A 72,089-nucleotide genomic window follows, 5' to 3' on the forward strand; every position below is an offset into this window, starting at 1 on the left:
AAAAGCACCAAAGAATAGTAAAATGGCAAGGGGAGGAAACAAACTAGAAGAAAAAAAGCAACTGTAAGGAAAATTTGCCACAAAAATCTTTCTCTGGTGACAAGCTCCAATCCACAGTGTCTGACATCTGCTGGTGGTGGAAGCTGAGTTCCAGCACGACTTAGAAGGCTTTGGAGCAATTCTGTTTTCCTCTTGCAGAGGGACTAACTGATCTGGGTTGCTTTGCATGCATAACATTTTTCCAGGAGAGGACTTATATGTACCTTTTACTGGTGGTGGTTCAAGAACACGTTTGAGATTATCTGCTAGACAACAAATATGAAAAATCAGGTTTTGGAGTACAAATGAAGTACTTTTCCCACATGTAAGGAATTCAAATTACATTACATTTCTGCGTGGTACACAGAAATATTTGTTTATGCATGAAAAAATGGTATATATATTAATTTTTGTGCATATATACCTATATAGGCATATATGTACAAAAAATATGTAGCTACTTGCTGTGGGTCTTCTTCTTCTAAATTTAGAATTTAGAAGAAACTCAGAGAAGTTGGAAACATTGAAACAGAGGGCTTGATTTATGATATTTAAAATGACAGAACATACCTGCCTCCAGGCCTCCCAATCCACTTGTATTCTTAGTACCTGGATAGGATGGGACTGGAGCAGCATGAAGCTAATTAATACAGACTTTATCCTCAAGGGCCTGGTGTTTGCCTCCAGGCCCTTGTGACCCAAAAGCAAAAAGGTTGATAAAGTCATATTGTACTGGGGGAGCACAGGATCTGGATGCTCATGTGATTTGCAGGGGCTAATTTGTTCCTTGTGAGCCCACACAAACCTTTTCTGTACTGATGTTTAATTTGGCCTCAGATGGATGAGATTTGGGCTCCAGTGTGCAGTCTGTTAACATTCTGCAAAGCATTAAGATGTATTTTTATCTCTCATGAGAGCTCACAGCTACTCTGTTTTTAGTTTCATTTCTGCCATGATTTGTGGCCTTCAGCTCTCAATGTTCAGGATGCTCGATGACTTTTCCACGCACCGTGTTTGGCCCCGGCCAGTGCCTCCTCTCCCTGCTTGTGGCTCTGCAACCTGCTCAGTGTTAGTCAGCACTCAACAGCGTGGAGAAGGGATGGGAATATCAAGGGGGAATGTTTTGGGAGAGTATAATGTAAGATCAGAATAGTTCATAAGAAAGAGAAGCAGGCTGTTCAAAACCTGTTTGAACAGAACCTTGTTTGTGTGAAACCTTCTCTGCAGCTCTTGTGTTTTGTCCTTTTCTTGTGTGTCCTGCCTTCCACAAGTCGTCCTTCTGAGTGGCAAGGTTCTTTCCTTCCGGAGGAAGGGACAAGATAGTACAATTCTTTGATTCAAAACCTGTTTTCAAGCCTCATTTTATGTCAGGCTTCTTATGTAAATCGTGTTGAAAACTTCGCTTCTCCAGGACTGAACTCAGAGCTGTGGGATACAGACATTAACACCTTCCTGCCTCAGAACCAGGAGGGGATAAAAATAATGTCAAGCATTCAAGTACTGAGGTGGTGAAAAGCAGAAAGAGAGGAACTCTTGACTTGTCCCTGCATGAGGGACACCTTTGGCAGCTTCAGGTGCTGTGGGTGCTCCAGAGAGGACACAGCACAGCGCAAACACCCCCCCCAGGCTCTGAAGGGTGGTCAGTCAGAGTTATTTACCCAGGCCTGCTAAAAGACCCTGTAATTGCATGGGTATTTATAAGGCAGATTATACAAGATTACCTTTTTTTTCTTTCTTGCTCTTTGTTTTGTTCTCTTCCTTTGCACTATCTTTCAGCATTACATGGTCAACCTCAAAGTGTCCGTAGAGATCCTGGTCATACTCTAATTTCAGCTATGGACATTAATGAAGTGACAGCCTTAATAACCTAAATTAACATTGAATTTGGTGCTGCTTTCAGTGGTGGAGTTGGACCAGGCGACCTCCAGAGGTCCCTTCCCACCTAAATTATTCTAGGCTGCTGTGTTGGTTGCTGCAGGTGGGATTCACATTCCTTGGTTTAGCTGCCTCTATAAGTGGAAAAAGATTCTCCTGGAAGGTGATTCCCAGCATAAGCTTATTTAGATGCCAAGATAATAAGTTGCAGGAGCAAATTATATACACCAAGGACACTGTTCTCCTGGTCAAGGCCCCCAGATCCATGTTCTCTAGCAGGACTAAATGCCCACTGTGCACTAAGAGACTTAAACTTCAGTGCAGACCCATTTTTTAATACCTGAACAGAGACTACCCACTATATAAAAATAGGGTGTGCTTGTGTGCCGTGTAGTAGGAACTAGAATAAAACTGAGAGCTGGCAGGAAACAGATTTTGTTGAAGCTGTGTTCCTGAATTGCAAATTGCCAAAATGATCAGAATAACTTCATGCAAATTATATTTATACAGATGATACAGCTTCAGGAGAGAGGGAAGTTTGGGCACTGCACAGCACAGAATAGCAAACATCAAAAATGACATATGGGAAGTCAAGTTTAAACTTCATGTTAAATCAGAACTTGTGCCTACATCTTTAGAACAGTTAATTATTCACTGAGGAGAGAAGGTGACAGAAAAAATGGGGAAGCTCTGCACCCAAACAGTAGAGATCCTCAACTGGCACATGGGAGCTCTGAATTCAGGTCTCTTTCCTCTGATTTTTATACTGATTAGTACATTTTTCATGTGTGGAATGTTTTACAGTGGGTCTTTGCTTACTTTTAGAATTGGCTCCAAGGTTAAGTGGTGTGTGGCAGGGTCAGACTGCAAATTCATGGTAGAACCACGGAAAGCTCACATATTCCTAAATCTTGGGTTCTACCTTGTGAGCTTAAACCTGCATTATATGTATTTTTAATTGTGTTAGGTGCTTTCTTTTTGCATTTTACCAGTATTGTTGTTGTTTATTGTGTACATTCTGAATATTTTAGTATCTGTTTAATATGAAGGTTATAAATACCTGTATTTTTGTAGTCTGGGAAAAAAAACTCATTCAACCACTCAGTCCATTTGCCTGGGCTGTGTAAAAATGTTGTTTCCATATTGGATTTGAATAAGTTTGAATCTCTTCAGGTTTTAATTCAGCTATACAAGTGACTCTGGGACTTTGAATATGGTAAAGTACCCTTTGCTTGAGCAATAATTTAGATTGATGACGTTTTCCTTGAGTAATACTTGGGCATGGTGTCAGTTGTCTTTCCAAAAGCACTTCTCTAGCAAACTATAATTAAATAACTTTGTGTGGAAACTTGAGGCAATGGAATTCTGACTATGTTAGAAATGCTTTTGGAAGTGTCATATATACAAGATATTTTAGGGTCATTTCTGTGATAGCTACCAGAATTTTCATTGGGCTTGAACAAAGTTGCAATAATCTGGCACTTTTTCTTTGCAACAACTGATCCCTGATGCTTTTGTATCTCTCAGTAACTGGGACCTCAACGTACACAGTTATAAATCCACAGTTTAAATCCTTTGATGACTATGAGTAATTTGTCTCTATTTCATTAAACTCTCACATATGTTCCCAAGTTTATTTCTATAATTGCTCTTCTGGAAATACTTAATTTTAGGAGCACATTGGATACAATTTTGCTCCAATCTGAGATCTTTGCAGATTTCTAATATTTTTCATCTCTTTTAGTGATAATGTACCTGGGTCTTTTTTATAGAGACAAATGTGTCAGCAGTGTAATTCCCTGCAATCAGGAAAAGGGAAAATGAAAATAAATAGAGGTTCAGGGCTGTTTTGGGTTTCCTTGATATAAATCTCATATTTTGCATGCTCTGTGATTGTATTAGTTTATTCACTTTGCCAAACAGCCCAAAAAGCTGTGAATATTTATTTAGTGCTGTTCCTAATAGTTTTTCTAATAGGGAATTATTTTGCTACAAAGAAAGACATTTGTAAATGAAGCAGATAAGCCCTTTGGCAGACAAGGAGTGTTTTGTTCAACACAAGAATTCTATTGTCCACTGCTTTAGTTGTCAAGTGCCTGGGGAGCCCAGGATTTATGATGATGTTACAATGGCCCTTTCAGAGGGGACTCTAAGAAGCTGTGAGATTCCGTTCCTCTGCTTTTCAGACTTTCAAATCTTTTTATCATGCGAGAACAATGCAGGATTCAGCTGCTGCTTGGGCCCAGCACTGCCCATTTCACATCAGGCATTGTGCAGTAATTACCATAGTGACAATGCCTGGGGGGCCTTTTCCCCTCCAACCAGCAACATTTCCAAATTGTTCGAGTTGTCACTTTGCATAAACCAGCTCTGCAGCCACGGCTTCTTTCACCCCCCCAAAAATCTTGTTGGGCTTGGTTTGATTTAAAGTGCCACTATGGCAAATCTATTTGGGGCATTGGAACTGTTTAATGGAGGGGTTTTTGAGTTTTCTTGTAATTGTAGTTGGTCTTTGAAACAGCCTTTTGTAAATACAGAACTTGGGGCTTTTTTGGCTTTTCTCCCTCTTGTAAAGGTTATAGAGTAATTAGAACTACATTATTGAAGGCATATTCAGCTGCGGCAGAAAATAAGAAAATAAAACCATATTATACAGTAAATAATAGGCATCTGATAAATAAAATAACGATAGTAAATAAATAGGTATCTGATACCTATATATCAATTAATCAGCTAAACTGTTTTACCTGCTATAGTAATCATTCAGCCGTCTTAAACCACGTTTTTCATGAAAATTGATATCTGGAGGAGTTTCTCCTTGCTTGATATTAATATATTAATATACTTGCTTGATATTTATCTACTTCAAATAATGGTTAGTGCTACAAAAAATATTGATTTGTAAGCCCTGATATCTGTTGAAATGCAGTGTAACTGAAGAATGGAGCCTGTACTTGAGAGTGAAATTATTATTTGTTATTTGAGGCTTGGAACAAGATGATCTTTAAGGTCCCTTCCAACCCAACCCATTGCGTGATTTAGGTGGTCACTTCACTGGTGGTCAGGTGTTTGCACAGGGAAAAGCTTCACAGTGTAGCAGGTCAGGTTGAGGACTGGCAGGATTTTTTATCAACCATTTGCTGCTTTTAAGAGCAAAACCAGAGCTCATAAAATTAGACCACAGGGATATGTAAGAGATATTTTAGAAATACTTATCCAAGCAACTTCAAATGCCTTGAGCATAAAGGAATCTTGAGCTGCAAAGTCATCCATAAAGATGTTGTTGTCTGTAAAGACACTGAACAAATTATCAAAATGAGAGAGTTTATTCAGTTTTAGTCTTTCTTTTCATTAATTCATCTGAATTGTGAATTAGTTATAAAGGGTCCTTTTAGGAAAAAAACAAACAAACTTGCTTGCAAAATGAGCATAGCTTAAAATGCCATAGGTACTTCATAGCAAATTCATTGCATAAATGTGTTGGAATATTTTTATAAACCAAGGGATTTTATATTAGTGACTCAGTCATCATACAAATGATTATTTCATAGAGCAAAATTCACTTTCTAGGAATGTGGTTTTTTATAGAACATGAGCCCAAATTTTTAAAACAGTAAGTCAGCATATCTGCAGCCACGAGTGGCCAGAGAAGCCACATGATTTTATTTCTTTCCTTGGTGGAATAAGTGTGAAATATGGTTTTGCAATATTGAATATTACCTATTCAACCAATGCCTGCCTATTTTGTTTCTCTACACTTTTGCTGGGAACTTTGAAATTTGGCCTGTGCTGCTGAACTGGTTTTTTGCAATTAAAACTTGATTGCTTTAACAGGGGTGAAAAGTGGGTATAAAATGGAGGATTGATATAGACCAGACAACAGTTAAACACTGAAGAAAATTACTGACTTGGGTGTATCGACTCAAGTTGCAGAGACTATTTTTCAATAATTTGTCCTAGAAATTTTCAGTTATTAAATCTTAAAGTACTGGGCAATCCACCCTGGTTTCCTTGGTGAGAATGAATCTTAGTCCTAGAATTCATTTAGTGCCGTTTAAGAATCTATCAAGGTCTCAAATGGGCATCATAAATACAGTGTCTACACCAGAACTTAACAACAGATCACACTGAGTATTGCCATGGCATTCAGTCACATTAAATATATTTTATTTATATTTTACTTGTAGAGGAACATGTTCTCAGAAACACACGGGGTGATGAAAGACTGCTCTGTGAACTGAGCATTCTTAACTTACTCATTTAAATTCGAGAAAAGACTTGCCTCACCTCCTAAGAAATGACTCAGCAGGTTTCCTTTTGTTTCTGCACCCTTTTTACAGCCTGGCTCAAATTCTTGACCCTTTTAGGAAAGAATTTTAACCACCAAAACAAGTATAGATGAACTTCTTACAGGCAGAGCCATCTCTTGCTTGTTTCCTTGCTTAAAATGCTTTAGCCTAGATATTTTTTTCCTACTGTAGTACAATTCTACTTCCTACAATAATTGACTCCCTTCTCCATCATAATGGTAAAACCACTAATTTTCTAATATGCCTTCAGAGCACTTAGAAATGTTCAAAGCACATTTTGTTGGTTGATGGCATCTGCACCTGTTACTTTTCTTCACTACAGTGTGTCTTGTGTTGGATAATGTTCCCAGAACAGACTTTTCCCCTAGAACTCAGTTTTTTGGGATTTTTTTCAGGAGATAACAAAAAAGATGTGAAAGAATTTTGATATGACCTCAAGCATTTTAGTTATGGGAACATTCTGGCAATAGTTTGTTAAATGTTCAAGGCCAGATTGGACAGGGCTTGGAGCAACCTGTAGTAGAAGGTGTTCTTGACCATGGCAGGGCAGGATTTGCTTTAGGGTCCCTTTCAACCCAAACCGTTCTGTGACTCTAAGGTGAAGACTATTTACTAATTTTCTCCTTGAAATTATAAGAAGCGTTTAGTTGCTTGTCTTTAGGCTCTTTTTAGGCTGCTATGATAGTTTATAGGGTAGACTTTAGTTTCGTTTTATTATGGTACCACCACTGCATTGGATTTCTGATGGACTTTCTCCTTGTCTGCAGCCAGCGTTGAAGTAGTGGGTCCGTGGCAGCAGAGACCTGACACCTGCAGTGGCTCCCAGTCTCATTGGGTGGATTTCAAATGTGTGGAATATGCTACGTCAACTGGCAACAAGTTTCCAGTGGGTGAAGGTAAGTCCTGCATCCATCTTTTAAGTGCTCCATCTTTGAGGGAGGTCAGATATCCATGGCTGTCTCATTCCTGTGCTGGCTGCACTATTTGTACAGGGGAGGGAACGCTGAACCTCGCTCAGGGTGTGCTGCCAGGCAGGTTTCTCGTGCCTCAGAGGGTTTCTCCAGTGCTTTCTGTGTCACTCAGGAGAGCTGATGCTGCAGGACACTGACCATGCTGTGCCTGGAAAGCACAGTTTGAGAAAGTGCGTTTTTGGGATCATATTGGTTTAATTTCTTGTTTAAAGCACTGAAGAACAGAAATGTCAGAATTTTTCTAATATTTAGGTTTACAGCTAGAATTTATCAGTCAAAAAGATTCATACTTTTCTTATTCTAGCGAGATTAATTCCATATTTGGTTTATTTCTCTGATATTTTATGCAATACCACTGAGCTGAATCTAACTGCTTAGACTTGGGTTAGGAAAAGAATGTAGTGGGTGAAAGCTTCAGAGAAGGTGGAAAGTGTGGAAATAGAGCAGTACAAGTAACTTAACAATAGTTGTATCTGCTGCTCTGATACCTTTAATTTTTCAGATCCTCTGTGACTTTCAGTCGTGCTATTACTGTGATTCCACAGAGGTGAGAATTGCCCACTTACAGAAATGCCCATGGTTTTCTTTTTTTAAATTAACACAGAAACAGATTAAGTGAAATAGATAGTAAATATAGAAACAGTACCATTTTTATGGAATCAAAGGCATGATCCCATCTGAATTGTCGAGGATAAGAAGTGCAAAGCCAGGTTGTTAAAAGCTGTAGCTCTGTAGCTGACTCAGGTTTTGCATTCAATGCACTCAAGTCCTGCTTGACAGACACTGCATTTCTGTGGACATGCCCTTGAATGACAATAATCTTGTTTCCATGAGCCGTGCACTTAAACACCCTGTGAGCAGCTCTATAGGTTTGTGTTTGCAGCACCCTCTGACTCGTTAAAGGGCAGCAATGAGGCTGAACGTGACAGTGACACCGACAGCAGCCAGGTTCATGCAGCCCCTGGGCTCCTGGGGAAGAGCTCAGCTTGGAAGATTCTGAGCCTGTCTGAACACAAAGGCCACGTTTTGCAAACAGTGCTCAGCTCTTGTTCGGATACAGCTTTTCAACAGAAGAATTCTAAAGAGGGTGTGGTTTGAAGGCTTCCTGACTAAGTTTCAAATTCATTTATGGGTATCAGGAAGACAGCAAAAATACCTGAAATGAGTTCTGCATTCAGGTTCTCTGGTCTCTGCTCCATGCACAGTTACATGCATTTTCTCACCACTTGTTTCAGTTTGCCTCTTTTGGTGTTTTCTTATGTCTCAGTTCATGGTTTAGTTCAGGCCTCTTTCTGCTCTACTTCGGAGCTACACTTCCAACTAAACTAAATTTTTACAAATTAAAGGACTGTGAGGGATAAGCTTAAAGGAAAACATGAAGGTCCATCCCTGTCACTAGTGTATGAGATAAGTGAATTCAACAATCTGGGTCCCTACTCCAGTTTTTTTCATGCCTTATCTGCAAACCTGTTGTGTCTTTTCTCATAGACTTTTTTACATATCAGGGTTAAAGTAAATAATTTCTGAAAGAAAGCTTCCTGCAGAGTAACTGTGGGATGTTCCCTCTGCTTGGGGTGTGAAGTGTCTCCCTGCAAAATAGGAGGAACAAGAGCTGCTTTTGTTGATTATCATGTAAACCTGTGCATCCATATGCTTCCTAAATTCTCCTCCCTTCTTTTGAAGGATCTTTCTTAAATTACTCCCAGCTGTGCCTGTTCAGGAATGCAAATTTCCTGTTACAGTAGCTGGATAATCAAACAGTTGAGAAGGTAAAATATTCATGTTTAGCTATTGTTCTGGGACAAGGAGCAGCAGGACAAACAGCAAGGCCCTGCTGAGCTCTCTGGGAGCTGGAACACAGGCCAGTAGCCTCAGGAAGTGGGAATATCCTGACTAGAGGTTTCCTTCCTGTATAGCTTGGATTTTTTATACAGAAGTTCAAGAGAGACTGGTAATAGGCAACACCAGATACATTTCCCTTCAGTTATGTTATTCTGAAAGCATTCTTTATGAATGAAGGGTCTGCAGGACCCAAAACAGAACAGTCTTATAGAAACATGAAATGGTTTGGGTTGGAAGGGATCTTAAAGCTCAACTCATTCCACCCCCTGCCCTGGGCAGGGTCACCCTCCACTAGCCCAGGTGACTCCAAGCCCCCTCCAACCTGGCCTTGGACACTTCCAGGGATGGGGCAGCCACAGCTTCTCTGGGCAACCTGTGCCAGGGCCTCCCCACCCTCCCAGGGAGGAATTCCTTCCATATATCTCCCTTGAATTTCTCTCTGTCAGCGTGAAGCTGTTCCCCTTTGTCCTGTCACTGCAATTCCTGATGAACAGTCCCTCTCCAGCTCCCCTGTAGCCCCTTCAGGTACTGGAAGGCTGTGATGAGTTCACCATATAGGAAGAAAAACTGAAGTTCACTTACCGGCCATAAAAATCAGTGTTGTCAGATGTATATTTTACCTCTTTCTTGTCTAACATCTTTTTATTATTTGTTTTTAATAGAAAGACTATGGTAGGAAAACCATGCTATTCCTGGCATACAGGGCAGATCTTGGAAGGAAATTGCTGTATAGTTTTGTTTCTGCACAAATGCCACGTGGAAAGAAGGTTGATTTCCGCCCGCAGAACTACAGCACAGAGCAGACACCTCATGTACCTGCAGGATCAGCTTATTACATGTTTTTTAGGATGGATTTTAGTAATCTCAATGACATAGGCTCATATATGAGGGCAAAAGCTTTGATTTTAGTAAGATGACACTCCAAAGTAAATTGAATCCTGAAGTGGTTCTTAAAGAAGGGTCTGAGAGTGAACTGTTAAGAGTAAGACAGTCTCATTTCACACAGTCTGTGTAACAAGATGCAGTCTGAATTTATTACTTTTGCTCTTTGGTGATCTTCAAGACTTGCTTGAGCTAAAACACCTTTGGACATATTGTTAGAATAATTATAAAACAGATATCTTGGTCAAATAGATACCAAAGAAGAATGATTATTTTGTTAGAAATTACAAAGTCTTCAAAGACATCAAGTGGGAAATATGTTCACAGTCCTGTCTCTTCTGGTGTCAATACCTCCTAACATGGACATTTTAGATTTTCCTATCTGCTTTTAATAGAAAATTATTTCCATGAAGTACTATTGCCTTGAAAGAGTCTTGACTTTGTTGAAATGTGTAATTTGTTTTTGGAAGTAATTAACTTGTACCTGAACTGAAATTCAGGTCTTGGTGGCAAAAGGTTTGTTCCAGCTCAAATGCTGAAACCAGAGTCATCAAACACTCATCCTCTCTGGGAAATTCCAGCCCTGTTTGGGCTGGGTGTGCTCTGCTCTGGAGCATTAAAAGGTTGATACATTGACTAAAAAACTCACCAGAACTCCAATCACTTGTGAGTCAAAATAATCTCAAATACTTGTGAGATCTGTGTTGTGATAAAATTAATTTCTAACAAAATGCCCATAATTACTTTAAAGGTGAGAAATGTGAACCAAAAGCTAAATCAAAGTCTTCCAGAAACAATTTTGATCAGAAATTACTAAGAAAACTTGCCAACCTAAACTATAAATCCTCTGTATAGTTGCTCACTTTGGGCTTCAATAATGATGATGATGATAGTAATAGTAGAAAATTTAACACATTCACCATAGGGTCTCCAAAAAAAAAATACACACATCCAGGGCTAGAAAAAATAAACACAAGAGAAATTAAATAGTGTGTCTTGCACATTTATATTACATACAAAAATTGATTGCTGTGTACTCAGCCATTCAAGTTTCATATGCAACAAAAACCGTCTTGAATTCTACTCAATTGTTAGTTTACTGTTTCAAGAATGAACATATTCTGTATGCTATTAAATAAATCAAAATTTAGTGTATTTCGTTCTTTTGAGGTATTTAACCAAGCCAATTTGTGCACTCTTAGTCACAGCTGAAGAAAAACTTCTTGTAAATTGCTTCAGTATCTTTCAGGAATACTTGGAGATATAACCATGCTACATATGCAATTTATAGACTCTACTCGTCTGCATAAACAGTAATAAAGTCACACAAGTTGTGATTGCTAAAATCTAATATAATGCAATGGTTTTCCCCCCTCTATTCCTGACAACCTGCATTTGCAAACGCTCAGTTACTGTATTTTAAAATGGCTTTTCAATTACATTCTACCGCTCTAGGGGAAAGCCTTTTGACAAAGGCATGACATAAACCATTTCTATTGCAGCTCCATCACAGTTCCCATAGCTAAACTAGACTGGACAGTTCATTAAAAAGAAAAATTAATAGTCCGAGGTTGTAGGGAAACAATAACAGATTATGACTGGCCTGTGGCAGCCCACTGAATTCATGTAGTGGAATAAAAATGGTTCCCTTGTCTCATAAATGAAGGTTTGTTTCAAGGTTTTGGGTGAAGTCACTACCTCTGTCCCTTTACAGGAGAAAAGCTGTGCAGTTTCTTGTCTATAAAAGCAATACTTGTAATTCCTGCAGAAGATTGATATGTACTCTTTGGGATATAAAGCACATGTTGGATAATCATTGACTAAACAGAATAGAATAGAATAGAATAGAATAGAATAGAATAGAATAGAATAGAATAGAATAGAATAGAATGACTAAACAGCTACATCAAAGCAAAAACTAACCTTCTCAGGGTAGGGCAGAGGCATGGAGGGGCGAAGTGAGGATGGAGTCAGGACTAAATCCTATCTTTTCTTATCTAAGGTAGGAACTGTTCTAGATCAAGCTAAGTTTGCTATACTGAGTGTGCCAAAGCCAAAGTATTTGTGATTCAATGGCAGTTCTTTTAGGTCTGCTTCTGCTACCTGTGTAACACCATATGTGATTTATCTCTTGCTTAAGGCTGTTCTTAAAGGTGTAACCAAGTCCTAATGGCCTCTTTCTAGATGTTGCTGCATATTTTTCTGAATTTCCTCAGGGTTTCATGGTTCGAATTTCCTGTATAATTCTGGTATGTGTGGCAAGCACACAGACTTATACTTTACTGTCGAAATCTGAGTTTTATTATATCAATGCTATAAATTCCTGTCTCAGAAGATATTTCAAAGCATATGGGCTCTGGGATGCATTAACTGTTTCTTTTGGCCAGTAGCCACAACCTTCTAATGAATTCAATGGGATAACAGGAGAGGCCAGAAAAGGGGAAGTCTGAGCCAATATAACTTTTGGAATCAAATGCAGGACTGACCCTGCAGGGTATTTTCTGGTTCTGTTTATGAACACAATCTTCTTTCAGAAACAGCGGCCTAAAATACTGAAAATTCCTGGTTCTGGTGTCTGATCCCCTGTACTTTTACAGGTTTATACCTACTTTTACAAAAGAACTTGGACATCTGGCCTCCAACTCTCCCTTTTCTCCCTCCAAAATAGGAAAGCAGATTATGTAATCTCTAGTCTAGCCACTCAGAGGGGCCTCCTGGCTCTCTTGGCTTGGTTTCATGCTCTAAGCTATATTTTGTGAACCGAGGCTGCACTGAAAGAAAAATAACCAACCAACCAAAAGACTCTCCTTGACCTCCCAAGCTGTTTTCATGCTCACACTGCAGGCGACATGTGTGAGCTGCAGCGTGTTGGAGGGAGGGTATTTCTCTGCATTTTTCCAGGGAATGTGCTCACACAAACATTGAGCCCTCACTAATGAGCTGTTCACTCCAAGGCTGGGGACTGACTGCAGACTTCACTGCTGTGTTGTGTTTACAGGTCCAAAGTACCACTTGTGCCCTCTCTCCCTCTCTGCCGGGTCCCAGGCCCAGGAGAGAACAGTCCCAGCGCAGGGAACAGCCTTTCAGTGAGTCACAATGACTCACTCCAGGGACAGCTCAACAAAGACCATGTTGTGCTGTCTCACAGGAAATCCAGTGACCCACTGGTTGCTGCTGCTCTGCTGCTCACAGGATCAACAGAATAACACAATGGCTGTGTATTCAAGAAATGGAATGGCTGCTTTTCTCCTTGTAGGTCTGTAGAGATTTGATTTGCTTTATATTTAACAAATAAAAAGATCAATTAACTGTTTAAGTGGGGAAACTTCCCAGCAAAGAAGAGAATGGCAATGGCTTTTTTGATAATTGTCAAAACTACTCTCCTAAGCAGAAGCTGGTGCTCTGTTGGCCCAGTCATTATCCAGGTTCCTTCTGCTACCCACGTGCCGTTCTCTCCTTTCAGCAAGATCTGTGTCCTTTAACCAGAGCTCACACATGGCTGACATATTATCTTTAGTGCAGCTGAACTGCTTTGCCTGTGTTACATTGAGCTTTCAGACCAGATTTCTTGAATCCTCCATCAGTTTATTATGCTACAGCTTGTCAAGATCATTTAGACCGAAGGAACAGAAGTTAAAAGCTAAGAATGTACTTTTAACCTAAAGTCTTAACAGTTAATCAAAGAATTGTTAGTTCAACTATGTTGAGCTTTTATACAAGTTATGTACAGTTAACAGTGATGCCCACAACCTTCCCTTTCTCTGGTGTCATACTCCCCATCAGCTGCCTGACCCATCAGGTCCTTGAGTTCCAGAACAATACAGGGATGGATCCTTCTTCCTCCACCCAGAGTGATTTTTGTTTCCTAACATGCTCCATACCCTTGCTTGCTCTGTAGCTCCACATTACCTCCTGGTTTGCTGTGAAAGGTGTATTTTCTGTACATTGAATAATGCCCTTTCTTCCTCTGTTATCCAAGACTGGTTCTGTGCAGCTCCCAAGGTTGTATCTGTTCCATGGCCAGCAGCTGACCCCTAGTGAGCAGTTTACAGCGTGGGGGCCTCCACTGTCATCTTGTACCTGGACTTTCAAATCTCCTCATATTATCCCATGCCTGTCTCTGCTGCATTTTATTTGGGGGTCATGGATAGTTTGTTCTACAAGGAAAAGTGGGTTGTTATTTTTATCTGTTCGTTTCCAACATGTGCACAAACCAACTGTGTGACAGCACACACTCATCTTGAGCTAAACCAAAAGCCACCCGGTCCTTAGAGAACCTGTTACAGCCAAATAAGTTAACCAAAACCAAGGCCCAGGCAGGCCAAAACAAGTCCTGATGATGAGTAAAGGTCCAAATGGGTCCTGCTACCTGTGCTGACAGCCTCATACATGGCCCCTGGCATGTCACAGCCAATGGGAACACCTGGGCTTACAAGGCTCTGAAATATTAACAAGTTCATGTTAACACATGGAAAATTATTTTTTACACTATTTATTTAAACCCCATTATGAAATAGGCATTTAGTAAACATTCTTTTTAGTAATCTTATTCTTATATAATCATTTCTGTCACGTATTATAGTTGGGTTCAGTTAAAGCTCTGTTTCCAAACACAGTATAAGTGGCTGTGTGTGTCCTTCATAATGATTCTTCCTGCTTATAATATATATTTACCATTCCTTGGGTCTGATTCTAAGCTCACTTACTGAAGCTTGAGCCAGAAGGGGTTCACAAAATTTGCACAAAGAGCTTTAGAAAATAAAGATCATGTTAAGTTTTTTATAGCAATGTTTACCCTGTCAACCATTACATTGGAACAAGAAATATGTCTGTCTGTTCAGAAAGATGTTCCCTGTTCTTGGATGAATCCCCAGATCCAGTTTCTCCAGCTGGTGCCCGTCTGGTGCTTTATTCTCTCTGACCACTGGATTTCCAGGAAGCTGTTTTTTATTGTCCTCCTGCAAGTTTTGCAGTTGAAACCCCTGTCTTTCAGTCTTCAAAGTGGTGAGAAAAGAGAGGGTTAGCTATGTCACTACCCTTGGATGTGACATTGTGAAGGTTCCGTAAAGAAATTCAGATACTAATCCGTATGGGTTACCCTTATGCAGCCTTTTCTTATTTACTAAAGAGATTTAGAGGAAAAGGAGGATGGGAGTGTTCAGCATCATACACAAAGATACACACCTGCTGAATGAAAATGCTTTTAAATGAACAACTCCAGATTCCTTGTGATGTGAACAAAACCAGCAAATGTCAGTACTTGAATCCTGGGAAGTCTGAGATAGCAGGCTGCACCGAAGAACAGGGCAGAGGGTCTGCTCAGCCTGTTCTGAAGGTTAAACCATTGGGTGCTGCAGGTTGCTTCTCAGGTATATGTCAAATTTCCACAAATAATAGGGGAATCCTTAGCAAGGTTAAAACAAAATCTGGGAAAAAACCTGAACAAAACTCATAGGACACTCAACACACTGCAACTAACAATTTTATCCTGGCTTGGAAACAAGAGGGAAAGTACTGATGAAACATAAAGTTACAGATTTGGAAATTACTTGGAACTGTGAAAGCCTTGTTTCCCTCTGTCAGGGGTGATAAAATGCACGACCAGAGATGGGAGGCATTTGATTTGATGCATTACCACACACAGACCCTTCTCAGTTCCAGTAACCCAGTCTCCACAGCCTCGTGCTCTTGCAAACATGATGTAATTATGGAGAGCTCCATTTTGTACAATGCACTTGATCATTAGTCTTGGGCTTTCAGTCACCTTCATCTTGTCCACCAGCTACTTGCTTCTAACGCTGTAATTTGGGCTTCTAGCTCACACCGGCTCTCTTGGGCGTAATACATGGTCTTTAAAAGCTTTTTATTGACACAGCCTCCATTTTCCTTCTCTATGCACTCCCAAGACTGTCAGCAGTCATTTCAGTTTGTTTCTTATTTCAGCTGTGAAGTTGACATTTCCTTTTAAAAAACTAAAAAGGTCCAAAGTTTCTAAGTATTCCATCCTTCTTCCAATAAATGTAACAAGTACCAATGTATTTAGAAAGATTATGTTTGGTGACAGACTCTCTCATCTCTCTTTAACCTAATAGTTCCTTTTCCAGAAAAAAACATAATTACTCCAAGAGCAATTTATTTAATTACTGTTATGGGAGACTTCAAAGGAAATTGGTTGGATTGAAATAGTGATATCACCCTGGCAACATTTTGAAAAGAACATTTTGGTAGAAAAATATGCTGAATGCAAGGGCATATTTAATGTGGGAAAAAAATGCCTAATCCTGTTCTTTTGAATGGAACTTTCAGTCTTATATAGGTATATGTGTGTGTGTGTGTGTATGTACATATATGGGGGGTTATTATGGGGGTTTGGATCTATTTTTCTGCTATGAATATAAATTCTTTCCCCTCTACTTGTCTCATTTTAAGGTAATTCAATCAAAAAAATGTAACTGTTCTCAGTGCAGCTATTCTACCAAATGTTGGGTTGTTTTCCTCTTTCTTTTTCACAAACTCATTTTCAAGTAACACTTCCCTGGTCTTCGTTAGGGAGAAAACTGTTATTGGTTTGGAAGTTAAAGCTGTACCTGACTGGACATACGCTCATTCACACTCAAGTACTTTTATAACTGCACCGTTGGCTAAAAAAGGCATTGGGGATCCGAAATGAAGAGCTCTGGTTGGTGATCTATGGTTGGTTAACTCTGGTTGGATGCAGATGTATCTCACAAGACCTGATTATTGCACTCTTAAGGTCAAGACTTGCCCTTGGCATCAAAGAAATGGTGGCAAAAGGTATTTATATCCTCCAGACACATAATTCTCTTCCAAAATACAACTGATTATAGTTGATTCATAGCTTCAGCTACAAATAACACTAATCTAATTTTAAAATGCCCATTTTTGGCCAATTTTCCATGACCAGCTCACTGTGGAACATCAGTTTCTGAAATTTTTATGTAAGAACTGGTTCAAGGTATTTAAATTTTGCCTCTTCTGGATGATAGCCTGATAAACAAACAACCTTCCAACTGTAGCAAGGCACTGCCTTTAAACTGTTTTTGTTAATGACTCTGTCAGAAGAATAGAAATGAAATGTTTTGTTGCAATCTCCTGTGATTACAGGTCAGAAATAGTGCCAAGCTATAGTCTCTGGGATGTGTTAGTGTTCATGTGATCAGCTAGAAATATGTGATGAACAGCTTTAACTCAAAGCAAGTTCTAACCATGAAAGATGTCCTGAATAATTTGCCCTTTTTAAAAATGTATCATTTAAATGAAAAACAAATTTTAATTGCAAGCTGACACGAGCCTGTCTTTGTGCTATTTATATGCTTAGCATCTAATTGTATCACTTTAACACCTCTTGCTGCATTTTTAGTTTTGTAACATAATGTTGGGAATTATGTCTTAGTCCTTATAGCTTTCAAACACTGAAAATACAGATAATTCCTCTGATTTGTGCTCAGAGCAGGTCAGAAGGCCAAAGGGAAAGTTGTGGGAATGGAGGTGGTGTTTTCTTTGCATTTGTGTATTTGTTTTTTAGGTTAAATGGAAATATTCTATGGTGACTAATTACAACAAGATATCTCAGAAGATACTTATGCAATTATTGTTTGAATGATAATCTTATGATTTAATGGTTTGCAAATAATATAAATCCTCACATTTGGTCTTTTCAGGTGGAGCCTCCCCTTAGGTATCTAAACAATGATGGTCTCTGTTATTGGTGCTATTGAGGCTGTTTCAGGAATGTGTTAGAATATTCCTGGTGTTGTTATCTCATGCTATCAAGCCAAAATAGGTCTCTTTAGAGTCTCTGCCTCTGCAAAAATTAATTATTGATTCACTTTTTCATTCAGAATTCTCAAAGTGGCTTTATGGAAGAAATTTGCACTAAAGTAGAATAGTTTAGCAAACTATCAAAAAGAGAACCTTCATGTGCACGACTGAAAGATCTGAGCTCTTCCTTCTGCAGCTCCAAGAAAGCTGAGAAAAGAAGGCGGCTCTTTGATGAGTAATTTAGCCCTCACCTTTCTCTCTTTAGCAAATGTATTTGTAAAAGGGACTCACAGTAATTCACTAACTTGTCAGGTTTTATAAAGATAAATGTTCCAGAGAATGTAATTTGAGACTCTAAATAGAGTCAAAATGGTTGCTAGATTTAAGGTGCTGCTGGGGTGGTTTCCATGTCCTTCCATAGGGGAAGCCTTTTATCAGGAACTTTCCTAATTGAGGGAGACCAAATTGAAGGGCAGCAGGGGATGGAGGAGTCTTGGAGAATCTTATCCAAAGTAGAAAGTTTCATAGAGGAACATGCTGGTCATAGAAAACCCTCACAGGATGCTTTAACAGTCTGGCATTTCAGCAGCACTGCTGAAGCTGCCTTGAGAAAGGAGGCTGTGAGTGCAGTACCACAGACTGACTTTGGATTTCTGATTGTGTGGAGTCTGTCAGCCCTTCAGCAAGAGATTAGAGATCACCACAGAAGTGGATTGCTTGATGCAGTTCTTTCTGGCTTGATTTGGTAGCTGAATGGACCTGCCTGCAGTCATTAGTTTTTGATGGGTTTTCACTCTTTAATCTTGACTTTCTGCCTCATTTCTGGCATAAACCAAAAGGCCCGTCAGTCACAGCACAAGTGTTATTTAGACATTCATACTTATACGTTCTTAGGGAAAAAAATATTCAGGGTTGGCTTAGCATGTAAGTACAGCATTAGTAGCTGGAATTAAGTTCACTTTAGTTATCATTTATTTCCTCCTCAGGGGGTCATTTATAGTCACTTCCATTGAACTGAACTGAAACGAGGATGGACTAGGCTGGAGCTGTATTGGCCTTGGACCACACAGGAAATTAGGAGAATTCCAGTTTGTCTGAGATGCACAAGAACACAATTACTATTTAAAATAAACTCTACCAAGAGCTTAGTCATTACTTGAAATGACTCTATCAATCACCATGTTGCTTAATAAGACTACCTTTCTTATGCCGGTTGTTTTGCTGTAGAGTTTATGCTTAAAACCAGTCAGCCTCTGTCACATTTATCTTAAGTGGATCTCCCTAGGGCAGCAAATAAATGTAAAACTCTGTTTACAGCCATTTTTCACTTCCCAAGCCATTTAATATCACTCTTTCAGGCTTATTTCTGTGTCATTCACTTCATAATATACTAAGTTGTCTTCCTGCTCCCTCCTGCTTTGCATGAGGTACACCAGTGGCAACCTCACTCTCCTCGAATGGGTACAAAGTAAATCAAAGCTTGGTGGAAGTGCTTTCCTTCCATGATGAATTCAGAGCTGGATACTCACAGACACTTCACATCATACCATTCAGGAGGTTATTTTTCTTTCTCTTCCCTGCACAATGACTTCTGTTTTCAAAGAGCCATCATTTTCTGTGTTTGTCTATGGTTTCGTAATACTGAGTCCCAAAGCTGCTCCAGGAAAACATGGCTACATTTCAAAAACTGTTCTTTGAAGCAGCTGGGGATTATTGGCTTTAAACATCTCAGTAATCCAATACAGCGCTATAAAACATAATTTAAAATTGCAGAGGATTAAGATTTCCTTTCATAGGATTCTACAGACTCAGAATAGGATTCTACAAAACTTACTTAGCATTTTTAAAGCAACTTCTTTTGTAAAGATGGAAATCAGCAGTTCTGTAAAGATTTTATTTCTGTATTTAGTACATACAAATCTTGCCATGACCTAGAATCCCTCTGTAGTAGGATACCTCTGGAGTCCTGGCTTTTTACACACCATATATAAAGTTCTGTATAAAGTTATATATATAGTTAACTCTACAGAACTGCAACTTCAGGTTCTAATCCCTTTCATTGCATCATGCTCCTGTACAGAACAGCAGAACATGAACTGGAGGAGTGTGAGGTTCTTCTTCTTCAGAGGAATAACTAAGAGAATTTTTTCCCCAAGTATCTTTAAATGTGAAAAATATCTTTTCCCGGTCTAAATACTTTTGTCTCATAAGACTGATTATATTTTGTGAATGACACAGAAGACTTCATGTCAATTTGCATTCAGATGAGGGTTATTTGCTGTTGGCTCCAGTGAGACCTGGAATATGTTTCAGCAAGAAGAGGGATTCAGTGGTACAGAAGGGCCCACAGGGAGTTAGTTGCTGGTGGTCTGTTCTAGAATCACACATTGGAAAAAAATGAGATTTACCAGTTATATATACAGCAGGAAAATCTTTTCCTGTGTCAGAAATTGTCATTTAAGCAAAACATTTTGCATGAGACTAATGCAAATTGGCCTTTAATCATAAAACAACAGAATGATTTGGGTGGGAAGGGACCTTAAAGCCCATCTCATGGGCAGGGACACCTTCCACTAGCCCAGGTTGCTCCAAACCCTGTCCAACCTGGCCTTGGACACTTCCAGGGATGGGGCAACCACAGCTTCTCTGGGCAACCTTCCCCATATCCAATCTAAAGCTACTCTGTCAGTTGTCCCGTCACCCTGTGCTCCTGCTGCTTGATTCCCAGCAGACACATATCCACGGCCAGTCTCTGGGGTTAGTCCTAAAGTCAGTGTGCTGGGTGTGGAGTCCTGCAGCTTTTAATTTCCTATTTTGTATGTGATGAGTAAGGGCCATGTCCTGGCACTTGGAGAGGGAACTCTGCTGGTGTATGAACAAAACTCCGTGTCCTGGGGGAAAGGGTTCATGTGAGGAAGCAAAAATCCATCTGCTAACAGGCTGATTTCCTGACTGGAAACACGTTTAAAGCCCTTTCCTTCTGGGGTCCCTGAAAGTTAAAAAGCTGATATTGTCTCACCCTCCAGTTCAACTCATTCCATTTAATGTAGACCTTGCAAATGATGACACACCAGTGTTGCACCTTTGTTAATTCTGCATATCATAGGGGTAACTCTATCCAGGACAAATCAGGCTTAGTCTAGTTCCAGTGGAAAAACAAGATAATCCTAATTCGAGTCTTTAGAGTACCTAGAATCTCAAAGTTTGGCATTTTTCAGGACTTTGCTACGTGTGTCATGTAAACTACATATGTAGGACTTGATATGTCGCATAACATTATTTCATGTAAATAAAAGGAGAGGCCTTATTTCCATGTGAAGTCTAAGCTAAAAACTATTCAAAGATTGGTCTGATAATGCAGAACATTTTAAAATCAAAAAGTAACCGGGAGAATTAAATTAAAGGCGCAAGGTACTGATTCCTGGTGTTTTATTTTGTTTCACAAACCAAAGGGAACAGGCTATTTGTTTACTTTTTTATGCATAATTTTCTTGAAATGAGTCAAGGAAAAAAACAATGTTTTGTTAAACAGAGAAAAATCAAATCAAACCCAACTGTTGGGTTACCAAGATGTGTGAAACTGGGTGGTTAGGGCTGAATAGCTTTCTGCACCAAGAACTAATATCCTTCAAAAATATTTTCGTATTAATGTGCACAAAATTTCTTGACAATAGGTAGGCATCAGGTGTTTGAATGCAGCAATGTGCAAGAGTATGAAGATACATGCCAGGCTGAACTGCTCACACATTCATCAGTGCACACAAGTGATGGAATGGTTGTGCAAAAAGCTCTTCCACATAACTCAATTTTCTTTTAGTAAAAACTCCCAAAGCAGGTAAATTCATGATATACCCTAAAGATTTGCCAGTAAGGGCTCAGTGGGACTCGTCTGATTATTTGATCTGGTAATATGATTCCTACCTTCTTTCCATGGGAACTGCTCATTTTCATGACCCTGATTGCCCAAAACTCAGACACTCTCAACTCCAGAACTAATATGATCCAATATTTATTCTGCCATTAAAAAACTATTCATTTCCTTGTCTGATGATAAAATTACTGTAAAATTAATCATTCATCTTCTCAGTTAATTCTAATTGCAGCTAAAATCACATTTGGACTGGGAGTTTGCTATATTTACTTGATACTTGTGCAACACATTTCAGAACATAATCATCCATTATTATACCCCTACACTGTGGTCTTGGCTGCTTTCTGCCAAGTGTATTCCTGAGAACAATTGCTATTTTAATGTATCATCCCGAAGTTACAGCCTAGACGAATCAGAAAAATTGTTTAGTCTATTATAACTTGGCATATGGTCATTTAATAGCATGCAGGAAATCATCAGGAACGTGTGGGATTATTTTTGCTATAAGTATAATGAAAGGAATTTAAAATTGGCCAGACTTCACTTCCGCCACTGGTCTTGTCATTAAAATAATCTTTGCTGGCTCTTTAGTTTTTTCTGTTAGTCATCTCTGAGCAGTCATTTACATTAGTGTGAAGCTGTGTAGAGCAGACTGACTTTTTAGAGTATGTTTTCTGTGTGGACTTGGATATATTATTTTTCAGGTTTATGATAGATGTGTTCTTAATTGAATTCTTACATGAATAGTGTATTTCCAGTAGGAATATCAATGGATATTATTCTCTGAGAGTAGAAGAACAGACTTTTCTTATGTTAAAATTGAAACTTATGAACTCTGCATTTCCAAGACTAAGTAATAACTACAAGTACACAGCACAGACCTGTATCTAGAAATGCCCAGACAGCATGTTCTCCCAAGGATTTAGGGTCATATTTTATTTCCATGCAAACATTTCTGTATGCACCCCATGGTGTATGTTGTTTTTCAGAGTCTGGACTAGATTTTTTTGGACATTTCTCAGTCCTGGATGGCTCAACTGATCAACTAACGTGGGCAGCATTTGGGAATTTCACTGCTCTCCTGTGCCCTGCTGATGTAACTGGATCTTGTTAACTCTTGTTCTCCCTTTATCCTCCATAAAGCTATTATTCAATACCAAAACTGCCAACACTTGTTTGTACGCAATTAAAATATGTTAACGGAATTCTTCCTCTTGAGAACAGTCTATCTTAGTGCAAGGATAGTTTGTAGCTTCTCATGAGGGGCAGAGGAGGGGCAGGGACTGAGCTCTGCTCTGGGGGGACCAGGGACAGCAGCCAGGGAATGGCTGGAGCTGTGTCAGGGCAGGCTCAGGTTGGATCTCAGCCAAAGGTTCTTCCCCCAGAGGCTGGTTGGGCACTGCCCAGGCTCCCCAGGGCAGTGGGCACAGCCCCAAGGCTGCCAGAGCTGCAGGAGGGTTTGGACAACGCCCTGCACAGACACAGTGGGATTGTTGGGGTGCCTGTGCAGGGCCAGGAGTTCGACTCCATGGTCCTAATGAGTCCCATCCAACTCAACTTATTCTATGATTCTGTGAAACCTGGCATCCACTATGCTTATGGAAGTGGGAAGCAGCTTTTTTACAGATTTCTTAGGAAAACTTGGATTTTCAAAATTACATGTTGTGCGATTCCAAATGGATGTCTGCTGTGGATTAACCCCAGCCAGCAACTCAGCACCACACAGGCACTTGCTCACTCCCCTGCTCCTGCCCTGGGATGGGGGAGAGTCTTGAAAGAGTAAAAGTGAGAAAACTCATCACTTGAGATAAAGATGCTTTATAGGGACAGAAAAGGAAGAAAAGAATGATAATAAGGATGAAAGAATTAGAATGTACAAAACAGTTGGTGCACAATGCAATTTTTCACCAGTCACAGAGATACACCCAACCAGTTCCTGAGCAGTGGTTCCCACTTTATGTGCTGAGCCTCATGTCGTAATGATTTGGAAGGTCCTTTTGGCCAGTTTGGGTCAGTTGTCCAGCTGTGTCCACTCCCAGCTTCTTGTGCTTCCCCTCCAGCCTCCTGGAGGGAGGACATGAGAAGCTGAAAGGTCCTTGACTCAGTATAAACATTACTCAGGAACAACTAAAACATCAGTGTGTTATCAACATTATTCTCTTACTAAATCTACAACACAGCACTGAACCAGCTACCAGGAAGAAAATTAACTCTATCCCAGCCCAAACCAGCACAGTGTTGTAGCTGGGTCAATTGCCCATTGAGATTTGTTTGCCGTTGTTGAGGAATATAATCTATGAGCAGAAATAACAGTAATTTTCAGGACATGTGATTTTCAGAACATGTGACATGCTGTGATTTTTTAAATAAAATATTACAAACATTCACAGCAAATGAGTCTGACAGGTTACTATCTGTGCAGTGCCTGATTACAAATGCTGCACACAGAATTTTGGGACATTCATTCAAGCAGCAGCCCAGACAGCTGCAGCAATAGCCATCCTCACATCTCTATTCCATGCTTGCAGGATTACGAGGTATTTTTCCACAAGAGAAAAGGACCCGCTTTATAAATTTTAGCTCTAACCTGAGAGCATCTTGTGCACCTTGACTTTTAGAATAAAATGCAATTTATAAAAGGACAAACTGCAACTGTTTTGAATTTGAGTAATTTCGTAGACTTCAGTGGAACCTGTGGATTTATTCTCTCAGCTTTTCTGCTGTGGGAGTCAGAGGGCTCTCAGAGGGCTCCCTGCTGGGGCAACACAGCGTGAGTGAGCAGAGCAGGACCTTCAGGAGGGGCATGAGGAGGCCAGGGAGACCTTATTGCCTGCAGCTCCAGCTTCAATTGCAGCCTGACGTCCTGTAGGTCACTTACTAAAGAACCAGCTCGGCATTGCTACTAAAATAGAGTCCTTTGACTTTATAACTCAAAACAGAAGCAATTACTATAAACAGTCTTAGGGATTTTTTTTAGGCCAAGTTGGACGTGCCCTGGACGTGTGTGCTGGGAGCCAGAACCCCCTGTGCTCTGGGCTGATCCCCCAGTGTGGGCAGCAGGGCAGGGGGGGGTTCTGTCCCTCTGCCCCTCAGGTGAGACCCCCCTGCAGAGCTGCTCCAGTCCTGGGGAACAGCACAGCAAGGACATGGAGTTGCTGCAGAGAGTCCAGAGGAGGCACCAAGATGAGCAGAGGGATGGAGCAGCTCTGCTGGGAGGAAAGGCTGGGAGAGTTGGGATTGTTCAGCCTGGAGAAGAGAAGCTTTGGGGTGACCTGACTGTGGCCTTGCAGGGCCTGAAGGGTCCTGGAAGAAAGATGGAGAGAGACTATTGACAAGGGCTGGAGTGACAGGACAGGGGGAATGGCTTCCCACGGACAGAGGGCAGGGTTAGATGGGATATTGGGATGAAATTGTTCCCTGTGGGGGTGGTTTTGCCCTGGCCCAGGTTTCCCAGAGAAGCTGTGGCTGCCCCTGGATCCCTGGAAGTGTCCAAGGTCAGTTTGGAGGGGCTTGGAGCAACCTGGGCTAGTGGAAGGTGTCCCTGCCCATGGCAGGGGCTGGAATGAGATGGGCTTTAAGGTCACTTCCAACCCAAACCAGTCTGTGATTCTGTGAAGTAGTGGATGAGAGATAATAGTTTTCTTTAGCTTGAAGATATGTTTCCATACATGTGCATGCAGAGGATAAAACAAAAGATAGCAAATAATTTTTGCTTCAATCCTTATTAATAAATTAGGCATGGATCTGGGATTACCAGTTTGTTTCCATCACTTCGCACTTGAATAGCTGATATTAAACACATATGTATCAGCTTGGCTTTTCCATTATTGGTAAGCAGCTTTACAAAGTGTTTACTGGTTTACATAAAAGTATTGAGAACTTTTGGAGTAGTGGGGGTATTTGTTTACTTATTTTCACAGTTGAGATCATTATGGGATGTTAATGGTGAATGACTGTCAGTGAGTTTAATTTTCAAATGCATCCAAAGTCTATTAACATAAGCAGTTTACTTACAGGGGTTTTTCACATCAGGTTTAAAAATGCACAGCTGTCCAGGAATATGTTCCTATTCCAGTTCTGTCTGGAGCATGTAGGCTCCTTTTAGCATTCCAGGAGCCCAAGCCCCTCTATCTGCTGCACGAGTGATCCCTGTAGTACAGATCCCTGTAGCAGTGTCCCTGCCCAGGGTAATCACCTGGACTAGGCCTGGCACTAAGGACTGTTTCACTAGAAGGACACTCCAGAGCAAACTTTGTCTGAAATAGCAACATCACTGATTAGCTGGATGCAATTATGAAGCAGACTGACCTGGCCTTAAGGTGCAGGATTTGGTTACATCAATAAATTTCTGTAGATGAAGAGGCCAAAGGAGGTTACCTCGGGTGCTGGAGATTACATTTCCACAAGGATGTAAAACAAGAGGTGTTTATGCACAGGACAGAGCAACTCAGTCTACACCTGTGGGATGAGCAGAGAATTTGATGGGTTGTGTTTATAAAGATGTACTATGTTTAATAAAGTTCAATGCTGGGGAAGCTTGGTAAGTAAATGCTGCATACCTAGGGCTTCAATTTCATTTCTTCTGTGCAAATCTGGGTGGAAAAAGGAGTGTCCTTTCCTTTCAGAATTAACCATTATCATTGGAAGCCACTATAATCTAGTGTTGAAAGACAATTAAATGGATACAACGAATATACTTAGTAAACATGCTTATGAAAACCTGAGTGTGTTCACACCTCACTGGGTGAATTTCATCGAATTCATTATGCTGGAACCATTGTGGACTTGTAATTGAGGTTATTTCAGTTTTCAATGACATAAGATTAAAAACTTACCTTTTTTGAGCAAATAAATCCAGATATTTAATCTTTTTGCCAATGTATTTTTATGTACCTGTGCAAATGGATGTGGACAGGAGGGCACGACTGCTCAGGAGGTGAGATAGATGTCCCCACATGAGTAGGTTTGGTACCAGTGAGATGTTTTTCTGTTGCTGGAGTTATAGACTGGAGTGTAGGTTCAAGCTTTTCCCTCTATTCACATTTTGCCTGCTGCAAATACCAAGTGTAAAATCTTATTTCTCATTAAAAAATTGTTCTTTTTTTAAAGCTGATGGTAGCACATGTATGAATATAACATAACGCCTGTATAAATATAACATCAAATGTTTTGTTAGTATTTTGCAGAAGAGCAAAGTGAATTACACTGAAAACTGAAAGAAACATCATAGGAAGCTTGTAAAATTGGTTGTTCTATAAAGATTCAAGAAGAATATATTGGAAACCCCAAAGTGGCCTTTGTGATGGATTGGGAGCTGCTGAAGGTTTAGACCTTAGTTCAGGTTTCACTCTATTACGCAATTTCTCCTTCAAATATTAATTCTGACCTAGTGTTTTAAGAAGTATTAGAAAGGAAGAATCAATATAGTACTAGAAATAAATAGCTAAATAAATTGTTACATTATCAAAAATATCTGACCAAGTTTTTGTTGGTTTGTGGCACTTACTCTCACCAGCCCAAAGCCAACAGACTGATTTGGGCAATCAATGCTGCTTCTCTGCTTTGATGACTTAAACCTCAGAGGTGTTTCAAGGGTCTAAATCCAAACTGTAGGTCCTTGGAGCTCTGTCAGCCACTGCTCCTGCCTAGAAAAACATGGGTGTTGTGTTCAGCGTGGAAATGTGTTGATCATGTAGAAATATTGCATCCTTGATAAGTCTTGGTCTCTCCCTTAAATGCAGACCTGTGGCTTAGCAGCTTATATCTAAGGCTTATATCTAAGCTCCAAAGAGCAATTAGACATAAATTAGGTCTTTCTATAGTTACCTTGCATCTTGGGCTAAATCCATTTGAAAGGATCATGAGAGAATATAATTCCCTATCTTTCAACTTCCAGGCAGTAACTGTCCAAACCAGTCAGGAGATTCTACAAGGTGGCAGTTCCATGTAACAAAGCACCAAATATGCTCATTAGTCTGTATTTCATAATTATTGATTTATTTTAGTCTTCTTATCTTGACATTTATCGAGGAAGTCCTAATTTTATTTCACTTCATAAAAAAATTACTGCATCCTCAAAGACTTCTATAAAGAAGTGACAATGTTCTCCATTTTACTTTCTTTCAGGAATTAAGTTGGAAAGCTGCAGAGCATTAAAGTGATGTGTTTAATGTGTGGTGGCATCCTATGAGCACAACAGTCTGTGTGAAACTTCAGCAGCGTCAAACTTTTTGAGTTCCAAGGTGGAAGGAGTAGATTCTTGGATACTTCTGTGCCTACAAAATAACCAAAAATGAAGGAGGACAGTTGTTTACAGGCTGCTCTGCTTTGCCTGGGCATGTTGTGCTACAGCCACGCCCTGAGCACGGGGCCACTGAACCAGTCCCGGCCATCGCTCCACGGGCACCACGAGAAAGGCAAGGAGGGACAAGTCCTGCACCGCTCCAAGAGAGGCTGGGTGTGGAATCAGTTCTTTGTTATAGAAGAGTACACAGGACCAGATCCTGTGCTAGTGGGAAGGGTAAGAAAGAATTTCCTTCTCTGTCATCAATTAATATTATTAATTTATATTGTTATTTTGTGTGTTGCTGAGTTTTTTCTTGCCGTTGTTTCTTCTTGCTCTTACCTTTGTGTTGTTTTAGCTGCTTCTTCAACAGCTACTTATTCACCTAGAATCACTTTCTTGGAGCTCAGTGTAGATGTTAAGCAAAATACCATCTAAGACAATACAAATATTTCCACTGAACTCAGCAGCCCTTGCATGAAGGTGTGAAAGCTGTTACTTGGCAAACCAGCAAGAACCACAGAAGCACTTGAGCAACAATATGTCCCAAGAATATCTGTTATCATTCTTGGGACTTTAAAAGTAGTAATTAAAAATGTAATGTCCAACCCAGCAGCTCAGTAAAAGTGTCCTGCCCAATAGGTATCTTCTCATCATTTCGTTTTCAATTTATCAGTAAAATCAAACATATGGAGGGGTGTGTATAGAGCGAGAGATATCTGTGTGCACATGTGTATGTGCACACATCCCAGACTAGTTTTTTATTCTGCTACTGTCTAACACTAGCAGAATATAAATAGATAAATAAAAAAGCATATTTACCAGTTTTTAAACAGTCAGCAGAACTCTGTTGACTTAAGACCAGCACAAAAAGAGTGGGGAAACAGGACCAATGTCAGCAAATACCATTCTGACAGCCCGGTTTAAAAGGTGGTTAGTGTTAGTAATTTGTGGATGTCAATATAAAATCAATAAATCTGTAATTTGGCTCAGTGTTTCCCTCATCCATCAAAGTGAAGTGTGCACTGGTTGCAGAAGTAAGAGTGTTTAGTAAGCATTTGTTTCTTCTTTTGTATTAAAGAGGGTATAATTAGTTGGCAATCACTCCAGTTGGCAATCACAGAACAGAGAATCATTAATGTTGGAAAAGCCCTCCCAGCCCATGGATCCCCCTGTGCCCCATCCCCACCTTGTCCCCAGCCCAGAGCACTCAGTGCCACGGCCAGGCCTTCCTTGGACACCTCCAGGGATGGGGACTCCAAACCTCCCTGGGCAGCCCCTGCCAAGGCCTGACCACCCTTTCCAGCAAGAAATTCCTCCTCATGTCCAACCTGACCCTCCCCTGGCACAGCTGGAGGCCGTTCCCTCTCCTCCTGTCCCTTGTTCCCTGGGAGCAGAGCCCGACCCCCCCCGGCTCCCCCCTCCTGTCAGGGGGTTGCAGAGCCAGAAGGTCCCCCCTGAGCCTCCTTTGCTCCAGGCTGAGCCCCCCCAGCTCCCTCAGCTGCTCCTGCTGCTCCAGCCCCTTCCCAGCTCCGTTCCCTTCCCTGCACACACTCCAACCCCTCAATGCCTTTCTTGCTGTGAGGGCTCAGAACTGGGCACAGAACTTGAAGGGCCTCAGCAGTGCCCAGTACAGGGGACAATCACTTCCTTGGTCACACTATTCTTGATACAAGCCAGGATCCCTTTGCCCACCTGAGCACACTGCTGAGCTCACTGGTTGCATCCCATTTATCACTTAACAGCTTTTTAAATGCAACCCAGTAGAATATGATTTGTATGAAGTGCACAAAAATGTTTTTAAAAATGACTCTTTCTTCCAACTGGGTTTGAATAAAGAACCTGCCATAATTATCTTCTCGTGTATTCTCCTCTTTAAATGTTAAATCTGAAGGTTTGGGTCTCAGCAGCAGCCTGTGTGTGGCAGGATGCAGGTCTGGGCTGGCAACTGCCCTGAGTGCAGGGTAGATGAGGCCACACCATGTGCCCAAGTGTGGATTATTGCCTGGTGTAAGACAAAGTTTTTAAAAACTCTGAAATTATAGTATTTTCCTGAATGTTTTTGTTTCGTAAGCTCATCCATGAAATGTGGTACCTCGTTAAGGTATGTCTGTTTCTCATTTTGTAGCTTCATTCAGATATTGATTCTGGAGATGGAAACATTAAATACATTCTCTCAGGTGAAGGAGCAGGAATCATTTTTGTTATTGATGACAAATCAGGGAACATCCATGCAACAAAGACACTGGACCGGGAGGAGAGAGCTCAGTACACCCTCACAGCACAGGCTGTGGACAGGAACACCAACAGACCTTTGGAACCACCCTCGGAATTCATTGTCAAAGTGCAAGATATAAATGACAACCCGCCCGAGTTTCTTCATGAAAACTACCATGCCAATGTGCCAGAGAGATCAAATGTAGGTGAGTACTCAGAAATGCACTGCAGCTCCTGGCCTTAGAGAAGGTGTTGCTTTGTCAGTATGTCTTGACTTTATTTAATTCTTATTGTCAGGAATTTTGGGAAGTAAAATTTACTTCATGCTCAGCCAGTGACTCAGTCAATGTCTCTGATTTGCTGACCAAATCAAAGCCTGCACAGCTCCCAACTGTCAGACTTGAAGTGTCTCTGGATGGTTCCTAGAACAGGACTATCTCCTCCTAGGAGGGAGTATGAGAGCCCCCTGGAATTTATGGGGTGTAAATCCTCTGGGGTAAACATCAAGATCAGTCCTCTGGCTGTGTAATAAAGCTAAGGAGTTACTGCCACACTCTCTATTCCATTTTCATCTCCTCTTTGAGCTTGTGTTTGTCTCAGAGATTTCTACAGGAATGATTTCTCTGAAAACTTACTGAGAAAAAATGAAAAAAGAAAACTCTATTGTTTGGCTCTCTAATGACAAAAGCAATATAAGGCTTAAAACTACTGAGGAAAAAAACCATAATGGTACAGAGCGACTGCTGACTTTTATATCTTCACTGTTTAGAACATTAATCCACATCACAGCCGGTGACAAATCTTTTTGGATTTTATGAGTCTATTTTATCATATAGAAACTGTCAAGAAATTTTCTTTTTCATTTCCCAAATGTGGAAATAAAAAAGTTCAGCTATAGTTATGCTGAATGACTGAAAGCATCTCTGCACGGTTCTTGCAGACAGGTTTGCTTCTGACTGGATTCCTCTTGTGTTTGCTTTCCCTTTTTAGGTACATCGGTTATTCAGGTAACAGCTTCAGACGCTGATGATCCTACCTATGGGAACAGTGCCAAACTGGTTTACAGCATTCTGGAAGGTCAACCGTACTTCTCGGTGGAAGCTCAAACAGGTATTATTGAGCAGTTTATTGGACCTCATAACCAGAATGCCTCAAAATGAACTAAATGTATTGACTGAGGCAGTACAGCTGGGTATATCTACTATTTCTTTGGGGTATGATATGGTGTGACAGAAATGCCTGTTTCTGTGCTGAACTGTTATTCTCCAGGGTTGTCTTGTGTCAAATATTTGGGCTACTTTCCTTACACAGCAAAACACACAGTGTAGGGAAAACAAAATCTGCACCATCACTGCAAATATTACTGTGTTTTATGCAGCATCCAGTTTTTCATAATGTGAACCTGTGAAACTTTGTATGTGCCACACTTTCTCTGTATTTCCAGGAATTATCCGAACTGCCCTTCCCAACATGGACAGAGAAGCCAAGGAAGAATATCACGTTGTAATACAGGCGAAAGACATGGGAGGACACATGGGAGGCCTCTCAGGGACAACCAAAGTGACAATTACACTTACAGATGTCAATGACAACCCACCAAAGTTCCCACAAAGTAAGAACAAGATCCTTACTCCCATTTTCTATAGTACCCGCGTTTGTGTAGTATCAGACATATGTAAAGCTTGAAAAAGCAGTAACTGCTGGGTTATTGCAGCACATATGAATAAAGAAGCATTAGTTACACATTTTTTGCTAGTAACATGGAGCTTTAGTGTCTGCATTATTTGCTTTGTGTTGCAAAGTGAGACATTTTTAAGCTCAGGATTAGATTACAAAGATTCCTAACCCTACACTTCATTTTTTGAACTACTGGACCATGTCATATAACTGTTATATTAGCAGGGAGGCATAATGTGGACTTCTCTGTTAATGGAGGAAGAAGCCCCATTTCTCGAGGTGTCTCTTGTGCATTAAACCAAATCAGTCCAAAATACTGGAACATGTACCTGCCTCTCAGCAGTGCTGGGATAAGCTGGTTTACTTCCTTTCCCATTTTCATATTTACAGCATGGATGTAAAAGACACTTTAAAAAAGCAAGTGGTATTTACTTCTCTGTTCAGACCACAGGAACTTCAGGGAATCATTGCAGAGAAATAGGAGGAAGTTAAAACAAAAGCCCCTGCAGGTGTTGTGCAGGAACAGATCCTCCTGTCTTGGGGTGCAGGATGCAGCAGTCACCCCGTGTGTCTGCACAAAGCTCTCCTTCTAGACTTGCAGTGTCTGAAAGGAGTCTGCAGTGGCCCCATGTTGTGCCTTTCACCACTCCAAGTTCTCAGCTCTTTGCCAGCAGAGTTTGGAGGGTCATTTTCAGCGAACGAATCTGCTTTGGGTTTGATGAAGACGGGCAAAGGAAAACAGATCCACTTTAGCTTCTTACCCCTGTGTTTCACAGGCCTGGAGGCTCTTGCCTTTCTTGCCCCTTGATGACAATGTTGCACAATCTGTTAACAGCTCCTGATTGGGCCCTTTCAGGTCTTTGACAAGCCAGGAGGTGAAGGAGTGGCATTTTTTTTATTTCACATAGCTTTGCATTTTAAGTATGGATGCATCATCCTTTACTTCTATAAACACTCTTGGTGAATAGTGAATGTCCTCAAGGATAAAAGACTGGCTATTCCTCAAGACTTCTATTTACCATGGTGAAGCAAACTAAAATTGCCATTATTGTTGAAGTTTATTTCTGGTGGTCAAATTAAGTAATTTTTTTATACCTGTGCTATTTACTTTTCACACATAAAATTAACCAGGACTGACATTAACAGATTCAGTCTTCACAGCTGGGAGGAAGCACATTAATGGGCTCACACATCTGTTCTCCATTTCATCTCTTCATGGCTGTAGGGTTTTTTTGGAGTGCAGTGTAAGCACCATCCCAGCCCATACTGATTCTCCTCTGAGCAACAGTTATGACCCTGATATGTTCTGGACATGATCATCTCTGCAACTTCTCTTCCTCCAATGTTTCAGCTTCCTGGACATTCATACAAGAGCTGAAGTGACATAGTTGGTTCCTAAATGAAAAATCTGTGCCAGAATTATTTACCATTCTCAAAGAAATGTATTGAATCCTAAAAATGTCAGGTTTCATATACCTTAGAGATGTGCCTTTTCACACCAGATCATGATCTGGGACCCCAATGTATGGCCTTTTGTTAACTCCATCAAATTGCGGATTTTTTCCTACAAATTCAAACCACTTTACTGAATCTTTTGGAAGAACATTTAAATTTATCAGAAGTGCCTAATAACAGTTATTCTACTTAATCATTCTTCCCCAAATTAAAACCTGAATTGGGAATGTTTTTTAAGACAAAACCAGGATTTTACCTGTCTGTACAAACAAACAATTGATTTTTTATTCTTATTTCCTTTTTTTTGTTTTGCTTTTTTTTTTTTTTTTGATGCTCATTGCTCAAACCATTAATGAGTTACGTGCTTAAATGTTGGGTTCTTTGTGACTGGAATTAATGACCTATTTCAATGACATGTGCCAATTGTTTTTATGGGTAATGAGCCAAGTCCCTGCCTGGTATAAGTCTCCTGATGTTCCAAGGGTGCTCACGTAGCAAAAAAAGAGCAATTATGGTGGGGAATAAATTAGATTATTTTATTTTCTCATGCTTTTTTCTTTTTTTTTCCCCTCCCCAAGTTATTAAGGCTGATGAGGTGGCTGAAAATGCTGACATAGATTTGTACACTTAGGATCAGGTTATGTTTTCTGAGCTCTGGAGGGGGTTTCCAGGTCCTGGAAATGCTGCTTGAAGGGCAACTGTTGGAGAGAGATTTATCCAGGAACATTGTTGCTCTCCTCTGGTGTCCCTGAATACCCAGGGAAACCTCTGTAAGGCAATACATCTGTGGGATGTTTGGGAGTGGGTTTCCTACTGGAGATATGGGAAAGCCATTTTTGGTTTGGTTTGGAACCCCATACAAATTGGTACATATTGTCTGTGGTGCTGAATTTTAATAATCATTGTTACTGTACATTCACACTCCAAAGTAAAGACATAGAAAGCAACAGATTTATTCTTTAGCCAGCACAGCAGAGAGATCTTATCCGACTCATTGAATATAATTTATGGCTCCTGGATGAATGGGCAGAAATGCTTCTGGACTCAACAGAGTTGAAGGTCAGACCATGAGCATATGAAAGAGAGTTCTCCTTCCATTTCTCTAATAACATTTCTGATATAAATGATAACCTTGATGTCACAATTTCTGCATTCTGAATGTCCTTTTAACCCTCCCTGAACAGAGAGGGACAGAGATGGAGTGTAAAACATCAGGGAGGAGGTCATGTTATATAGATTAGCCATGTGCTTTAAGGTTTCACAGATGACTTGCTTCTCAGAGCTCTTTTGAGCGTAACATAACAAACATAACATAACAAACATAAAAAACATAACATAACATAAACATAACATAACACATAACATAAAACAAACATTCCTTCAGGGGGGTTGAAAATGTAAAAAAATTACTGTGTTTATTTGGAACTTACAAGTTCAATGAGTTCAGTACAGCTGGAGAGCAGAGTGCACACACACTTCAGGAAATGTCTGTTTTCCCTCCCCCAGGTGTGTACCAGATGTCAGTGTCAGAAGCTGCTATCCCAGGAGAGGAAGTAGGAAGAGTGAAGGCCAAAGATCCTGACATTGGGGAAAATGGCTTGGTAGCCTACAGCATCATCGATGGAGATGGCATGGACATGTTTGAAATTACAACAGACTATGAGACTCAGGAAGGGGTAGTAAAGCTTAAGAAGGTGGGTAATACCCACTAATGTGCAGTGTTCTTTGTTGCTGACAGAATATTTGGTAATAATGGATTACCACCTAAGCTAAAATATTAGTAAATGCAAATTCACTTAATTTCTAAAGGTGTGATTAACTTTTAATATTCCATTTCCCCATTAGCTGAATTGGAATGGAAGAAAATAACCAAGAAGAGTTACATAAATACTGTACAGTGGATTAATTGCACAAACTAAATGAATTCATAATAAAAAGTCACGGTAAAATATGATGCCATCAGCTTCATTGTTAATGAAGCTTTGCCCACTGCTGATAAGTAGCAGACATTCACTGTTGCTTTATGTTCAGTCTGAACAGCCTCATGTCCAATAGTTTGGATTCCTCAGCTATGCATTGTCCACAACAGTGTTCTGAAGGAGTCACAGGCTATGCAAAAAGCAGCAGAGGGGATTTCATGTACAACCCATCAGTGCGAGCCTTGAAAGCGTTATTAATTTAGAATTCCAAATTATAAATCATAATTTATTCATTATTTAGGCATTATTATTTTACCCTTTGTATCTTCAAAGCTGTTTATCTCTCTTGGAGATAGTCAGAACTTAGAGGAGAAGGCCTGGGCAACTTAATTTCATAGTTAGCCCTGCCCTGTCCACAGGGGCAGTCCCTCAGAAAGACACCCAGAGGTCTCCTTTACTCAAAACTGTGCCCTGGTTCAATTCCTGTATCTGTTCTAGAGGTGGAAGTGGATTTTTTGTGTGTTTTAAAATGCAAAACACACAAGCTGTGCATGGTGGGGCATCACTCAGTTTGTGGTGTTAGCAGACTTTGGGAATTGTGGTTGGCACCTACAGGATGAATTCAAGGCCACCAGCACTGCAACTCTTATGCCAATGAAAGTGCAGGTGTGCTGTGACTTTGCTCAGGCTCCCAAAAGGACTTATCTCCATATTTTCCCCACTACTTAAATAATTTAACTTCTCTGTGTCCTTTCTCATGGGACGCCCAGTAGCAATTCAAACCACGCCCATGTAGGATCCCGCCAGCTGGGGATTCTGGCCTCTTGTGGGAGCCCCTTCCCTGTCCCTTGCCCTTTTGTGCCACCTGAAAGGCTTCACAAATAACAGGTTAATTTTCCCAGTACAGATGATTTCCTCAGTGATACAGCAAGAAAAGAGCAAGGCAAGGACTCTGTTGTGATACTTTGAGTGCCTTCCTATGCTGCTCCATGCATAGAGTGTAGCTCCTTCCATTTGAGTCTTTCTGTCCAAGCTTGTTGACAGATGCCCACATTTGTTTTATGTCACTGAATGCAAGGGCACTGCTTGCTGCTTTTACACTCTGGATTTCCTAATTATGGAATGCATTGTCTTCTTGTTTCTCGCAGACCTTAGATTATGAAACCAAAAAGACCTACAGCCTGAAGGTGGAGGCAGCCAATGTCCACATTGACCCCAAGTTCATCAGCAATGGGCCGTTCAAGGACACGGTGACAGTGAAAATAGCAGTGGAAGATGCTGACGAGCCCCCCGTGTTTCTGAAGCCAGGTTACATTTTTGAAGTACAAGAAAATGCAGCATCTGGTACTGTGGTGGGGAAAGTACATGCCAAAGACCCTGATGCTGCCAACAGTGCTATAAGGTACACTGCATTCCTGCTGTTTGCTGCCAAGCATTAGCTTTTCGAATTGTTATGCAGGTTATTAAGGTAGTGTGAGGGAGCTACATACACCCAGAATATTAATAACTTTAACTCTCCAGCATTGGATTTATGCCTTGTTGCAGTTTCTCAAAGTCTATATTGTACCACAGCTGTGTCTAATTGAATTATACTTTAAGGCATCTTTGTTAACTCTATTCTAAATTATAATTTCCACAAATACCCTGTGCTGTTATTGCAATGTGTTTTTTTCCTGAAAACATAGAAATCTGAGCAGTAGATTAGAGATTGTGTTGTGTTGTTAATTGCTGAAGACAAGCACATACAGACACCTACTTTCTGCAGTTATGTTGGATTGTCTTGGAATCATGGAATGGTTTGGGTTGGAAGGGACCTTAAAGCTCGTCTCGTTCCACCTCCCACTAGCCCAGGTTGCTCCAAGTCCTGTCCAACCTGACCTTGGACACTTCCAGGGATGGGGCAGCCACAGCTTCTCTGGGCAACCTGGACCAGGGCCTCCCCACCCTCACAGGGAAGAATTCTTATAACATTTTTTATTAGTTTATTTTCATTTGTCATGTTCTCAGTGTAAATTAAATTATAAAGCTCTCTTCAGTGGCTATACTTAACATTTCAAAGAATTGCAATGTGAAGATATGAAAGTCAGAGCTGTCTGAAGCTGTGCGAATGTGCAGATAGGGGACAATATTTAATAAATTGGTATGATCAATTAATATTCTGAGTAAAGAAAAGATCAGAAGACTTAAAAGATGGCCATGATTAATATGAAACAGAAGAAAACACAAATATCTCAGTAGATATTTTTATCATGTTTTATAAGAGGAAAAAATAAAGAATATTTTAGGGCTTTAATACAGAGACTTCAAATCCAGCAATTTTCACTTATTACAAACATTCTGGTGTATTATTTTTCTAAATGTAGAAACCAACCAGGTGATGCTCCTTTTTAAAGAACATGTATCATCCCTTTGACAATGATATTGAGGGCAACAAAAAGTGTACTACTTACAGTTATTCAGAAATAATAATTATATAGAAGAAATCTTGATATGCAAAACTGGTAAGTCCTTCTTTTCTCTAATTACTGATTTTCAATCTTCTTTAGATATTCAATTGATCGTCATACTGATCTTGAAAGATATTTTGTTATCAATGCAGAAGATGGCAATATCAAGACAATAAAAGCTTTGGATAGGGAAGAAATTGCTTGGCATAATATCTCTGTGTTTGCAGTTGAAGTCCGTAAGTATTGCACTGAGGTAGTTTATGATCAATGGTATAAATTCTGTACCCTTCCAGGTGTCTCGGTTTGATAAGCTGCAGTAAATCCCAATAGAAATACCTCCATCTATTGCATTTTTCCCTGGATGCAGGTGGGATTTTGTTTGTTTTGAGGGGTTTTCCTGCTTCTCATTTTGGTTTTGCTTTCTCCCATAGACAAACAACACCAGGAAGCCAAAGTCCCCGTGTCCATTAAGGTGGTTGATGTCAATGACAATGCCCCCAAGTTCGCAGCAGCCTATGAGGCCTTTGTGTGTGAGAATGCCCGGAGCAATCAGGTATGGGCTGCTCTCCTCCTTCTCTGCCCCCCTCCTTCCCTCTGCCCACCTCCATCCCTATCCACCTCCATCCCTACCCACCTCCTTCCCTCTGCCCACCCTTTCCCCACCCATCACTTTTCTCTGCCCACTGCCCTCCCTGCCCACACGGTTCTTTCTGCAGCGTCAGCCCAGTTTTGTCCTGTCAGCTCCAACGAGTGGCAGTAAATGAACACTTGTTTTGAAATTTTGGCCAAAATGCCTGGAGCACACAGAAAGGCACTGCCCTGTGTTTTTGTTTGTGAGCTGCTCTCAATAGTCACACACTGCTTTGTGCATTAGGTATGATTGGTGTTGGCTGTGAGGATCCACCAGCAGCAGCAAAGCTGGTTTGCTGCAGCTTTCCCAGTTGTTGAGCCTGGTTTGGATGTTACAGAAATATTCAGAGAATCCCAGTGCAGTGCTTGTGGAGCTCAGCTGACAGATTTATTCCTGGCAATCTGTGAGGAAGAGGGGTTAGTATCATACAGGAACACGGCTCTACACATGGGCTGTGCCCCTGCAGTTTGTGTGGCAGTTTGAAAAGAACTCTCAGCTGCTGAGTTTTCTGCAGGATTTTATTTAGTCAGTTGTGTTATCATTAGCACATATTTGTATATAAGAATGCAGAAGGTGTATATTTTTACAGCCATAGTTCTGTGTTGGTTAAATTTAATAGCAAACAAAGATTGCCTGTTGTAGTTTGGCATCTACTCTGTGTTTGTAATCACATACATTTGTATCTGAGGGGGGTCTGCTATTTCAAAGTTCCTTATATTCAAGAGCTGTCTTGGAATGCTGTTGGTATGTGATGTACTCAGAGAAGAAGCTGTTTGTTTACAGAGTGCTTTTCTTTTGCAGCAATTTATTACAATTAGTGCTGATGACAAGGATGACTCGGCCAATGGACCAAGATTTATCTTCAGTTTACCACCTGAAATTATTCATAATCCAAATTTTACACTCAGAGACAACAGAGGTTTGTGTGAAGATTCCCTCTATACTAGAGTCTAAAGAAATGACAAAGCAAAACCAATGGCCAACCTAATGTCATGCAACAGCGTTGTCATTAACTGTCAGTGTCTGCTTCCCAGAGATTTAGGGGAGGAAGGCAAAAAACCACAGCTGAAGTGCAAGGATGTTCTTGGAACAGCATAATGCCTGTTAACTCATTTTTCTTTTCGTGAATGCATATTTTAAATTGCATAATAATACCCTACATGAAAAATCCACTTCCATTTTATCTACCGGGAAGAGGGTAAAAACCACTGCCAAACATTCTCTAAATGTAATTGGCAGATCTCCTTCATTTAGAGAAACCTGACTTGCTAAGCTGAAATTAGCTGAGACAGTAGAAATTCTTAGGTCTGTATTTGTTCACCTTACTCTGCTTGCCAGTTTTTATAAATTATGGGTCCAAAGGACATGGACTAGATTCCCAATGGAATCAAATCACTGCCTTGTGCAGGAAATCCAGGTGGGGATTTCTGTTGTGGAAGACACCTGGATTGGGTGTATCTCAGGTATGGGTGTCCTGACCCCCTGATCAATTCGCTGTTCGTGAAGCAGAGCAGAGCCTTGCACTCAGATTGACTGCAAGATGGAAGAAATCTGTAGGCAAAGACCTCAGGCATAGGTGAGTGTCAAAACTTAACTGATCATCTGACATAAAGCATCACTGACCCTGCCTTGCCAAGGCTGAGGGAGTCAGAGGAGGTGGGAAACAGAAAAAAACCACAGGTTCAGCCATTATACATATTTATTCTATTTATTTAATAATAATCAATATGATATTCTCATTCAATGTTCATTTTTAATTTCCCTGCACAGGGCAAAAATTGTTTCAGCTTCTAAGGAATTGGTTTTGATTAGCAAGCTTTAATGTCTGAAGGAAACTTAAGTGTTTTCTGAAAAGAAAAACTCTGTTGAGCTGGTTTAAATAACAAATCCAAGAGTGCCAGAAGTACAAAAGGCAGCACAATCCACATACATGATTTCAGTACAAACTCTTGTGTTGTGGCACAGTTTATATCTCTATCCACATCTGAAGGGAGGGTAATTATCATCAGAGTTCCCAAACAAAATTTCTGTTATTCCTGACTGATCAAAGCAATCCTGTTGCCTGGTGCTTGACACTCGTACATACATAAGCAATTCATAAAGGAGCCAGGGCAGGGATATTTATTCTCTTTAAAGTAGTAAAACACAAGTTCTGAAAAATTCATGGATGTATTTTTAGGGAGAAGTAAATAAGAATGTGTTCTTTGCTTGAGACCCTGAGGCCAAGTGTCGCTTAAAAATATATTTTATGGTCACCACATCAAACTGAAAAAAGATTAGATTTTATAAGTGTAGATCAGAGTAGAGATGCTCTGATACAGCTGCAGGCAAGTGGTATTATGGTTCCTGACTCTAGCCAATTACATTAATCCTTCATTTCCATGTGTGGCAAATTCATTACTGACAAAATTAACCCAGATATAAATGTTTTGTAGTTGAAATTATCATTTCAGTTTAATGTAGTGTCTGTACCTGACAAACCAGGACAGTATTTAAGGATTGAATCTTCCCATATAATTTTGGTTTTGGGAAACTAATAGTATAACGAAATTCACCCATTCCAATCCTTTCTTTCCCTTATTTTGTACAATCCTCAGTGCAGTGATGTTGGTAACTTTACTACTTCTGTGTAGTTTCTTGTAAGTAAGTTATGGTAAAGAGCAAAGTTAAAAAAGTTAAAATTTTATGTGCTTCCACATAAAAAAAACTTCTCAGGGAGATTGTGTTACCATTTGCAAGTCAAATAATTTACATGATCATTCAAAGTTGGTTTTTTTCAGCTGTAAATCTGAGTATTCTATATACCATGTCACTGCTTTCAGAGGGAATTGGTAGTTTCAAAGAAAAATAGCTTTATTAACTGTGGAGAACAGTTAATGAAAACTCCAGTGTTTGGGCCTATTACTGAACTTTATAGTGAATACAGTCCTATAATTATCATTTAATAGAGTTTCTTTTTACCAGCTCCTGAAAGTAATCACACATTGCAGTAATCCGAAAAACATAATCACGTTCTATATCCTATTAACAGCCTACTGTGCTCCCAAGTCCTCAGCTGAGACTGTCTGCCATAGAAAACACGAGATAATGGCTCAGCACACGCTGGGATAAAACACTGAATTACTTTTGCACTGTTTCCTCATCATATGCCCCACAAATAAACAGCGCCGTGTTCGCTCCGTTCAGTTTTGTTCCCATTGAAGTCAGAGCTTCAAAAGAGCAGTGGAGGCTCGTGACACTTCCCAGCACAGACACGGGTTTTTAGGAAATTAATTTCCTGCTTTTAATCCCACTGGGCCTAAACTGAGCTGCCCTTTGGTTGGGCTCACTCACCTCGTGTGGCAGCTGGCACTGCTGGAAGGTTGTGACCACCTCAAGACAGGGCTTTACAGAGCCTGGAATTAAATTTGTGAGCCCACTAAAATCAGGGACTTAAAATCCACTTTTTAAATATGAATGTACTCTCTGGCTTGCAATTTCTTTTAATCAAGACATTTTGAAACACATGAACAATATATTTACAGGATTTTGCCATGGATTATCCACAGGAATTGCTGCTGCCTGGGAATGGTTTTAAGCAGCTAGACCTCTGAAATTGTTTATTTTATTGCTGAATCAGCATTCACACTCTGATACAGGTAATAATGTTCACACTGCAGCCACCTCCATTCATCTAGAATCCTCCTAACACAATATAGATGTTAACAAACCCCCCAGAGCTGAGCTACATTTGCCTGTATGTAGAGGAACAATTGGAAAACCATCAATAAGGTCATCAGAGAAAAAGACAAAAACCAAAGGTCAGGGAGATAAGTGTAAAGATCAGCGTGGAGTAATTCAATTATAACTTCCAATTGTGAAGATTTTATGGACAGTACACATAATCTTCACTTACAGCACCTTTGGATACTGGATATCCCAGGCAATAACAGCTGCGAAAATGAGAGCTTGTGTATATCTGGGAATGGTGATGAGGTGGCTGTTTTTTTCCCTCTGCCTTGTGCTGACCCCCACCGTGTTCATTAGGACTGTGAGTCAAGTCACTCCCATACGTGCTAAGTAATAGTTTTAAGATGGTATTGACATTTAACTTCTATTGGCTTAAAAAATGCCATTTTATCTGGATTATAGTTAGACTCCTGGGACTTGAAAATAATCAAAAAGCAAGGATGAGAATATTAGCTAAGATTATATGTTATCTTTTATCTAGGTAAAAGAGGGTTTTTTCCTCTTATGGGTATTATGTTTCTTCTAAATGTGAGAAGTGAACATAAACAGTAAAAAAAAAAGTTTAAAAAATTACTTTTTAGGCTTCATGTACAGTAGTCCTTTTTAAACTTTAACCAGGATTGTTGATTGCATTTTTCTTTTTAAAAATTTATGTTAAACTAGAAATCACGTTAAATAGATAAAGCACCTGTTAGATCAAATTCAGCTTTTGTGTGATGTAATCAGTCTAATCTTTATGCAACGTGATGTATCCAGTCTGCACAATAACTGAAGAATTTGCCATCTTTTTCTTATTTCTAACTGAGAATATTATTTAAGCTGCCAAAATGCAGGAAAAAATGAAATATATAATAAAAAATGCGTAACCAACAGACTAGATATGCTAACATATGGTACTGCCTGTGTTTCCTTCCACTTTGCCTTTGCAACCTCGAGGCAGCTGTAGTTCAGCCCACTATTAATGTTCACATTTTTTGCCACAAGAATAATCTGTCCTATTGTGATTTTTCATTTAATAGAACAGATCTTGGTTCTCATACTGAGGAAATGAATTATTAATCGCATTTTAGAGGACTCTGCAGAATAGTTTTATTCTGTATCAATATATATTAGTTCAAATTAGTTGATAGATTAATAGATATTAGATGTTATATTTCTATTTATACATAATTCTTACAAGACCATAGAGTCCTAAAATAAGGCTCCTGATATAACCAAGGCGCTTTAAAAAGTTGTGCTACAAAGTTTACATGTTGCATGTAAACATTTAGGAGATTAGAAGGCCTCTGGAGGAAACAAAGGGCACCTCCAAAAGCCACAAGTGACAATCAATCAGATCTTTGTCAGCTTCTCTGTCCTCAGCAAGTGTGACCCTCAGGTAAAGGAGTTCACAAGCTGTTTTCTACTCAGTATTATTCTTGTGAGTCTTCAACACCAAAACCACCACAATTGTGTCATGCTCAGGTGCCCACCCGGGGCATCAGGAGTGGTAGGTCTGGTAACAGGGGGGTAGATATGGGGGATGAATTAATTTGGTATGAGGCAAACAGATCCTACTTAAAAATACTCATCCTTTCTGGTGTGACGTGCGGAAGTTACTAGTGGGAGAGTCAGATAAGCAGTGCAAACATCCCTCTCCCAAAAATTGACCTGTGTCCACCAAATTTGGGGACATTTTCAGACCTTGCCCTACATCAGGGGCACTGCCTGTAAGGTTGGTTAATGTAAGACGGGAATACTTCTCTTTGGGTATAATTTATTCACAAGCTTCCATGGAAATAGCAGTGATCAGATCATTAGGACAGGTTTTATGATTTGCATTATTAAATTCTGGAATTTATGCTGACTCTTCAGCAGGAAAACAATTTATCTTCTGCAGTACCCTGAGGCAGCAGTAAAGTGGGTACCATCAGAGGTGAATAACCCTCCCGTAATAGATAAAAGGACTGACTTTTTTTTTTTCTTTTCTTTATATAGTAAAAAATAAAGAGCATGGCAAACCCGAAAAGCTTGTGTGAAGTAAATCCTCAACCTAAACTAGTTTTTGAAGGTCTGAAAACCATGGATATGGTTGTTTCATTTACTTCAGGATGTTTACAATTGTTAGAAACTTTGGTTCAGTCTGAGTTGAGAAACAAGGAGCACAATAAAGAAGCCCCCTTTGTGTTTCCCAGGCTCTATCCAGCCTGGCTGGGAGTGGGAAGCACTGGCTGCCTCAGCCCAGGGTGTCATCTCACACACTTCCCTCTCCAAGGCTTTTACCTTTGACTCGTGCTGAGATGGTAGCTTGGTTTCTGTCCACTGCACCAGGAGACTCATGACAGGGCATGTCTCAGCAAGAGCAGGAATGGCATTAGAGAAATACTGCCAGGAGTTGGACTCAGTGATGCTGGTGGGTCCCTTCCAACTCAGGATATTCTGCAATTCTGTGATTTAACTCTTCCTCATCTCCACATAATCCGGAATGTGCCCAGACATACAGTATGTATGATCTGACTTCTGGCTTGGGGAGTTTGGGTGATAAACAGGTTCTGATAAAATACTGCTTTTGAAAGAGGTCAACACTGAGGCCCAAATCTCCCAATAAACAGCAAATGCTGGCTTTTGCTTCTGCTTTTGTGGGAGTCTCATTAACACAGCCCATTTGGGTACAGATTTCTGTCGACCATGCCTGTAGGTGTGCCTCCAAGAACAATACATCAGGGACATTTGTTTTTTTCCACTCCAGTGAAAGCTTTAATTCTGGAAAGAGATTAAAACAGGCTCAAACAGCAACAGGAAGGCCCAGTCATTCTTATAGTTGAAGAAATATAGAGTTTATCAGAGAGTTAGTGGGGTGCTCTCATGAGGTACTAACAGAGATTATCTGTGTTCCTTGTGTTGCCCTCATAATTGTACAAGAATTAAAACTGTGTGGTACTGTATGAATTAAATATAATAGTGTAATTACTCTTGGATCACTAGGAAGATGACACTTTGTATGGGTTTATTGTAGAAATAATACTAAAGCACTTGAAAATTGAGAGCCATTGTAGCAAGATATATTTTTTATTAATATTGACTAAGAGGATGACTTTGTGGAAAAAGTAACAATGACTCTCTCTTCTTTAAACAGATAACACAGCGAGCGTTCTCGTCAGGCGTGAAGGATTCAGTCGCCAAAAGCAGGATTTATACCTTCTCCCCATAGTGATCAGTGACGGGGGGCTGCCCCCCCTGAGCAGCACCAACACGCTGACCATCCGGGTGTGTGGCTGTGACAGCAGCGGCTCCCTCCTGTCCTGCAATGCCGAGGCCTTCGTGCTCAACGCGGGGCTCAGCACCGGCGCCCTCATCGCCATCCTGGCCTGCATCGTCATCTTGTTAGGTAAAACCAGGGCTGGCCTCAGTGCTCTGTCCTGCTGTTTGTGTTAAAAAGTTAACCTTGCCTTCAGTGCCAGGGTGGTTAAATGGATCGTAATTTCTTAGCTGTTATTTTTACAGGGGGTACCAATCTGCCTGCCTGTGAGGAGGTTTAGGGGCGAGCTAATCACAGCGTTCCAGAGCCTGAAGGGAGCATGGAAGAAAGATGGAGAGAGACTATTGACAAGGGCCTGGAGTGACAGGACAAGAGGGAACGACTTCAAACTGAGGGAGAGCAAGTTTAGATTCGATATTGGGAAGGAATTCTTGGCTGTGAGGGTGGGGAGGCCCTGGCACAGGTTGCCCAGAGAAGCTGTGGCTGCCCTGGATCCCTGGAAGTGTCCAAGGCCAGGTTGGATGGGGCTTGGAGCAACCTGGGCTAGTGGGAGGTGTCCCTGCCCATGGCAGGGGGGTGGAACAAGATGAGCTTTCAAGTTTCTTCAACAACCCAGTCTATGATTCTTTAATAACTGCAATAGCAAACACCAGTGAATTTATCTTAGTGTGCTTGGAGAATGTCCTTTTGTGACCTAATATCAGTTAATCAGGCACACTGTTTAAAGGAGGTCATGACATAGAGTTTTAAGTTTTGTGATCTTCCCTGGATGACAAGTTCCTTATTGAGGTCAGTCAGGATTAATGGCTCCTCACACTCCATTCCCCTCACACCCTCTTGTGTTGAAGATAGATGAGTGGCTCAGAAGACTGGATTTTAAGAAAGTGCTGTGAAGTGTTTCCTGATGATTTGAAAATATTTATATAATTTTTTTTAATTTGCCCATAGTAATTGATAGTCTTTCTTTTCTTACATATTTTAAAGTTATTTTACAGAAATTTGAAGTGAGAACAACAAAGTGTGTTTGGAGGTGTTGCTTAAGAAAATTCCATTTTAATGGAAATGACTTGTGGAGTTGAGATTGTGCATATAGGAGAAAGTAAAGATTCATGCTTCCTTTCTCGCAGGTATTCCTGTGATGGGGTTACTCAAAGGCAGTGCCACAGTGTTCCTGCAGCACTAGGGGCCCACAAATGCTTTCCCTGAATTAGTCTTGCAGTAATGAGCAATTAGTAAGAGCAGTGGCACACGGCCCAAACAGGAAGCCTCAGATCAGTATGTTCAGTTCTGTGTACAAACATCTCTGCTGTTACCTAGCAAGGTGTGCTAAAAATGCAGATGTAGGCAACCATCCATGACGAACAAAAGCCGAGGATTCAGTGAGGGCAACAATCTATTGATAAAGGAGCTGCTGTTTGAGAGTCCTGGCTAACTTCCTGCTTTTTTTTCTCTAGTCATTGTAGTGTTGTTTGTAACACTGAAAAGGCAGAAAAAAGAACCTCTGATCGTTTTTGAAGAAGAAGACGTGCGGGAGAACATTATCACCTACGATGATGAGGGTGGCGGTGAGGAGGACACGGAAGCCTTTGACATTGCCACGCTGCAGAACCCCGATGGCATCAATGGGTTCATCCCTCGCAAGGACATCAAACCCGAGTACCAGTACCTGCCCAGGCCGGGCCTCCGGCCGGCTCCCAACAGCGTGGACGTTGATGATTTCATCAACACGAGGATACAGGAGGCTGACAACGACCCCACTGCTCCTCCCTATGACTCCATCCAGATCTATGGCTATGAGGGCAGAGGCTCAGTGGCTGGGTCACTCAGCTCCTTAGAGTCAGCAACCACAGATTCTGATTTGGACTACGACTATCTACAAAACTGGGGACCTCGATTTAAGAAACTTGCAGACTTATATGGCTCCAAAGACACTTTCAATGATGATTCTTAACAATAAAGTTTAAGATTTGGCCTTAAGAACTGTGTCCGATGTTCTGAAGAATCCAGAAGAAATGTTAGCAGGTATTTTTTTAAAAATCAAGAAAATCTCATTTAAACATTTAAGTTTGACAGAGAGGATTCCTTTGATAGAAAAGGACTTAAAAGTGGTAAATACTGTGAAGTACCTTTTCCTACAAAAGGCAAATCTAGAAGTTGGCTGCCAGCTTCACTGAAGGAAAATACCCACTTTAGAAATACAAAATATTTAAATGAAGGAAAATGCTAAAAGTGAACCTACAAACAAGGGAAATCTTTTATGTATTACGAACACCTAAATCTTTTACATCAAAGAAGCTTCCACAATTAGAAAAGATAACAGTTCTGAGCTGTAATTTCGCCTTAAACTACGGACACTCTATATGGTAGTGCATTTTTAAACTTGAAATATATAATATTCAGCCAGCTTAAACCCATATGATGTATGTACAGTACAATGTACAATTATTATGTCTCTTGAACATCAAACTTGTTACTGCTGATTCTTGTAAATCTTTTTGCTTATACTTTCATCTTGAACTAATACGTGCCAGATATAAAAACTCTGTCTTGTTGCAGTGGGAGGAGCCCTATTTCTATGTCATTTTTAATGTATCTATTTGTACAATTTTAAAATTCTTATTTTAGTATACATACAAATATCAGTATTCTGACATGTAAGAAATGTTACGGCATCACACTTATATTTTATGAACATTGTACTGTTGCTTTAATATGTGCTTCAATATAAGAAGCAGACTTTGAAATAAACTGATTCTTTTTTAATTCTTGTTCTGGTTATTAAGCATATAAGGAAAAACATAGTGTTTCTAATGTCCCATTTATAGTTCTGACTAATTTACTACAATTGTGACCTTTTAATAGCCTTATTTATTATGTGTTTGTAGTTGGTTTGTTGCCTTGTTAAGTGATTATTTAAAAATCAAGTACATTTTACAAATGTTTTTTAGATTAAAAAAATGTAATGTCTGGTGAACATTTTGTACCCTCTCTATCTCCAGCTTGTGGCTGCTCCCAGAGCACAGTAAGAATAGTCATAGAAGACTACTGTGTTTTCTGGATTAAATTAAGTATAATACTTTTCAATATTCCCCATGTAATATGCCTTTATCTTATATCTTAGGAATTCCAGAGGTCTCAGAAGTGACTTTGTAGGTGGACAGGAGTGCTCTGTACTTACAGTGTACTCCAGGTCTGTGAGCTCCCCTATCTGTGCTAAGCTTCTGCGGGTTCTAGAGACTTAAACCTGACCCACTTTAGCTGTAAGTTCCCTAAAGACTGTTCTACCTGACAATTACCTTACCCAAGTAGTAATTAAGATTCCAGCGCTTACTTTTTTTCTTTTGACTTTTTTTCTTTGGGTTTTTTTTTTTTTTATCAGTAGCATCTGCGGATAGGAACACATTTACCTTGTGACCACAGAAGTGCAGAAACACAGAGAGCTTTGGGAATTGGGCTTTGTAATGAATGTTTTTAATCGAAAAAGTGATCTATAACTTTTTTTTTATTAGTTCAGAAGGAGCAAGGGATTGGAATATGTTCTGTGCATCAACCTTTTCTGCATCTGTGTACTGCTGTGCTTTTGCTGAATTTAATACAGTTGGCTGTTTAGGGTCAGAGATCAGCAGCTGCAATATGGGAAGAGGCAATAAATAGAACTGATATACATTTTCCTACTCTTCATATTACACACCCTGTCCTTCATTTGCAGTCAGGTACCAAACTGCTTAGTCTGAGAGGAAATCTGATTTGTTGGTGTATCACTTTTCTGAAGACCCCCATTTATGTAGTTAGATTAAAATTTAACTCCTTAAAATTATGAATGGTGTTTCAGCTCTATATCCATAACATATTCTCTTGACCCATTATATCCCCATGTTTTATAAGGCAGGGTTTGCTAAATCAGCAGATTTGCTCTACAATGTTTATTGTAATATTTCACTTTTTTATAGCTGTATGCATTCTATATAATTCTATAGTTTATTATTAACTTGGTTCAAATTTCTTTGGTTGTTGTTTTTTTCTCTGTTTATAATCCAAAGAATATTTTGCTAGATTTGCACATTTCTCCATTATAAATTTAAATAAACATGAAAAAAAAGAAATTAGTATCAATTTACAAATTAATAAATTGAAATAAACTAAAAAATAAGTAATTTGTAGGACTCCATCCTCATTGATGCTATCTGGGTTTATTTCACTTTTGAGTAAGTTTTAGAATTAATAACTGCATTTTTTACACTTTTATGTTTAATTTTTAAGAAGGACATTGTCAACTACATTTTTTTAAATAGTTTTAAATGCTTTGAGTTTTAGTCTCTACTGTTTGTAGCACTCTCGTAGATGCTTGGAAATAAATTTTCTTTCCCTGCTGGTTTTGTCCTTTTTCATTTGATTATTTTCCCCCCTTCCCAGTGAACATGCAATCACATAGTGTTTTATTAAATTAGGCTTGCTAATCTCAGCCAACACCACCTCTGAAATGCTGGGAATTGCCCTTATTGCATATCATCTGCAGCACCTCAAACCCACGGCGTGTTTTGGCACAAGAACAGGACGTTTATTTGTGTTGAACTTCACCCCAGCAGTCGGGGAGTCTCGGGTTTATAATTTGAGAGCATAACCCCAGCCCAGCCCAGCAGTCCCGGGTTGGTCCCGACACACGAGTTTGTCGCAGCGTTCCCAGGATCTGAGCCACCTGGGAAGGACTTTGATCACACGAGTTGCTTTAGCGCAGTCTCTGTCTTCCCGACTGAGCTCAGGGAAGGACTGAGCCTCACACCCATGGAAGGAACTAGAAGACTAATTACAACTTGAAGAAAACCCTAATTAAAGGAGGATCACCACGGCTGAGCCAGGTAAGGCAAGGAACAGCAGCAAGTGCAGGTGGTGTTTTGGCCATTTTTCCCTCTTAGAAGTGCTACCTGAGGCATCATTTAGGGGGACACAACAAAATCCCTCCAAATACGGTCAATGGAATGTTAACAGGAGTGATTTTTTTGTGAGCTGAGTGCATGTGTGAGCAAAAATCCTCAGCTCCCTGCCTGTCTGGGTATCACCAGGACTGGCACCTGAGCGGGGCTGAGGAGCTGCTGCCTCTGAGTACCCGCAGTGTGTTGGAGCACCAGCCCTCATTTGAGCACCAGCCCTCACTGGCAAGAATCGATTAGGAATGCAAATGCAGGGCCGGTTGCTAAGGGAACTCTCCAACTTACACTGACAGGGAAGGGGAGGGTTTGTTTGGGAATTCTTACATTGGCCTCCGTCCTGTTCTTGCTATGATGTCAAGCAGTCCTAGATACCATGTACAGGGGTACAAACCTGCAAGCTCACCACCAGCATTGATGTGATCTTGTGTGAGCTCCTGCCACAGAGGCTGCTACACCAGAGCTGAGGAAAGCTTCTAAAGAGCTTGCATGTTTTCTTGACTCCATATTGTTGACTGACTGACAAGACAAAATGCTAAATTTTACCATGTTGCATCTGATAAACTCACAGAGAAAGTGAAGGATAGGAATTTAAATAAGGCTCACAAAGAGGCAGCCTTAGCTTTCTGGAACCCAAACACCTGCAATTCTTTTATGTCTTCCCCATCCAGCAGCATTCTCAGAATGACATGTTTTTATTGAAAGGGTCACTAAACAAAAATCTGTGTAGGCCCTGTGTAGGTTTCCCCTTTGGCCACTGATCTAAATGCTGAGCTACTGTAAAGTTGAACAATTGGCACCAGAGTCACACTCTATATTTAAAAATAAAATTAAAGCAAAAAGAGAGAGAAGGAAAAGGAATGGCTTGGGAAAGGGAATGAGTGAACTTGTCAAAAAATTGTTTCTGCACAAAGTCCTGGGCCTTGCCTGCCCACCAACTTGAGCTCTGTGGTTTTTCACTCCCTCCCTTAATTAACTGCAAACCCCACTTCCAAAATTAAGTCCCCAGAATCGGCACAGCAGAGGAGGGGCAGAAGCTGCGCCGTCACTCCAGGCAGAGCTTTGCCGTGTATGACACAGTGACTTCATGTGTGTGTACCCCCAGTGGACTTTGCTGAGGTCCCAGACCTCCAAACTTCTGGAGGTGGAGGGTTTTACATGACAGGGGCAACTGCTTCTCCACGTGGGGTTTTCTGCAGAGTACATGGAGTGTTTCGTGTTTCACCGTGGAAAGAAAACACAGAACACGAAGGGGGAGAGATCTGCATGGACTGTGTGTGGCACTCAGACTTCTTTCCAGGTCAGAGAAAGGTCCTTCTCAAGAGTCTTTCAGACTTTCGGGTGAAGCCAAATTGTGTTCTATAAATAATTAAATATTAACCCAGGCAGTGAATTGAACCTGAGATTTTCAAAGTCTTTGTGAGTTCTCTAACTGCCAAACTGAAAACCTGATAGATTTTTTTCTTTTCTTTTTCATGCTTGTTTAGTCCGTTTGCAGTAGCTCATAACTGCATCAAGAACACCAAGAGCTGAAACACCATCCATGACTGGGAGGGAAATCTGCTTTGGAGGGACAAATTTATAAGTGGTGATGGGGATAATTGTCTACTACCCCATCCTGCCAGGAGGTGAGAAGGAATAGACACATCTCTTGTCCACATTTCTTTTTCCTTTTATGTTTGTAAAATCAGGACTAATACCTAATTACTCAGCTATCTAAGTCTAGGAGAAGATTTTGAGTCCTCTTGTCTGGAGCTGTTTGTCAGACTCTTGATTACAGGGATGCTTTTTTAAAATAAATCAAAACTAAAGCTTAAAAGTTTGAACTTCAGCAGCTTTAAAAACTAGAAAGAGAAAAAAACCCTTACTCTGTAGTTTTTTTAAAGCTATCCCTTAGCTAACTCAAAGACATGTCTTGCATTTTTGGTGGTTAGTGAAAGAGGCTTAGACTTTGTGACTGCTTTGGACTGAGGTTACTGATTGCTTTCCCTTTTTATTTTTTTTTATTTCAAACAAGCGAAAAACATGTTTATTTTAATTGAACAAATCCATATGCTGCTCCTCAGGCCTTTTGCAAGTGGAGGTTTTGTTTTGCTGTTGTTGTCTTCTTTTCCAACCTAAATCATTCCATGAGTCTGTGACTCACTGCGTTGACTGCCAAGGCAAATTTCCTCCAGCTCCATCCCCAGCAGGGCTTGCAGACACCCCACTCCTGTCCCTTGTTAACTACAAGAGCTTCTGTATTGTTCTTTCTGATACGTGGAGGCTGATGGGGGCTGGGGGTGGATTTTTTGGTTGTTCTTTGTGATATTTGGAGGGTTTAAGGGGACACGAGGAGGAATTTTCTGTTGGTGTTTGGAAGCTACAATTTTCACTTCCACAACTACAAAACTGGCTTTCCCTGCTCACGTGCTGTGCTCAGTGCCCTCTCCCTGGGTGGTGAGGAGCAATTTTTCAGGGAGTGATAAACTTCCTCATGCTTGGCAGGGCATCTGTAGAAAACCCCATTGTTCTCCTGCTGCCAACACTGTCCTTCCTCCCAGGAGCCTTTTCTCCCTGCTGCAGCCCCAGCTCATATTTTCCTTCTTCTTATTAGAGCACTGAAGAAAGTCATCATTAATCAAATGCAAGCACATTTAGCAAAGTTCAATGTGTATGAAAAATTTATGTCAACCTTTAGGCTCTATGACAGTCCCAAGGCTTCACTTAATAAGTTCTATAATGACTCACTGTTAATGGCCAACTCACATTATCTCTTTGAGGTCTATTGGGCCTTTCAGTAACATTTTCTATTATTGATTATGGAGCTGCTGCACATTACCGAGACATTGAAGCAAGACTGTTGTTTACATTCTTTGCTTTCTAAAATGGAAAGTTGGATGTGGTAAACTATAAAAACTCACAGAACAAGATTTTCTCTCATGTTCTGTGGCTCCAGCATAGTACAATAGTGAATGAAAGAGCAGCTGTTTGTGGGGGCTGACAGAAGCTCTTGGAAATGAGTAGAAATTTGACATACCTTGTCCATTGATTTAGCAGAAATCTACACTTCAAAAGCTGTCATCACCCAGCCATCTATCACCCTCCTAACAGCCTCAGAGAAGGTCAGACAGAATGGCTGACTGCCCTGAGTTCTGCAGGTTTGTTCTCTAATGAATCGTATTTAATCTCAGACATTTAATTTCTTTCAGAATTTTATCTCGGGAAAAAAGATTCGGGAAGGTTTCCGACAACACCATGAACTGCCCATTTCTGCAGCTTCATGCAAAGCTCCAGCAAACGCTTTTCACTAAACACAATCTCTCAAGATTGTTCAGTTCTCATAATTGTATTGTTTTCTAAAGCCTAGATCCTGTGCACACTATTCAGCACAATATTTACTACTGTGAATAAATGGCAGCACTCATAATAGTGAGTCTAATGAGGTAACACTGCTGGAATCCAAGTGCTCCCACACTCCTGGAAGCTGCTACGTCGCACTGTGTTTAAACATCATTCAATGAAAGAACAGGAACACTCTGTGCGCCTACACACCCTGTCACTGCACTGCAGACTGCTCTGAAGTGCATGGTGTCAGGTATGATTCCTCTCATGGAGAAAAGTTCCCCCAATAACACCGCAGTGCCTCACTTAGAATTGCTAAAAAAACGTATTTTCTTGTCATGGCCACTCAAAAAGAACAGACTGTTCCATCCATGTAAGTAACAATGTGCAACTGTAGTAAGGATGAAAAAAAATAGAAAAATAAATAAAGACATAGGAGTTGCTTTGCAATATTTTTAAAAAGAAAGACGGAAACAGCATAAATTCATTGTATTAAGAGACACTGAATCACCAGCAACATCAGCCACTACATCATAGAATCATAGGATGACTTGGGTTGGAAGGAACATTTAAAGATCATCCAGTCCCTGCCATGAGCAGGGACACCTTCCACTAGACCAGATTGCTCAGAGCTCCATCCAACCTACCTTGAACACTTCCAGCATGTAGATCAAAAAAGAGAATTTGTTTTTCTGTCTTGCTACCCCCTTCTCCCTGTGCCATCCCACCTGCAAGACTGAAGTTGCTCCAAATGCAGAGCAGTAAGTTCAGCAGAAACCCTACAGAACACACAGCCAGGGCAGCACTGAGAACGTGCACACGGGCTGTGTGCTGTGCCTGGGGGTGCATTATAAAGCCCCCTAATACTGACATGGCTTTTGCATCACCACCTTCACCTTCCTGATGCTGCACCAGCATCTTGGTGGTGGGAGAAGTGGACGAGCACATTCAGAGATCTGTTGGCTGCTTTTCGAGTGAGATCATGAGATACACAAGCTATTTATCGCCAAACTCTTTAAAGAATTAAAAGCTGTGCATAACCCTGAATATTCCAAGGAGACTATTGCTGGTAAAGTGCTTTCAGCCATAGTAGATAATCAGAAACTTTAGTAAAAAAGCTTTGCTATTGACTCTGCTTCAAAATAAAAAGGGCATCTGTACTTGACTGCAATAAAAAACTAGTGCAAAGTGTCTGCATGACAATAACGGAGACCACAGTTTTAATGAGAGTTGGGGAAAAAGAAAGACTAGAATTTCTGACTGTTTATTTGCCCTTGGTGGATTATGAGATGAAATGAAAGTCCCTGCTTTTTTTAGCATGGAGGTCAATATGGGGTCGTGCTAATAAAAGAGTACTAGACTCCCTCTGCACCTATTAAAGTTGAGAACCCAAACTAACCTTCCAGTGCAGTGCAGGAAGCCATATGCCAGTGATGCATTGCAGACACAGTCCCTTCCCATCACATGTACCAGAGGTGAGCCAAGGTTCAGGAACACGCAGATGCTCTGTTTGTTTGGATCTGTGGAGGTCACTGTAATAACCCGGCTTGACGAGCCCAGGCTGGGACCTTTCCTGTAAGCCACAGACTTTATCTTCTTTGTTCCCAGTTTGTTTTGGCTGCAAAATTTATGAGATATTCCTTGGACCCACAAACTGGAATAGTCACTGGTGGCTGAGGGATTGAGGGCTCCCTGCCTGGCGGACAGGACCCCCAGGCTGCACTGGGAGCAGCGTCGGTGCCAACTGCAGAGCTGCGCCTGCCAGGAGAACAATGTGCTGTGACCACACCACCAAAACCCACCACCCCTCTGGCCAGAAAACATTTTTCATTTTGGGGAGTTGGGAAATGGTGGGACAGAAGCATTTCTAGGAAGGGTGCCTCTGTATAAAGGCCAGGCAGTAGGGGAAGGGGAGGAGCTCACCTTCAACCATCCTGGTCTCCCTGAGCTGACTACTATTTGTCTTGAAAACTGTTTCAGGGAAGAGTAGGAGGAGAAAAGATTCAGGCAAATTGTTTTTTGTCTGATTGGTACAATGTCCTTTAGGGAGAGAAATAGAAGCCTACAAGACAAAAAAGATAATCTGAGTGTGTGAGGGTGTAAGAGGGACTCAACCCTCAGTGCTCACCTCAGCCACCACCCTGATTGCATTGCCATGGTGGAGACCAACACCAAAGCACATCCAGGACAGGCAGGTCAATATGGGGAGAAGGCTTTTTCCACTGTAGAGGAAAGGGCTGCTCTGTGTCCTGGCAGGTGTGAACAGCTCCATTCACAGGCCCTGCAGGTCTGTGGAGGGTGCAACATTTGAAAGCATCTAGACCCCCACTGACTTCAAATATAATCTTGCAGCTCTAAAACCCCTTTCTCCCATGAGCCCATTCATCTTTAAGAAGAGTGACAGATTTCTAGAAAACTTCATCTGTTCTCTGACGGGTTCTTTTCCAACCCTGTTGTGCTCCGGGGCTCCCCTGCAGGTTCAGTACCTCAGTGCTGTCCGAGCAGCGAGTCTGTCACGTCAGAGCATTGCCATAAAACATGATATATCCTCCAAATCGTGGAAGCTTCCCTGCTCACAGTGGAATGGCCGGGAAGCAGAGTGTTCACTAGGTGAAAGACTCTTGCTCTTAATGGGCCAAATTGAGAGTTATTTGTCTGGCAAAGAGTTTCCCCTCTCTCAGAAATTCAGGTTGAATTCCCCTTACCATTTAAACTCAGAAGACTGAAATGTTTGCAGGTTTCATTAGCCCTGATTTCTGACACAAGAGCTCCTCCTCTCCTTGAGGTTCTCCAAGCAGAATTCAGTGTGCTCTTTTTACTCTACCCATGCTATCCCCAGCAAAGGTTACAGGGCTTGATTTGTCTCTGGGGTTTTTGTTGTTCTCCCTGAAAGACGATATTTTCTTTCTTAATATTTTTTAGATTCCATTTAAAACATGTTCTGTTTGTCACCCTGAGTACTCCATTAATATCCTTGCCACAAGCATCCACAACTCAGTGTATTACTCTCCATTAGGAAAATTTATGGTATGGGTTTAATTTGTTTCAGTTAAAGATCAGTGTTGTCACAGAGGAGCATAATATCACTCTCACCAGTTTAATGAATAAATAAGGTAAATACTAAATCACTGCTCACTTCTGCAGGTCCTTCTGGTTCACTTGAGAAGCTGTAAGGAGTATGGAGATTGCCCATGAAGGCAAAGTTCCTAAAGTTTAGGGCATGTATTCCCCAGAAATATGGTCAGATGAATCACTGGAGTTACTCTAGGGAGAAAGGTGGCCATATGCAAATTTAATACAGAATGGTCTCACTCTGCCAAGGAAAAGAGAAAGAAAACCACAGAGGGTTTTAGGGGCTGCCAGTGCATATTATTCAACTTTCATTAACTCTGCTAAGAACAAGCCAGAGAATTGAATTTGGAGTCTTGCTGCAAAGCTAAACTGCAGTCCATCTGTTTTCCATCCCCAACAATGGATAGGCCAAAATTTATGCAAAAAAATTTTTTACTCTAGTATTTGAAGGTTGAAATAGCAGTTACCTCAAAATTTGGTGCCGCTTCCCTCTTTCAGAGACATATTTTGGAGGAGCTTTTTGTATTCAGGCTTCTCATGGCTGTGTTTGAACACCACTTGAAATGATTCAAGAGTTTTTCTTGATAAACGGTTGCTGTGATCCAGGGCCCATATGGCTTGTTTTGGAGTGTGTAAAGGTCATTGCTTCTGTTAATACAACTAGTACAAATACTTCCCTGCCATCTGACAGTGTTCCTCCTTATTCAGATTGGCAGCCATTTCCCCCCCACAATCTGGAATTTCCTTTCAACGTGGGCTGTTGAAGTGGAGATGTAACAGTTTTAAAATCAAAGGTTGAATGCTTCTGTTGAGTTATACTTGGAACCGACCATGTTCTGTACAGTGAGAACATCCCATATGGAAAGGACATATGTGTTGGATACAATAATACATAAATAGTGGATACAATTTTATATAACCCTTATATTCTTATAGCTGTTACATATAATCCTCTAATGAGACAGGTGAAATAGATGACTTCAGATGACTGATATTTAAGTCCATGTGTTGAAAGCTTACACAATAAAGAGGGAGTTTTAAAGACAGATTTAGTTGTACATAATTTTTCAAACATTTGCATTGACATAAGACTCTTGAAAACCCTGTTGAACTGTCTTTAAACAATAAAACTGGAGACAGCACTGGAACTTCGCGTTGAAGATCCACCCTGGATGGAGACTCACATAAACATTCATAAATTGTCCAAGATAAACAATTCAGACTAATTTTTTTCCTGGTTTGGTTAGAAAAAAAAACGTATCAAGTTTTTGGAGGAATGAAGTAAGTGAGAAGTTTCAGTGAAATTGTTCGAGCTAAGATTAAAACAATCCTGACAATTGTTTTTGTTGTGAAATTTCAGCATTGCCAAGATGTGGAGCTCGGCTGTGGGAACTGTCAGGAGGAAAAGTAACCATGTCATCACTGACCTCTCCCTAGGAAAACCCATGCAAATGCAGACGATGTCGAAGACTTGAGGAGGAGGAGGGGAATAAATCTCAGTTTGCAGATGGGCAGTGAAGACCTGTTATTACTCAGCAGCTAAGTTCTCTACAGAGTCTGGGCAGAAAATCTTCCCATCCTGTCCTTGTCCTCCCCCATCATCACCCCCACCCCCCCCACCCCCCTCCCCAGGAGCTTGAACACTGAGCTGTCTGGAGAGATGGCTAAAACAGGATGTGGGAGGGGTCCACATAATGACATTTTTGTTGATTTTAAAGGAGATTAAATAATTTTTTCTATTCTTAACAAGCTTTAGTCATTTTATGAACCTGCATTACTCAGCTTCAGAAGTCAGGGAACAGCAACGATGCATTTCATGCTCGCAAATGACTTAGTTGCAATATTTTTTCCTCATAACCACTGTATTACTTTACAGAATTTTCCAGAAATTAGGAAAATACTTGTTTTCCCTCTGTTGACTGAAACACTGGAACTAGTTTTGCTGGAATAATTTTTCAAACCTTCTTCTTCTGACTTTTCATCTCTGTTTTTTCTTTTTCTATCAGTAAATATGAAGCATTAACATTGCTTTGTGAGAACCTTTTGGGGAGGAGGTCTGGGGAAATATTTTATTCTCTTAACATATGTTCCCTGGAAATTAATCACTTATCAAATGAAGAACCTAATGGTTTGTGGTCATGCAGTTATTAAGGCACATTAAGTACTGGAATGGAGCTGCCTTTTTCCAGCAGTACTCTGATAGCCAACAAGCCTTTGAAAAGAAATCCACATGCTTATTCTATGCTTTTTCATATATATGATCAAAAATTAGTTGAGTGTTTTAACGGAGTTGTGTGCCAATGGTATATAAAAGAAGCATTCAAAAGACTTCAAAGCTCTACTGGTGTCTCATGCAGACTTCAAAAGAACCCTAAATCTTGTGTCCTTTTTTACCAAAGCATTTCCCAACATTCTCCTTGTAAAAGTATCTGTGCTCCATGAACCTTTTTGAAGGTTTTCATTTTCTTGTGAAACTGAGCAATTTTTTGTTTGCTTATTAGTTTGGTTTCTATGTAAATAATTGAAAATACAGTGAAATAAACTGTGTGGAAAAAAATCCTACAGTGAATTTCAATGGGCAGAGCCAGGATGTTAAAGAGTAGATTAACCAAGAATGGGAATATTTTTATCAGCACGACTGCAAACTGAACTCTACTCAGGAATGTGGGTGCTGCTTCTCACTCAACAAGTGATTCCTTTTTTCCCAACAATTTTCTCCCAATTCCATTTCCTAACAAAGTTCCCAACAATTTTGCAGCTTTACAGCCCTAAGAAATCGAAAACCTGACTTCTCCAAGTTGGCTTACCTAGAAAGCTTTCATTTATTTTTATAACAACTGTATTATAACCATTATTGGCATGGTCAGGCCTTTACACTAATTTAGTGGGGATTTTCACATCCTCTGAAAATTCAAGAGCAAATTTCCATACATTCCCTCTCCAAACCATTAGGAATGTAATGGGGGGAGCCACAGAGAGCCTTCTTTCACCCTCCTCCACACTGTCAGTGTACCATCTCTGGTGCTCATCCAGCTTTCTTCTGCATCACTGAACTGGCAGAAATATTTATTAATTTTTAAATTGAGTTCAATTCTGGTTGCTCTAATGAGCTGAAATGATAAAGCAGTAGGAAAACGAGCTAAATAACGAAATTTCCTGGCAGCCACCCAAAGTGGATGCACGTTTTACTCACTGTGAAAACGACCCTTCATTCTCACCACATCTCCTGATCCCTGCAGGGAGCTTCCACCACTCACTGATGCTAAACAGCCCTGCAGCCCTTTGAGCAGGGCATGGTTGGATCTCCAAGTCATCCTGGGCATTATCTCTCATGTCTTTCCCTTAAAAAAAAAAAAAGTAGGAGCACATTTTTATTTGGAAATGACTTGTGGGACAAGCTTCACAGTATCTCTGAAGATTTTTAAAGTACATTGACTCACACTGACACGTGCAGGTACCTTCAGAGTTCCCACAGCTTACTGGTTCTTTTGGCAGCCTTCACTTAAATGCTATTAAATTCCTTGTGTTTTTATGGGACATACTAATGGTATTGATACACCTTAAACATTGCTCCTATAGCAACTGCTGAATTTTGGGGGGCTTCGAAGAACCAGAAATTTAAACAGCAACACTGAGAATTAATGTATTATTTGAATTAGTGTGTAGAGAAAGAAAGAGGGAAGGGAGGAAGGGAGGGAGGGAGGGAGGGGATAGGGAGGGAAGGAAGGAAGGAGGGAAGGAAGGACTTATCAAAAACTCCACATCTAAAGCTTTGTTTATCATGACAGTCATAAAAGAGCATCCAAATACCAATTTTCCTTCCTTCCTTCCTTCCTTCTGTCCCTCCCTCTTCCCTTCCCTCCCTCCTTCCTTCTTCATGTTCCTTGAGTCCACAGAGGAATGGAAATACAACTGTAAAGGTTCAAAAGATCTTAAAAAAAAAAAAAAAGAAAGAAGAAAAAAGACCCTACATTTATTATTTTTTAAATCTCAAGGTTTTCAGCTCATCAGTTTAGTAGGTCTGTCTGACTCACTTGTTTCATCTCTTGGGGGTTAGCAGTTTGGGAAACAGATTTCATTACAATAAAAGAACAGGTGCCATTCGTATTCCTAACATTTTTTTTTATATCACTGCATAACATACATCTGTCTTACTGCTACAACACAAAACAGAAACCCTGAGCACTATTTACAGATTATTCCACACCATTTTTATTAAGAGCAGGACTGTTCCCCTGTTCTGGTCCAACTCTAATTAACAGAGAGATAGCATCACTGTAACGTTGTGCAATTCCTATTTTAAATAATGTTTGGTGTGTACTGCTGCCCTTTTCTGTCAATTTATTACTGTGTGTTTTGGCACAAAGATATCTGCATTTCTATATCTTCTACCAATTTTACAAAGGTTTTATAAGGCTTAATGAATGGAAAACGCTTTGAAAAGCTGTAGATAAAAGGCAATTTTGAAGGTGGTCATTAGTAGTAAATACCCTCATCAAAATTTCTCTTGCTAATCCTTTTTGCTCTGGCTGTGCAGGCTGTGCTGACAGACCGTTCCTCCAAGGTTATTCTAATGCCAGTTTCCGGGCAGCTGTAAGAGTCACTTATATCCACAACCTTGCTGGCACCAATGTCACCCTCTTCCCAACTCTGATCAGTTCAAAACGTGCCACCTTCCCCCACAGATCAATAGCAAAAAGAAATCCATAGACTTTCTAAAAGTCTCACCATTAAAACTAATATTGTGAAACTGGAAATCAACTGCTTCAACTAATGGGAATATATGGTTTCATTTTGTAGGCACAACCTTTACATTTGAAAGTTGGCTGACAGATGGGTTCCCGCTTGTGCTATAATTACACTATACCTAAAAGTCATCGTTAGTTTAAAATGTGGAGGAAGGTTTTTTCGGGGTTTTTTGGTTTGGTTTTTTTTTTTTGGTTTGGTTTGGTTTTGTTACTTTTTTTTTTTTATATATATAATGAACAGTCTTGTGTTGGTTACGAGTCTTTTCTTTTAGTACCAGTTTCAATACAACTCATTCACTTAGTTCACAGTTCCTCCAGTGGCAGCTACATCCCCCCTTGGCGCCAGCATGGAAATTCCAGGCTGACAGCCATACCTGGGAATTGCAGGCTTCAATGCTCCTCTTTAAAATGTTCTGTTAATTGTTGGACAATGGTGTATTGTTGTTCATCGGGTCCGGGGTAATGTCCTTTCCAGCGCTGCAACTAAAACTCTGCCCCCCAGTAGTCCTCTCCTGCAAGAAGACAGCAGGAACAGGAACATTTAACTCAGGTGGGAGGCTAATTGAGACTTGCAAAAATGTGCAGTGAGACAGTGATGGTAACCTGGAGAGAGTAACCATCAGAGAAGAGAGAGAAAAGTACACTCCGAGTGCCTGACTGCAGTTAGTTACCAAAATGTGCAATACAAAGGTCATTTTTCATTGTCATTCCAGTGATAGATACTCGAACAGAATTGTGGCACCACGAGTGTCTGGCTGTGTTTGATCCAGAGGCTGCCATTGCTACCTCCAGATTAAGTTTTTCCTCACTTTTCTTTAATTGAAAAAAATGTTAATTTGTCGGAACATTGTTTTTCAAGTTTGGTGTATGGACAGGAACGTATTTGAAACTTACTGGAGGATGAAAGCATTTACTTTGATCTACAATGAACACTTCATTTTGGATTTCAGCATTTCAAGAACACTTTTGTATAGTTCAGAGGGAAAGTTTATCTGAATTTGAAATAAACTTCCAAATGAAAACTTATGCAAATGGCAACAGGGAGATGTGTTTAAAATCTGTCAAAACTAAATGTTTTGATTTTTGTAAGGGATTGTGTTTGTCTTTTTTGGGGGCATGAATATTTCAATGAAAACAATATGTGATTTGAAAATGCCCATCAATGTCGTGTCTGCATCTGTCACACAGTTCTAGTAAACTGTGTTTTGATTGTGTATCTTGATAGCTGTGGGCCTTGTAGATCCTTAAACCACTTGGTTTCCTCAGACAGCCACTTTAACTCTGAATTAAAAACCCCACACCCAGACACATTTCCAAAGAGGCAGCAGAGAGGCAACAACATTGCTTAAATCAGAGAAATGGAATTGGGTGCATTTATTTGCCCTCACCTGTGAAAGACCAGGAGATCTTCTTAAAAACGTCTGAGCCTGAGGTCAGTGGGGATGGAAAAGCACTTTTTGAGCTATAGGCGATATTATGAATCAATTGTTTTGTCTCCTATTATGTATTAGATGATTTGTGCCAGTCATTTTAATGTCTTCTCTCTCCTCCTCAGGCAAATACATTTGGTCAACAAAGCACGTGAGGGAGTGTGTCCCCGTGGAACAGGTGAGGCCCTCTGCTATGATCCTGCTTGGGAAGGCCAAGGCTTGGCTATACCTGAAATTCTGAATCAAAAATTTTTGAGTTTGGAAAGCTACACAAGGGCCATGACAGGACTCTTACTCACACTATCTTTCAAGGTGTGTATGACGCTCTTCTTAAGTGGGCTTGAGGTAGCTCAGTCTCTGATTCTTTTCTATCCTCTTTGCTGTTAATCATTTCTTGAATCCACTCGACTATTATTCATCGTTTTATATGTGTCTCAGAGAAGATTGAAGCAGCCAGGCTGGAGGAAGGGAATGTTCCTGCAGTGAGGAAGGACATGCAGGACAGTGCTGTGCTGGAGGAGGATGTCACAGCCAGACACAGGCACCAGCACAGGCTCAGTGTGGGATCCCACGGGAGCTCGGCTGAGCTCGCCCTGCAAGGACCTGTAGGAAGGGAAACGTTTCTGACTCATCCTGACTGTGGGAAATATTTCTGTGCTCAGCCTGCACCTCCAGTTACCTCAGTCTGTGAGCCTGCCCTGAGCTGTGGGAGCCTCAGGAATCCTCCTCCTCTATTTCCTAGAGATTCCTTTTCAATTAAGCAACTCTGCCGGTTGCTTTGGTGCACAGATCTCTAACCCCTTGCAAGCTTCACCCAGCTCCCTCCCTGCTCCTGGGATTGTTTCCCCAGCCCACACACACTTCCCTCCTGTTCTCCCAGGCTGCTCAGCCTTTCAGCACACTAACCTACATCTGCTCCCAGCCCCACCACGCTCCCCTGCTCACAGTCTGCCTCAGCTGGGAGCTGGGAATGCTCTCACTCCAGGAGAGCAGGATAGATATCCATTTGACCAAATTTCACCCGGTATATTCAAGAAAAATCCCTGAGGCTAGTCATTAGGAATTGTTAATTATGGCAGTCAGCCTACCCAGTTTGACCTAATTATAAATAATTAGCTTATCCCTTTATTTCCAAACCTCTTCCCTAGTGAGATGGTACTTTCAAAATTTTTAAACCGGTAAAACTCCCCTCACAGATTTGCTTTTCAGTTGTAGCAACCTTGACATTAAAGGCCTACGTTTGTGAGAAAGGCATGGCCAACATCTCACAGACCTGGGGAAGAAGGTGCCTTTCCTTCCTTAAGGAATGACAAACCTTAATTCTTAAGGTCCTTCATTAATGTAGGGCATCTAGTTGAAATTTTTTTAAATAGCTATAGGTACCAAAATGCCACTAGATGCCCATTTGTCTAATAAAAATATTTTTTAAATGCCTTTCTTTTTTTTAATCTCATGCTTTTGGATTAGGGTGATGCATCTCAGAGCTATTGCAGCAAACAGAATGAGCATGGCACAAATTGTTGTTACTGGCAGTCATGCCCAGTAGTAAATAAGACCATGGTTCACAGTACCCTTTGGCCTTAATTTAACACCAATGTGTTAAAAATAATTTTCTTTCAATGCAATGTTTTTAATTTTGCTGCTTCAAGCAGCACAGACTTGTCTCTTTGTCTCTTGTCTCTAATTAGACATTAACTAATCCTCACCTGTTATGGAAAGACCAATTCTATATGAAACCAGGTTATTTTCTAAGTTTTCCTACTCTCCTATGCATTTTGGAAGGGAGTGCTGCACTGTGGATCTCTTAGGAGTAATGCAGTTGATGTAAGTGAATGGTGTATCCTTGTAGTCTCAAAACATCTCTCCAAATGACTCTTCCAATAAAAGCTCCTTGAGGAGCTTTCTAAATCCTCCTTTCAGGCCCAAGGAAACACTTTTTCTCGAGTTCTTGAAGGTGATTTTCACTTATTTCCATCCTCTGTGCCAAGCAGGCTATACCTGACATTTCACCTTTTTCCTGCAGCTCTCTGTCTCCAAGGCCACCAGTTAATACAGATTCCTGTGTAACAGAGCACCTGTGGGATTAGGAGCTTCCAACCGCTGTTTCTAGGCTTTGCCCCCCCACATTTGGGTGGTCCCCCTTTTCAGACTCCACGCCAAGCACAGGTTCATATTGTCATACACTGATGGACCTTTCCCCCTTACCTTTCCCACTGAAGAGGATGCAGTTAAACCCAGTCAGTGATGTTAGCCTGGGATCATTTTGAAATAATTCCCATTCCAAGGATTTGTGCTCCTGGCTCATTTGTGCTAATGCGAAGTACTCCCAGAGGTGTCAAAATTTCCTACTTTGAATACTAAGTCAAAGCTCATTAAAGCCAATTTATTTTTTCCCTCCAATGATTCCCAGTTTCTCTGAATCAAACCCTGTTTATGGAATTCTCCCAAGGCTGTCTCGTGCCTTTCTTTGAAGCGACATTTGCAAAGTTTAAAGCCCCTTTATTTCCATGCACGACATTTACCAGTAGTTAGATTTGTAAATAACAAAGCTCTGCTTGGTCAGGAAGGCAACCTGTGAGATGACATTTTACTCAAGAAAATATTCCAACGACTTCAAGTAGAAACAGGCTGTGAAAAGCCAACTTGCTCTGTCCCGTGAATGCCAGCACAATTTTGCAATTTTGTGAAACATGTGATTCTGGACTCTTCCAAAGGCACAGCACTGGGATAAATGGATACTGATCATTGGAAATTCCTGCATTCCTTACTGTTTTACATGAAAGAAATGTTCATGGGTCATGGAAACTGCCTTGTTACAAGAGATGCTTTGTGCCAATTATCACAAATAGCACACATTTGCAGACCAAACTACTCTAACTATTCTATCGGGATTTTCCTTATGCCACTATAATGTGAGCATTATTTTAACTAAATAGGGACTGGACTGTTAAATGTATTGGTGGTACTACTGTAATAGAGAAGTGCACTTGGTTCAGCATAGAAAATTACAGAACCATAGAATGATTTGAGTTGGAAGAACTTTAAAGCTCATCCCATTCCACCCCCTGCCATGGGCAGGAACACCTTCCACTAACCCAGGTTGCTCCAAGCCCTGTCCATCCTGGCCTTGGATGCTTCCAGGGATGGGGCAGCCACAGCTTCTCTGGGCAACCTGGGCCAGGGCCTCCCCACCCTCACAGGGAATAATTTCTGCTGCATATCTCACCTAAATTTCCCCTCTTTATCAACTTTGTGGCCTCCTCTGGACTTGTTCCAACAGTTCCGTGTTCTTCTTATGTTGGAGCACCAGAACTGAGCCCAGTGCTCCAGGTGGGGTGTCAGGGAAGCAGAGCAGAGGGGGAGAACCCCCTCCGTCAACCTGTTGGCAGAGGTTTGATATACTTCAGTGGCATAAAAGAATGAATAAAAAAAACCTTCAGGGCAAAAGCCCTCTGTTATCGATGATAAATAAAACCTATACTAAAAAAACCCAAAACCACAACCAACACACAACCAAACCTGACACACTTAAAGCTTCATTTCTCTGTGGATTCTTATTCTTGCTTTTATTCTGACCCTTTAACATCATCTGTCTTGTCTTTTGTTTCTGCCTGAGTACTACAAAATGCTCCTTCCCTCTGTTCCTCCCCTTTGCAGCCCATTATCCTGCCCCAGAGAAAGCTGCTGCCTATCTCTCGTTCCTGCAGGAATTCCTCCCTGCTGCTCCCCTCTGTCTGCCCGAATAAAGCACTGCTCTCGGGCAGACCGCCGCTGGCTCTTATCTCGAATCCAGGCAGAGGTGTCAGAGTGTCCCAGAGAGCCATTAATCAATCAATGTCCCAGGGAGCCTCTGCCATCAGCTCCTTAGAAGGTCTCCGTGAAACTGGAGTGCTTTTGGAGGGCTGGACAAACTGCACAAGAAGCTTTTACCACCAATACCTTCCATAGATCATCTGATCTGACTGATGATAATACTGAGAATTAAATATTTATGGGTTAGAAGCACGGGAAAGTTTTGAAATACATATTTTAAATCTATACAAGAGGAGCAACATCAAAGCATGTAAGAAGCTTTAGGTACTGTGTTGGCAAAGGGGCTCTGTCCTGCTATAACTGCTGTGTTTGTTCTTTTTTCATTTCTTCCCTATTCCTTCATTATTTTATATAAAGCACACGGTTGTGAAGTTAAAAATGTGAAAGACAAAACACAAAAAGACAGAAGCTGTCTCAGGTTTTTTGCCTCTTTAACCACTAGAAACAAAGAAACAGCCTGTCGTGTTTCACATTGCAGAAGTACCACTTAAGGCAGATCCTATATATGTTTCTATTTATATTCACAACAATGAATAATTTACTAAGACCATATTATCCAGGGCTATGATCTCATGCTCTCCTCCTCTTCCCACAATAAATGTATGCACCCACCATGTCTGAGAGCTTGTCGCTGGAAGATCCATAGATATGAAGGAAGAAGAAATGGAGAAACCCCTATTAGCCAATCAATCCTGCTCCTTTCCATCAAAAGGCACCCTCTACTCACAGAAATGTCAAACACACTGGAGGAAGATTCAGCCTCATACCTTTTTAAAAAATCCCATGACTTCCTCACAGCATTGAGGATGTTAATACACTTAAAGGATTTTTAGCCAAGTAAGCCGATTTCAGTGTAATGAACTGCATTTTGGTACAGACACTGCCTTGCATCCTAAACAGGCCAAACACTGCTATTATTATTCATTCTATTTACCTTAATGACAGCAGAGAAGTACTTGTGCAAGGTCAAAGTGTGTTTCATTCCCCTGGACGATTAGTGACATTTCTATAATCTAAAATGTGAAGTCCTACATATTCTAGATATGAAACCTGACAGAATAATCTTTTATTCCCGTTCAAAGCAACAATTTGCATGAGTGAGCGTTCTCAGGATTAGTTGCATAGTTCAAAAATGTCCAGGGCTTGTTTAGGATTAACAAATTGAAGAAACAAGACATTTTTAAATTAAACTGCTGGGGTTTAAGGAATGTTTCCTTAATGGGTCATCACAACCTTTTTTCCTGACTGAATGGATTTTTCTAAACCACATTGTATTGAGAAAGTCTTTTCATGTCAGCTAAAAATACAAAGTATTTGGCTACATGATCTACATAAATCAAACAAAAAAACCACTATTGAATATAAGAATTTTCTTCTGTGCAGGCCAGCATAAAGTCTGTGCCCTACATAAGTGTTCCTGGTAGCTGTTCAGAAAGGCTGATTTCACCTACAATTATGAATTTAGACCTGAAATACCGTGTATGAATTAATTGTTTCCATAGGTACCATTAATTTTCTTATCCACACCTTTCTTAATCTGAGATTAAACTTCAAAAAGTGAACCCAGGAAACAAAACATGAGCACCTGAACTGAGGTCTGCTGGCATCTGGGATCTCTGGGATTTCTGAAAACATGATGTACAACTTAGCCATAAACTAAGGCCCCCTCAGCTGGGAGCATTGTTGCTTTGAACACAGCACAGTCCCTTCTATTTTGGTTCAAATTGCATTTCCCTCCACAATGTTTGATCTTCTTCTAAAAGGACTTTGAACAGGCTTTCTGCATAACCCACAAATATTTTTTCAGTTCTAAGTGAGTTCTCCAGCTCCAATGGCCCTGCTGTGTCTAATTCCCAGTCCACGTGGAGCTCTCCATCTGCAGCATTCCAGACATTGCTTTGGTAGAAGGCTTCCAGCACCCACTTATCTGCAGAGAAGGATCTGCCCATCTGGCATCAAGGACAACTCTTTGTGAGATCCCTATCTTTTAAGGAACGGCAAATAGTAGGTTCAGTTTAATGGGACAAGTAAAGCAGAGCATTCTCTCTGTTCTTCCTGACTTTGGTGAGCTCATTTTTTAATATCAGCATTCCACCAGGGAAGTCTGGTTTTGATACAGGCAGATAGACAGCGTGATAAACTTAACAATGTTACAAAGAGGAGACCAGGCCCAGATTTATCTTCACATGAACATGGTTAGGTTCCATGTTCAATCTTTCAGCAAAGTATTTAAAACTGGGATTTGAGTTAAGCATCATGTGTTACTGTTTTATGGGCCTGGGTCTGAAACTAGAGAATTCTGACCCACCGTCTCCCTGGAAGTCAAATTTCAGGAGCTGGACAACTCTCGTAGGTTGAGGGATCAGTCAGATCAGTAAAGGAGCTGATTTTCAGAGTAGATAAAAGCAGAGCAAAATGGAGACAAGAGAGAATGCAGGACTTTGACTGACTTAGGAATACTGAGGTCCAAAGATCACGTATCAGGTGACAAGGTCAGGCCAAAACATTTGGGCTCATCCATCCTGCTATTCCAGCTCTGCAAATAAGTTCTATTAAAGTATTCATTTATAGATTGATAATGCTTGTGCCCATCGAGTCATGTGAAGGCCTACTGATCTCAGCATTTAGCTAAAGCAGATAGATCTATATATGGGTGTTTTTCTTTTTTTTTGCTATTTCGTACTACAAACAATCAATTTTTCAAAACCAAGATCAAGCCAAAAGTTTTAGTTCAAGACTTTTTGATTTGGGATGATCAGGCATCAATACTGAAATCTACGTTTTACGAATAAAAGAATACGCTGCCAACTAAGTGAATTCTTGAATCAGAAATAGTAACAAATATGCTTATCTAGTGCAATTAAAGGTTTGAATAAGATATCTGATGTCATATTACTCTAGAAAAAAATCCATCTAAAATTTTCCCTGCAGGTTAAAATATTCTTATACAATATTATTATTATAAAAATATTTATATATTTATTACAATGGTCATAAATTCAGACGTGTGCCTTAAGTATGCCTAATAGAAAATTCTGGGGTTCTACATGGTTAGATTTCCTATAAAACCTAATTAGAGCTTAGATTAACAGTATTTCAATAACCTCTGAAGCTGATTGTCAAGTCCTGTTTCAAACCAGCCAGTGTCAGGATTTTAGTCCGAAACATCAGCCTTGTCATTGGTGAGCGACTTGGATCAAGTCAAGTAGGCTTAAACCAGTGGGAATTAAGATGATCCGGATTTAGGTCCACATGTTTACTAAGAACATCAAGCTCTATATGAAGCTTTTAGTTCAGAGTTGTGATATTCACTCTGCATCCTAAATCAGAAACTGGATTCTTCAGTCCAGAGAGGCAAGTGATGTGCTCCTGTGATGGAGTTCAGAGCAAGGCTGGGCTTAGATCACTGAATGATCCCAGTTTTAAGCCTTTCAGCCTCCAGAAGAAGACAGGGGAGATGAAATCCAACCTTAACTCTGCTATCAACTTCGCCTTCTAATCAAACTATAGATGACTTGGGGTTAACACTCAGACCTGTTTCTAAATGGATTTTCCTCAGTTCATGTTTGTATAGCGGCTCTGCAACCTTTGCTACCTGAACTCTAGGGAGTTATACTTGAATAGAGAGTAGTGCAATCAAGACTGGAATGAGTTGTCTTCAACACTATATCATGTTGTAACTACAACCAGACTCTGTGTGCACACAAAACTTACTGAATTCTGCAAACTTTGGAAGAGAATCCTATGATTTTGGCCAACACAGTCAGAAAATATCATGGCTTCATAGTTGTTGCTATTATATAAAGCCAAATGATTAGTAATTATTTTTAGGTACAGAGAGCATGAGGATGTTTTCTTGAAAAAGAACAATGTGCACTTTCCCTCATAAGTAAGTCTGTCTCTTCTACTGACTGAAAAATCCAAGAGGAAGAGTCCTGTAGCACTGTGATGTTTGCTATGAATTAATGTCAACTTTCTTGAAATCTGTTTTAAAAATCACAATTAGTTTGCATATACTGTACCATTATTTGAATTTCTGTTGATTGGAGAGAAGTGCCTCCAAAATCCTCAATAGATGTTCAAAGCTGATAAACACGTTCCACAAACTACATTTCTTCAGCAATATCCTTTCTTTTAATTGCACTATTTCTTTTTATTGCGCTGATATTTTCCATTGGTTTCTAAATGGAGCAGATGTTTTTTCCATCAGTTTGGGATTTTTCCTACCAAAATATTAACTTCTTTTTCAGTCTTATATATAATGGTTTTGGCTGGTAAAACTTAATGAAACAACTATTCCTTCCTCACGACTCTGATGTTATTCCAGCCGGATGCTTTGGTTCAATCCCAGACAAATCTGTCACTGTAGAATTGCAAAGGGATTTGATAATTAAGGTAAAAACTGGTTTTCTTTCCAAAAATGTATGATTTCTGTGGTTTAGACCTTAAGAGATATAAATCAACATAACTGATTTCAAGAGAGAGATGTTAACACTTACTAAGGCTTTACCTTCTTTAGGTTTTGTTTTTTTCTTTTTGAAAATCCTTTTGTTGTAAGCAGCAGGAGCTGAATATTCACGATACTGACATTTAAAATTGGTTAAAAGCATTTTATATTGTTTTTTCAGGGACAAATATGGGAGATTCATCCCAAAAATACTTCTTTTTACCTCTCTGAAATCCAATCCCAACCCAAATCTCAGATTTCTATTTTTTATCACTGTTCCTCACTTATTTACAGGAACTGTACTAGACATATCCTTCCATCAGCTATTGACAGACAAAAAGAAATGAAACACTGATAAATTGCTCCATGTTAAACTATTCTTTTGCTTGAGTCAGACGGAGTCGAGCCTTAAATTTGCTACAGAAAATTAGAAACTGTAGTGTACTTAAGAACATTCAGAGTCATTTAGAACTGAGCATGTATTCTCTTTTCAAAGGATTTCTTTCAAAACGACTATTCTGAATCTGCTACCACTTGTTTTAAGGACCTATTTTTCCTTTACAATTGACAAGTAATTTAAAAATAAAATATTAAAAATACACCATTGAAAAAATATGTAGCTACATAATAAAAGAAAGACTTTAGAATAGAGCAAGACTAAATCCAGATGGAATTATCAGTCTTCTTTATGAAATATAATGACACAATTTTGCAAATATTCTCAACATTCCCGCTAATCACTGAGTTATTGATAGCTTATATTTGGATTAAAGACACTTATAACTTCAGAGGCTTGAAACACTTTACTTTCTTTCTTGAGTCTTTACCATTCCTCTATATTATGTTAATCAGAACTGCTTTTACACATAATAATTTTCAATTACGCTTCAATTTTCTAAATGCATAAATAGTTATGGTCTAATGTAAAACTCCATAAGTGTGTGAAAATGCGGATCAGAAAATTGCATCATAATTAATTGTTTTATAAAATACCTTCTCTTTCATTATAGATATAATGTATTTAAATACTTGAGGTGAACAGTAGGTCAGGTCATGAAAAACTGCCGAAAACAGCCTTTTTAAAAGTCAATGCATTCTGATAAGTGATGAGAACACCAGAGTATTCCAAGATGCCTCTCACAGTTGTTAAACCCAGGAGACA

At 40.3% G+C, this 72,089-nt stretch overlaps 1 protein-coding gene and 1 long non-coding RNA gene across 2 annotated transcripts; both read left to right on the forward strand.

Moving 5' to 3' along the window:
- The first annotated feature begins 6,998 nt into the window (after positions 1 to 6,998).
- CDH11 (cadherin 11) lies at positions 6,999 to 49,540 on the forward strand. Its single transcript, XM_008928346.3, has 12 exons — positions 6,999 to 7,120; positions 27,699 to 28,092; positions 29,984 to 30,278; positions 31,063 to 31,182; positions 31,517 to 31,684; positions 34,711 to 34,898; positions 36,272 to 36,525; positions 37,670 to 37,806; positions 38,002 to 38,123; positions 39,003 to 39,120; positions 45,046 to 45,297; positions 46,623 to 49,540. Exons 2-12 carry the CDS (start codon positions 27,865 to 27,867, stop codon positions 47,117 to 47,119), a joined length of 2,379 nt encoding a protein of 792 aa, XP_008926594.2. The 5' UTR covers positions 6,999 to 7,120; positions 27,699 to 27,864; the 3' UTR covers positions 47,120 to 49,540.
- Positions 49,541 to 50,468: 928 nt separating this feature from the next.
- LOC108642535 lies at positions 50,469 to 53,487 on the forward strand. The gene is made up of 3 exons (XR_001922640.2): positions 50,469 to 50,799; positions 51,581 to 51,721; positions 53,285 to 53,487. It is a non-coding gene; the product is annotated as an uncharacterized LOC108642535 (long non-coding RNA).
- Positions 53,488 to 72,089: the final 18,602 nt, after the last annotated feature.

Source organism: Manacus vitellinus, unplaced genomic scaffold, assembly GCF_001715985.3.
Source record: "Manacus vitellinus isolate BGI_N305 unplaced genomic scaffold, ASM171598v3 scaffold_10_pilon, whole genome shotgun sequence".
NCBI classification, from domain to species: domain Eukaryota; kingdom Metazoa; phylum Chordata; class Aves; order Passeriformes; family Pipridae; genus Manacus; species Manacus vitellinus.

What these genes read in the sequence shown, in the direction of transcription:
- CDH11 (XM_008928346.3), top strand. Translation starts at nt 27,865, where the DNA reads ATGAAGGAGGACAGTTGTTTACAGGCTGCTCTGCTTTGCCTGGGCATG. An exon ending in CTCGGTGGAAGCTCAAACAG is followed by an intron (nt 31,183 to 31,516) that starts GTATTATTGAGC and finishes CTGTATTTCCAG; the next exon opens with GAATTATCCGAACTGCCCTT. An exon ending in GGGTAGTAAAGCTTAAGAAG is followed by an intron (nt 34,899 to 36,271) that starts GTGGGTAATACC and finishes TGTTTCTCGCAG; the next exon opens with ACCTTAGATTATGAAACCAA.